Genomic DNA, 72,089 nt, shown 5'->3' with positions numbered 1-72,089 from the left:
GCGACCTAGTCCGCGACTCAACCCAGATTATTAATCGGTAATTCCGTTCCTGTTTTTTATTTCTGCAGCAACTATCTCAACAATAACTGTTTATGAGCCCTAAATATGTCTTAGAATTTTGTTTTTGAATTTAAATGCGAGTGATTCTATTGAAGACAAAAAATAGGGATGATAATCAGTTCATAGAATAATATATCTACTAATTAATGGAACTAATAAATCAATTAATGGATAAATATTTCCCTAGGAGAAACCAAAATTTAGCAGTAATACTAAACTTAAAAAGTGCAGGTAGTTATGTATCTAAAATAAGGAGTTGTAGTGGTACTACAAAAATTTGTGCATATATCCTTGGAAGGAATATATAAATATATATTATATTGAAAGCATTTTTCTGTAGAATCTAGTTGGCAATTATAGTTAACTGATGACTCTTATCCTCGTCGGTACCCTTTCTCTTAGATTTCACTAGCTACTTGACCCCATTTATTTTAAGTAAATTAATTAATTAAAGTATAAATAAATGTATTTATTTGGATCGGCTAAGACAAGACACAACGTGTCTCCAAATGCCGTAGTATTACGATCAGATTCACTGATGATTCAATTTAAATTATTTATAGGCTCAATTACTATATATGTCTAGATAGGGACATTATTTATGTGTATAACGCATAGAAGAAAACCAGAGCAATAGCGTGTTGACTGCAAATGTTTGATGATCCAACCCCAGCTTAATTAATATTAATTATATTAATATATATATATAGCAACCTTCACAATTTGAGATCTTTAAGCACATACATATATATTGCTTATGTGTATATATATATATATGCGTATTCTTAATTATCACAAAGTAATCAACTAGATACTAGTGCTAGCTACTGATGATGATTTCAGAATTGGAGGTCTAAATTAATAATGTTAATCAACTACTACTTTGATCCCTATATCACTGAATCACACTTATTCTGATATATTAATTTATTTTCAGTGTGTCACGCACACACATTATATCTATATATGTATATATATATAGAGAGAGAGAGAGAGCATGAATTTAACTGCATTTATCTATCTATATATGTATGTATATTAAGTATAAGAAAGTATTTGAAGTGGTGGTATATCTATAGTCCACTTCTAAAACCGCGTGACAACTCTCATTATACTTGTTAATTAGAATTGATCCAATCCTACTCAAACCTTACGTAATCCATACTTATGGTGAACACATTTTATTTGGTTTGGTTTCTATTTTATTGTGACCATTTCGTTGAGTTAATTGATCATTATCATTTACATACATTTTGCTAACTACTTTTATGTGCAATGGATCTTATCATTAGAGCACAAAATTATGCTAATGTATCATCTATCTTTAGTATATTATTCATTTAATCTTGTTACATTAAAAGTACGTATCAGCTAGTGCATTGCAACGATCTTGTCAAAATAGATAAACAAGCAACATACTATTCAAGCATACTAGATCAATAGGCTATTTAATTATGCAAGCACCAAACGTCCACAAATAATGTAACATCATAATCGTTGTTTTTATTTTCATTTATATTGTAACTACCAAAGAAACATGCTTATATTTATTGACATCAATGAATTGTATGTAAGTTAATACTAGAGTTAATATATTTATAATGGCTCTAATATAAAGATAGCTAAACAAGTGGACATAAGCTATATTTGGGCTGAACATAATAATTTATGGTGTTATATTTATTTCATATGATTGCTTTAATTAATATTACCTTTTCTTTTAACGCTCTCACAATTCTTTGAGTGGTAGCTAATTTAATTATTTGAATGCATTCACAAGTCTCTTTGAGTGCTCTCACAAAATATGACCCTGATAAAAGAACCTCTACCAACAGAACTTATCTAAAACATCTTTAATGGAGTCCTATAAACATCTTTAGTGATGTATTGTCATTTTTAGCATATTTTGACAAAATGGAACTCCAGGTGTAAATTGTGTGCCAAGTTTAGTATATATGTCAAAAGTTGTATCAAATTTAACACAAAATATATAGCATGGGTCCAATTTGACCACAATAAATACCACATTTTTTATTTATTATTCTGCCATTGATTAATAAAATGTGTGCCAAAACGTTTTCTCTTCACTTTAAACATATGCTCATGCGTAGAGTTCATAAATTTGACATAAAAAATAAATTAAATTAATTTTTTATTTTATAACTTTGTTGGCTTTTTTTAGTTAGTTTTACACTTTGTGCATATATTGGAACACAATTGTAAAAATGGGGTCAAATATATAGCATAAACTTGATTTTTGAGCCAAATTTGACACAAAATTTACACTAACCATTGGAGATGGTGTAAGGAATTTTTTAATTAATTTGAAATAAAAGAAAATTCAGAATTACATAATTATTACAAATAAGAATGAGCAAATTATGCACCCAAATAACAACACAAATAAATATGTAGCTTTACTAGAGAAAAATATATTATATTCACTACTACAAAAATTGGTTTTCCCGACAGTTTTTAACTGTCGCTATTGAGCAACGACGACAGTAGACTAACTGTTGTATTTGCCTATGCCGGCGTAGGGGTAGCTACGCCGACAGTAAATACGTGTCGCCGTTTCTGGCAACGCCGACAGTTAATAGGTGTCGCTGTTGCTGGCAACGCCGACAATTTTTAGGTGTCGCCGTTGCTGGCAACGCCGACAGTTTTTAGGTGTCGTCGTTGCTAACAACGCCGACAGTTATTAAGTGTCGTGATTGGCTCTCTATGGAGTAGTAAAGGAATGCACGTAAAAAATTAAATTAATTTAACATTGGTAACATTAAATTTATATTCGATTAGTTCTAACAATTTCTAATAAAAGAAATAAACTTATAAACTTTTTTATTCAACAGTTTTATAAATTTATTACACCATTAGTCAACAATCAAAAAATAAACCAAATTTACATATTACAAAGAGTCAACAATTTTATAAATTTATTACACCATCAACGGTAAACAAGCAAACATAATCAAAATATATTTCATCAGTTCTACTCGTATTTTCTTTGCGAGTCCACAGATTCTTGCTTGGCGGTATCCAGTGCCTTCAACATGCTAGACTACCTCTCACCCAGTGAACTGCAATCACTCTGTAAGTTTGCTATACGAGCCATATATTCATCAGCTAGCTGCTTCTTTTCATCGATAGATTCCTCATAACGTTTCAGATATTCAGACTTTGACTTATCACTTGCTTCCAGCTGCTTGTTAAGTAACGCCAACTTATCTTTGATTGACCGGCATTTTAACAGAAGTGTATTTTTCTCTAATCCAACTTGGTCAATTAATCTCTTGGTGAGATCAAGTAGTGGTCCTTCCAAACTGGGATTTTCATTGAATTCAAAAGACATCAAAAGGCATGCCCATATACATATTATTCACATCTACAAAAGGAAATGAAAAAGAAAAAGGAGGAAAAATCATTGCAAACCTTTTTTGTAAGAACATAGCTAGCTTCTGCCATTTTCCTGGACCATGACTTGATTTTTCATACTCTGATACAAGACCATCAAGGACCTAGAAAAAAAACCACCACTGAACACATAAGACAAGTTTCCTTTTTAACTTTTTACAAGAATATGAAGGTCAAGTCTACATACATCCATCAATCAAAGAACATTGCAAGACAAAAACAAATCAACAAAGTACTGTAATTTATATGGGAATTGCAAGAAGGACTCTACATGAACTCCAAATGGCAATCATGTTTACTCAAAATCCAAAAACTTCAAATAGAAACCAAAGCATATAAATATAAAAGACCAACTCTACTCACAACTCCAATGGTTTCCATATATAATAGCTAAAGCTCTATTTATTTAAATGTTTATTTTTGGAGCTAAAGCACTATTAGTTCCTCCAATGAGGATATCTGGAAAAGGGGAGCGAGAGGTCAAGATCTCAAAAAGTATGGTTGTTCACACTGCTAATAAAACCAGGGCAATTGTTTGCTAAAAGAAGATATAGAGTGGTTCATATCATTAGACTAGTTTGCAGAACATAGCATGGCTTCCTAAACCTTCAAAATTTTCATGTGTTATTCAATAATTATTGCAAAGAGGAGACTGGGGGAGAAATCTCAATAAATTTATGTGCAAAAATACAGTAAAGTAATTAAATTGATATATTGTTGAAACTACACTAAATAAAGAAGAATAAGAACCACACTTACCGAAAATGCTTACCTTCACAACATTGTCGAACTTAGCATTCGTAGCATTGCAAGTTGTTCTAAGCGTCCTTTCCATGCTTTGTAAAGCATTTGAACATTGCATTGCTGCCTCCATATATTCGTTCTTCTTGTAATCCTGCAAGTTAAGCCAATGAAAATAATAAGCATGGTGGGTGAAAAATGGTCTAACACATGAGTATACATACAGAGACAGCATTTGCCACATAAAAAGGTACATATTCATGGGTGCTACTGTGCTAAAAATAATGCAAGAATTAAATGCACATGATTGCTGGTTGTTGATATCTGTCTACATTTAGTGATTTTTTATGTTCTTAGGCTCTGTATTGCTCACACGTAATTTTAACCATTGAGCTCAAGTATTCATTTGATTATAACCACTAAGTTCAAGTATTAATATAATTTTAGCCACTGATCTCAAGCATACAATTTAAAACCACACTTAAATTGAAAACAAATTAATCTACATGAGATTGAAGTCATTTTCATGAAAACCACACTTTCTCTAAACACAATTTAAAAAGTTACCATAATACCAATTGACGATGACTCATTTTTCTAGTAAAACCACAAATACATCATGAAACTTACTAATTAATTTCTATTCAAACCAACTACAAGAACATTGACAAGAAAGCACAAAATTTTTATAACATCATTTTCGATCTTGTCAATTAAATCTAAATAAGCCTCCTTCAGTTTTGCAATAGTTCAAAAGCCCAAAAATACCCCAAAAATTCACCAGAACAGAAAAAGAAACTAATTAAAAAAAAAAAAAAAAAACACTTACTGTAGTTAGGTTTGGGGATTCCATGACCACGACAAATTAATCGTTCAAATCTAGAATTTAAAATGTTCTCATTTTCACCAAACCAAGTATTTTCAGAACCTAATCTAAGCTCATAGTATGACCTCTATCAACAATCAATTTTTCTTACAGTTATACCCAAAAACTAATGGAGTGCAATGACTCTCTGTGAAAAATCTCTTCGAACATTTGAGGAGCAAGTTCATCCAAACTTTCAATTGAACAAATCAACACTAAGAAACAAAACCCAGCAAGCACGGCACTTACACGGAAAATTGAAAAAAAACACATACATTGAGAGAGAACGAAATAGGGAGAGTAAAAAAATGAATGAGATAGAGAGATTACCTGCTATGTTTAAGCCTGTGAACCCGCCCTACCATGTGCCGTCCATGTAATGCCCCAAATTTCCTAATAAGGTTTAGGACCTTGATTAGGAGGCCGGGAGGGCCATAATTGCTTTATTATGCTATTTAATGATAATATGCGTGTTTAGGTGTATTAAATATGCATGTGAACCCATTTGTGATTAATTGGGTGATTTTCATATTTTGGCCATTTCGGGCATTTTTAGCATATATGTGAAATGGGCGTGGTACTTTGTTATTATCTGGTTAAGCCAGGGTTACCCAGCACAAGACGATCCTAGGAGGTAAGCTAGTGGGAAAGTCACAACGGGATTTAAGCTTGACTTGGAGTAAGTCAAGGGGTATTTAGAGCATTACCGAGTTATTGGGTAATGGGAAGTAACATTTGGTGATAAATTGGGAGTTAGTAAGACCAGGGGGAAATTCTGGAAGTTTTGACTATAATGTCCCCGGGGGTGTTTTCGAGACCCCGAGCATTAGGTTTTATTGGAAGCTACTTAAGCTTGAAGTAACCTTTTGAGGAAATAAAAAGAACGATCTGTACGTTCTCTCTCCCTAAAGTTCCCTTTTCGTTCCCGATCACATTTGCGAAGGTATCTCGAGTTCTAGGACTCGAAATCAAGCGAGGATCGAGGCATAGCAATCCTAAGGAGAATTAGAAGCTTATTATCCGGAGGATTTAGTTGGAAACAACTCAATCGGAGGTAATTCAAGTTTAAGTTTTAAGTTTTTAAAAGTTTTTAAGCTTGAATTGGACTTTGTGAATCGTTGAGTTTTTAGGTTGTTTGAACCTCGGGTTTTGGTGGTTTTGGACCATTGGGGAGTTTGGGAACTTTGATTTAATGACTTGGGAATGTTTAGACATGTTTTTGGGAGGTTTTAAAAGGTTAAAACGAAGGAAAAATGGCTGCCCCGAAGTTGGGCCGCGGCCCTGTTCTTGGGCGCCGCGGCCCTTGCTCGAAGAAGCAGGTGTCAGAATTTGGCCTTGCTGGGCACCGCGGCCCTTGATGGAGGGCGCCACGGCCCTTGCCTCAGAGAACCCTGGGGGCCGCGGCCCAAGGTGCTAGGGCCGCAGCCCTTGCCCTGTTTTCACCCCGTTTGCTCGTTTTGACCCCGGAAACATGGTTTTGGGCCTCGGGATCATTCCTACTACCCAGATTAGTGAGGATTGATGTCTTGGAGGTTAAGTGTTAGTTCAAGGGTTGGTTTTAGAACTTGAACTCATTTGATCACCATTTGTGGTTGTGACTAGGTTTACACTAGAGGCTTGGATCAGGATCGTGCTTGTGGCTCATTTGTTGGTAACCTGTGCTTGGACCAAATGTAAGAAAACTGCACCTCATATGTGACATGCATGGTTATGATTGATGCATGTTGAATGTTTAAATGTAAACATTGACAGCATAACGAATGCTTGGCAATCTTGCCCATTTGCATATGATTATTGTCAAGGCATGCTGGATGATTAAATGTGATGCATGTGATGCACAAGAAACATGTGATTAGGGCATGCCATGAATGATGAATGTGAGATTGGTCAGAGCTTGAGTCTCTGAGTTTGTGCATGATCATAATTATGCTAGCAACTGTTTAGTAAGCGTGCTGAATTCCCTGTCCTTGGATAATTGGCATATGTTACACATTGATAGCATTGCTTACTTGTGCATGGTACTGACTAATTAGTCAGAATTGGCAAAGGTGTTAGTATCAACTGTGAAGCTGTGACTCATTAGTCAGGTTCGGCAGTGGTACTGGGCACTAGTCACGTTGTACTGACTCATTAGTCAGAATGGTCTTAGCGTGTATCACGCAAGCCATCAAAGATGAGGTCTATTTGACTATCAGCATTGAATGACTCAAAGAGCATTAATGCCAGACCGACCCCGAGGGTCGATGAATGAAATAAGCGCTTGGAGGCTAGTGGCTTACTCAGCAGCCACTCTCCCATTTGAATTAGTGACATGCTTGTCAGTCACTCAGTATGGTTTACCAGAACCTGTTGAAGGCTAGAGGCTTACCCAACAGCCACCCTTCCATTTGAATTAGTGACTTGCATGGCAGTCACTCAGTATGGTTTACCAGAACCTATTGAAGGTTAGAGGCTTACCCAACAGCCACCCTTCCATTTGAGTTAGGGACTCGCTTGGCGGTCACTCATTGTGGTTTATCGGAACCTCAAGTGTTGCGACACTCATTTGATGAATATTATAAGCGCTTGAAGGCTAGTGGCTTACCTAGCAGCCACTCTTCCATTTGGTTAGTGACTTGTTTGGCAGTCACTCATCTGATTAGGATTGACTTGATAGTCCTCCAATCAGAAGGCCAGGATTTCTTATCCTGGATACCCCAGCATCTGTTTGAACTCATTTGCATGCTGAATAGAGCTATGATAGCTAGGCATGCCAGATATGATTCGATATCATGATATGAATGTTTATGAGCATATGAGTTTTCTTGCTGGGCTTCGGCTCACGGGTGCTTTGTGGTGCAGGTAAAGGCAAAAGAAAGCTGGGCCATCCTTGAGTTGGAGAGCTTAGGTGATGACGTGTACATATGCAGCTGCTCGACCAACACTTGGGCGAGGTTTGAAAGTGGAACTAGGGCTGAACCCTGTTTTGCCGCTTAGAACGGCCTGTTGTAAACACTTTCTTGTAATAAACTCTGAAATTATATTTTTGGGATCCCAATGTATACAGTAAACGTTCTAGTGAAACGTTTTATCTTAACCAAAGTTTACCCCTAAACCGCTAATCATACTTAGTTACACGTTTATGGCCAAACGACTCGATTAGCGAGTTTAGCACTGTTTGCAATGTGCACTGTAGCAGTCCCTGGAGTTGGGGCGTTACAGTCCAGCCAGCCCCGTCCTTGCGCGGTCGATCCCAACCCCCGAGACCCCCGCGTCGTCGAGCCCAGCCAACCCGAAGAACCCCACTCGCCGTCGAGCCCACCCCCTGAGCCCCCAGCCGCTGCCGAGCCCTTGAACCTCTAGCCGTCGTCAAGCCCAGCCCAAGCGAGAGATGGGAGGACGAAGGAGTGAGAGAGCCGAGCCCCCTGCCCCTGCATCGAGCCCACCACCGTGATCCGACCATCGGCCACCCACCTCGCCTGCGCGCGAAGACCTCCATGCACACCGTCAAAGAGGGATAGAGGAAGGATGGTTTGAGGAAGAAAATTGGGGCTGGCGGCTAGGGCTGGTTGGGTTTGAGGAAAAGAAGAAGAGAGAGTGAGAGTGAGATTGCGGGTAGATAGGGTTTAGTTATTATTATTGTTTGTTAAACAAAATATAGTTATTATTATAAAAATATATAAATATAAAATATAATGATATTAAGAAAAAATAATTATATAAAATATTATTGATATATTATTAGTTTTTATTTTCTAATTATATTTAAAAACTAACAACTTATAATTATTTTTAAAAAATTATTAAAACATTTAACAAATAACTTACTTTCAACTATTGGTCTCGAATTAACTGTCAGCGTTGAGGTCAATAGCGACACATTTTAACTGTCGGCATTGGTCTCGAATTAACTGTCGGCGTTGGGGTCAATAACGACACATTTTAACTGTCGGCATTGGTCTCGAATTAACTGTCGGCGTTGGGGCCAATAGTGACACATTTTAACTGTCGGTATTGGTCTCGAATTAACTGTCGGCGTTGGGGTCAATAGCGACAGTCAAAAGCAACGGTGACAGTTATTAGATGTCGGTGTTGGTCTCTATGCCTACAGTTTTTAACTGTCGGCGTAGAGTCACGCTAAGAAATTACGACAGTCAACAGAATTGACTGTCGTGGTTGGGTGTCGGGAAAGCCCAGTTTTGTAGTAGTGATTAGATGGCACCAATAGAATTAATTTAAAATGTGACTGTTGTACCCCAAAAACACGAGCTCGACTATCTAGCTTGGAGTACAGGTGGCGCGAAAAGAAAAAAAAGAGACAAGACTTCGGAGATGTTTCGTTAACTCCGAACCAAATAGCTCGAGGTTGTGCCACTGAGTCCGGAACAACCCAGGATCTTCCAGACTGTTGGAGAGATGCAAATGACAGAGATCGAGGTGCCCAACGTCTAGATCGTCTGCATCTATCCTGAGCATTATCTAAGTCAATCCATCATGTTCCTCTGTTCCAGTCATATCCAACTTGAGAATGGCATCTGGCTTGAATGGGAGAATCCCTACAGACTCGGATGCCCATCCGCAAAAAATTCATACAATCGTTATATACATTTATTGATTGATGTAAATGGAAATATGTTGCTTAATTAGGATATTTAATGTCCATTAATCTAGGAAGTTACCCAAAATTGTATGTTACCATTTATAGTACGGTTACCCAATATTGTCCACCATAATTCCCTACAAATACAAGGGAAATGGACAGTAAAAGGGACCGACATTCTGTATGCAAAAAATTTGCCAAAATTGTCATAAACAATTTTGTCTAGGGTTCCTAAAGAGATCAATAATAATGACTCGTAGACTATGTGGATTTTAACTACTGAACCACGTAAATTATGGGTATTTTTATATTTCTTCACATCCGGTTTACAATAAGCTTAATCTCTCTATTTTGGATTTCCAAATCCCATGTTGACGAGAAACCATGTCAACAAATTGGTGCTTTCATTGAGAACAGATTAAGCTTGAAATCCTACACGATATTCAACCCAACAATCATCATGGTGGTTACTCGTTCCATGCGCGACAACGAAACGAAGGAGCCTAATGATCAGGGAGGTCACCGTACGACCATCCCCATTGGGAAGGTATGCCCACACAACGCCGCCCTGAAAAACAACACGTGGACCAAGATGATGCCAGAAGTTTGTCCTCACGCCCACTGAACCCTAATCCTGGGTACCTAACTGCCATTGAAATGGAGAATGCTCAGTTGAGGAGCACCTTGCCCAGGCTAACAGGTGAATAGATGGGTCATGGCTCGACTACCTCCTCCTACAACCGATGAGAATGTCAAAAGGAAGAAAATTGGGTCTCACAGATCTCGGTCCCACTGAAATAATCAACCTAATGTAATCCGTCCCGTCAGAACATCAACACCAAGCTCTGTGCCTTCTGAACGGGCTCCTAGAAACAACCCTCTTACTAATAACCACATGTAAGGACAAGTGGCTCACACTCACAGAAATCAGCCTGGCCAGACAAGGAGAGTTAAAACCACATCAAGAAGGGCAGAGATCCCTGTGAATCCACCAGCGCCTCAGTGAGCCACTCAAGTACCACATAATAACTCTGTGTTACCATAAACTCAGAAAATTGGAGTAGAGAATGGACGAGCCAATCTGGACCGTCCAGATAAGACAAAGATTGCTTCTCCAATAAGGCATCCTCCCTTGTCTATTCGTCATCCAACACCACCACGCCCACAGAGGAATTCACCAGGGAACGAGAATGAAAGGAGACATTCAATACCGGTAGAAGACACATATGCCTCGCAATCTCGTGATAATAATCCAGCTCCTTGACCTCAACCATGAGCAGTAACCTTTGTGGATAGTAGTTAATGGATAGAAAGTCATCATTGGGGAAGGACCGGGAATGCTCGTAACACGAATTCCCATAGGCATGGAAGCAATCTGAAAAATCAGTTGAGTTCAGCTCAAAACTTGCGCTCCAATCCACAGTCCGACCTATGTGATCATCTAAACACGCAAAGAGGACAATCAGCTCGCTATGATTATCTGAGCTATACTCAGAACAGAGGAGATCCGTCTATCGTGCATGAAAATTTAAATGTCCCGCCTAACCGAGATCAAGCTTGGAGGGACAATAACCCACCTAACACGCACAATAGGATGGGAGCTGGTAACCAGCTCCCAAATAACCTAGAGACAAAGGATCCAACCCTCAAACGGCTAGCCCTAATGGAGGAGCAAATGAAGAGGCTCCTGTCTGGAAAAAAAATATAGATGATTGTGATTCCAATGAGGAGTTTGAGCCTCTTGCTCCTCATATCGCAGTGGCTCTGTATCATGTTGGCTTCAAGATGCCAACTATGCCTACATATAACGGAACCATTGATCCGTCCAACAACATTGGAACCTTCAACACTCTGATGATGGCCCACAATGTGAACCTCGACCCGCGGTGTGTTCTATTCCCATCTAAGTTGACCGGACCAGCCAAGCTATGGTTCAACAAATATAAGAAACACTCAATCACCTCCTAGAAAAATTTGTCCTCTGAGTTCAATTGACAGTGGAGGGTGACTCACTGGCCAACATTAAGAAACAGCTCAGTGAGTCCCTGAAGGCCAACCTCAATCAATTTAGTAATGTAGCAGCCCGAGCTAAAGACGCTGACGACGGTGCCAAACTCATGGCCATCAGAACCAGAATCACTGTAGGAGGAGATCTATGGAAGGAGATCCAAAGGAAATGAGTGAAAATGTAAATGAATTCTTGGCTCGAGCTCAAGAATGGATAAATCCAGAAGAGACGAAATCTGATGTCGTAGGAACTAGCCAGACCATCATTCAGCTCGCTGGAGTGGTGGCGGATCATGCAGCTACGAATCAGCCCACTACCTAGAATAACCAGGTAGGAGGCAATAAATGAAAAGGAAAGGGTGAGGGCGACCAGAATGGGTCCAAGAAAAATAAGCACAGGAAAAAGTACATTTCTATCTTCACCACGTATACCGACCTAACAGATACACGTGAACATATTTATCTGGCTAATTATGCATGTCTTCCATGGAAGAAGCCCGAGCCCATGAAACATCAAAGGGCAATGAGAAACCTGGCTAAATTCTGCTGATACCACAATGATATCGACCACAACACAGATGATTGCCATCAGTTAAAGGATGAGATCGAGACTCTCATTTGGGCTGGACCGTTAGCCCTGTATGCTCGAAACTGAGTAGCTCCTAACCAATTAGGGGGGCTGAACCCTCAACCAACTCCAAGTAACCAAGTCAATCCAGTGCAAGCTCAACCAGCTCATCGAAGTCAGATCATCCCTCCCCCTGTTGAAGGGAGGGACATAGCCACCATTGTAGGCAGACCTCATCTGGCAGGAAAGAGCAATGGAGCCCAGGAGAGATATATCCAGGAGCAGAAAACACGTGATGGCAACAAGTTAATTTTGCAGCAAATTTTATCCAAACAACATCAGTTGGATAAATAACCAATCATTTTTACGGAAGAAGACACTAGTCATGTCCAAATTCCCTCATAATGATCCACTGGTGATAACTATTCAACTCGCTAACCGAAGGGAGCGTAGAATAATGATTGACAATAGGAGCACCGTGAATGTGCTATTCAGGTCCACTGTTGAAAAGATAGGGCTATCTGTAGTCGATCTTAGGAATAATCGAGCTCGTAGTAACATTGGGCGATTAGGCACGAGCTATGGCCAAGATGCTCAAGTTTGTGGTAATTGATTACCGGCTGCCTACAATGAAATTTTGGGGAGACCTGCGTTGATGGCGTTTGAAGCGATAACTTCAGTTTGTCACTTGGCCATGAAGTTTCCATCGTCTTCGGGAATATGTACGTTGAGGGGAGATCAGCTCGCTGCCAGGGAATGCTAGAGCATTGTCATGAAGGGAAAATCACAACCCGGACAGCACGCCATGGTAATAATCGAAGAGAATGAGGAACCTCAAGCAATGGTAATTGTCAGAGAGGCGGAAGAACCTCGGGAAGTTGGAAATGAGGTCGCCCAACCCAAAGAAATTAATCAAAGATTGGGCGAAGAAAGATCTGAGCTCTATGCTTTAGAGGAGCTACAGGAAATTTTTCTTGGCCTAGAAGTACCTTCGAGGGTAGTAATTGATGGAAAAAATCTCAGAACCGAAAGAAAGAAGGAATTGGTCGAGTTTCTGAGGAAGAACTTTGACATCTTTGCTGGTCACATGAGGATATGGTGGGAATCAGTCCAAGCGTAATGATGCGAATCTGGACAAAAATGTGCCTGCGAAGGTGCAAAAATATAGACTATTGGGAGAAGAGCAAGGAGAAGCTCTAGAGGAAGAGGTAGCTAACATATTGAAATGCGGGTTCATTAGGGAGGCTAAATATTTGACATGGATTGCCAACCTCATTTTGTTCCCAAAGCCAAACGGAAAGTGGAGAACCTACATCCTCCGACCTCAACAAAGCATGTCCTAAAGATTGTTTCCCACTATCGAGAATAGATCAGCTAGTTGTTGCCACAGCCGGCCATGAGCTCATGTCCTTCATGGATGCGTATCTTGGATATAACCAGATTTCGATGAACCCTGTGAACCAAGAGCACACCAGCTTCATGATCGAACATAACGTATATTGCTACAAGGTCATGCCATTCGAGCCAAAGAATGTTGGTGCAACATATCAAAGGCTGGTCAATACCATGGAGGTGTATATCAATGACATGCTTGTCAGGTCAAAGACTGCCAATAACCATATATCCCATCTGGAAGAATGTTTTGACGTGCTGAGAAAGTACGACATGAAGCTGAACCCCCAAATACGTACCTTTGGGGTTTCGTTAGGGAAGTTCTGAGGCTTCATAGTCAACGCAAGGGGGATCGAAGCAAACCCAAAGAAGATCAGGTCTCTTTTTGGAATGCCTTCACCAAGGTCACGAAAAGAAGTACAGAGCCTAACTGGAAAGGTCGCGACCTTAAACCGGTTCGTATCGAAGTCCACGGACAAGTGTCTTCCCTTCTACAACTTTCTTAGGGGAAATAAACGATTTGAGACAGAAGAATGCGAACATGCATTTTAGGATCTAAGGACTCTTCTGGCTGAGCCCCCCGTGTTATCAAAACCAGTCGTTGGGGATTGTTTGTACTTATACCTAGCCGTAACAGAAAACATGGTCAGTGGTTTGTTAGTTCGAGAAGAAAATCGAACACAGAAACCAATGTATTATATGAGTAAGAGGCTTCTGGGAGCTGAATCAAGATGTCCTGTAATTGAAAAACTCGCATTCTGTTTGATTCTGTCCTTGAGAAAGCTCAGGTCGTATTTCCACTCCCACACTGTACACGTCTTAAACGATCAACCTTTAAGACAGGTCTTTCAAAAGCCTTAGACATCAAGATATTTGTTAAAGTGGGTCATCGAACTCAGTCAATTTGAGATACTATATAAACCATGAACAATAATCAAAGGCCAAGCGCTCGCTGACTTCGTGGCTGAAGGTACGAGGTTCCAAGATGAACCAATGAGGGAACCAATACAAAAATTGTGAAATTCTTTGTTGACGGATCATCAAATGAGAACGGATCTGGAGCTAGAATAATCCTAATCTTACCTGAAGGATTAGGATTATTCCAGCTCCATACGACTCTCAAATTCGTTTCGATGCTTTCAACAACGATGCAGAGTACGAGGCATTATTAGCTGGAGTTCGGGTAGCGAAAGAGCTGAAAGCAAGAGAAATTAAATGCTTTAGTGATTCCCAACTTGTGGCTAATCATGTATTAGAGGAATACCAAGCTCAAGGAATCAATATGGCAGCTTATCTAGCTAAAGTTAAAGGTGAATACGAATGAAGATGCTTTAGCCCGACTCGCCACAACCAAAGAAGCGGACACATTATATGTGGTCCTAGTAGAATTCTTGGAAAAATTAAGCATCAATGAAGAGCCAGTAGAGGCCGGAGTGATTTGTGAAGAACTGACCTGGATGACTCGCATAGTTGCCAGAAGATCAAAAGAATGCATGAAAATTGTTGTATCAGGTCCCACAGTACGTTATGGTCGATGGAATTCTCTACAGGCAAGGTCATTATTTTCCCCTCCTAAGGTGTGTTTTGCCCGAGGAAGTGCATGCTATCCTTTGAGAAATCCACGAAGGATTTTGTGGGGATCATGCTGGGGGAAAAACTTGGCTCTAAAGGTACTAAGGCAAGGTTATTTCTGGCCTACACTGAAAAATGACTCAGCCTCATATGTCCTCATGTGTGACAAATGCTGAAGTTTTGCCACCATTGCCCGAGCTACACCCATGGAGCTATTTATGATCTCCTCAACCTGGCCATTCACTATATGGGAGATTGATTTAATCAACTCGTTGTCTACTAGAAAAGGAGGAGTTCGCTACCCAGTTGTCGCAATCCACTATGTTACTATGTGGGTTGAGGCCGAGCCTCTGGCGATTATAACCTCAAAGAGTGTACTAGACTTCATCGTTAAAAACATCATATGTCATTTTGTACTCCCAAAGAAGATTGTGTCTGATAACAAAACTCAATTTCACAACAATCTATTCACAACCTTTTGCGAGAAATATGGCATAGTGAAGAATTTTTCTTCAGTGGCATACCCTCAAGCTAATGGGCAGGTCAAGCTAGTAAACAAAATCGTGGAGATCTTACGGGAAGAAACCTTCAAACTATCTTGGCTAAGTGGAGAGTTGGTTCCACGAACTTGGAACACTCTACATCTCAAGAAGTGTTATCAGTAATCAGACGCCTTTGTTAGATTTAATGTGTTTTGTCCTTTGTAAGACTTATTTATAAAAGTCATTTCATTTTGTTTGAATTTGAATAATAAAGGGTTACTACGTATTTTAAATGTGGTACTAGTTTTTTTCATTTTATTCTTATAATATAGTGTTGACCCTTAAATTGGTCAACGACACGAAGTCAGATAAACAATATATAATGAGATGAAAACAAGAAGAAATTCAAATGGAAAAGTAAACGACACAAACGATTTATAGTGGTTCGGCCCCAATTGAATGGTAATGACCTACGTCCACTTAGTGTTCTTATTGATGTAGAGTCCCAATACTGTGATCAATGAACTAGGGTTCACGAGTTTCACAAGCCTTGGGAGAATTACAACGTCGGTGAATAATCACATTATACATTTCTATCAAGATTCAAAGATCCAAAAGTCCCCTCCCTTGAGCCTTTTGATTCGTATTTATAGGCTCAAGAAGGTTACATGGGCCAATGGGCCTTAATTACCATTAAGACTTGCGTATCTAGGTAATAATAGAAATTACAATCAATGTATAATTACAGAATTGCATAAATAAAGGAAATAAATGAATGTGTGCGACCAGGCTGGTCGCTGGTAAGTATGATTCTTGATAAACCAATAACTTTATGGTCGATGGCCGAGTAGGATACACTCACTAAAAACTGTCATGTGCTTGCCACATGTGAACCCATCCTGCCACGTCATTAGGGGTCGTTTTTGGGTAAACATATAGCATGAGTTAATTGTGTAAAAGGGATCTATAATATTTATAAATTTTGATCGCTTGGGGAGCATATAACCCTCCAATAGTCTTTGAAATATTAAAAAAAAATTAGGTTAAAATTTTTGCAACATAGAATTTGGAAAATTGATTACTCTACAGCTTCTTAAAGATCGAGTTTTCAAAGAAATTTTGAATACGAACTAAGTTAAAAAAAATTCAAAGCATAACAAACAAAATACTAGAACTAAACCAGATCCAAGGCTTGATCCCTAATAGGTATACGCGACTAGGCGATAAAACTCCTGAAAATAACTAGGTCATCGACCAGAAATTAAATGGGCGAGCCATCGGGCAAAAAATCTCGAACTAAAATTACCCCTATAGCTATTTGGATGTATAAGGACTTTGAAGGTTCATAAACATAAATAACTGATAGAAAAGGGGGTGAACAAAAAAGATTAGGTATAACTGGTTTAAACATATATCAAATATGTAAATTATGTTGATGATAAAAATAACCTCGAGGTAAAGCCCAAAGGCAATTTTCTTGGCCTAAAGGCCTAAATACAAAGGGCTCAAAGCGCCCAAATAAAAAAAAAAAATGAAAATAAAAGAGGCCCCCATCATCCATGAGCTCTAGTAACTTGCTCTCAAGATAACACCTTTTCCTCCTCAACTTCTGCTGCAGCTCCTAAAGTCTCCACTGTCTCCGCAGGCTCTTTTGATAATCGGTCTTGGAACTTTGCGAGGTAGCGCCCCCAAAGTTCCACGTCCAAGAACGAGAAATCCCTTCCTATTTGTATGCCCAGCACTAATAGAACATTTCTTCCATAGAGCTCTTCGCTTCGGCAGTGTCCTCCTTGGCCTTGGCTCCAACCTCCGCAAGCTTCTGCTTAAGATCATCAACTTCGAGCTAAAGTTGGTCTCGCCCCTGGATTACCTCTGAGATTTGCGCTTTGGCGATTCGCTGGTTCTTGTGTGAGGTCTTCAAGGCATTGTTGGCCTCATCCATGGTGACTTTTGCCTACCCCAAGGCAGTCCTCGCCTCATCCACCTTAGCTGGGATCTGAGCCATGCAAGACTACAGACAATGATTAAATAGGGGTTAGTTTGTAAAAACATGGAATTGAAGAAAGAGGATAAGGATAAGACTTACAGTGAGAGTCATCCCAAGGCAGGGTCGAGGAGGGTCACCGAGGGTCTCACCTCTATGGCTTTCAGCTCTTTGGCACTGACCATGTTCGCATGCTGCATTAGATGGTTCACGATCTCTTGAAATGCGTAGAGGTTATGGATATTTCCCGACCTTGAGGGGAGAAACTAGGATCATGGTAGTTGGGGCTGCGGCTTGGTCATCCTACGGGATAGAAGCAGAGTCGTGAAGGGTTGGTGGGGGAGCTTCTAGGGTCATGACTATAATGACCTGAGGCTGTTGCTACTTCTGGGCAAAGCTGGCACCATCGTCTTTCGCAAGAGACCCGGTGGTGGCTCCACCTTCGTGAGTGGTTTCTTCAAAATCCTCTGCCTCTTTACATTTGGTCCAATTTTGAAAGCCTCCTTTAGATTCATGTCTTTGTCTGCAAAAAAGAAAGCAGAAGAGTCAAGTTCAAGAAGTGTTAGTCAAGATAATACAAAGTAAAAAGTAACAAAACAAGAACCCTACCCTCAAAACTAGAAGAGGAAACTACTACGATCAGTTCTCGAATATGGATTGGGCTGTATATAACCTCTAACTCTTGAATTATTGAGGGGAGGGGGAGCTTTTAGCAGTACTAATGCATGGGACCTACTAGGTTTGGGCTCATGATCTAGACAAGGCTTGTGCTCGGCCTTCCTAATACTCGAGGTAAATGAACCATGACGCAAGGAATGCCATGACAGGATGTTTGTACCATACTCTTCAAAAATGGTGGACCTAAAATGTAAAGTATTATCTACTACTGCGGTATGTTTGGGATAGGCAAAATCATGGCGTACGAAAGTTGGTTGACGCACTGATGTAATGTCACATTCAAGTTTGGGTCTACAGGATGTCAGATCACAAGCTACCTCAGATTGAATCAGACTAGCCTAAAACTAGCAGCAGCCTGGTTTATTTCTCTATCTTGATTACCTTGGTCGGAGGTGTCGACTGTTGCCCCTGATTCAACGCGACCTTGGCCAGAATTCTTCCCGTCTTAAGTGATCTTTCTTTTAAGCACCAATGGTGCGACCTCCTCTTCTTCCTCGACATCCTCAACGATTGGAGGAAGCTCATAGGGAGGACCTTGAGGCTTGATGGCTAGTGTCTAATCCTTTCTGATCAACTTGCAGGCCACCATGGTGGTGTCATTTACCACTACCCAGAACTCATTCTCCTTAACAGGACAGTTGACCAGAGTTTGCTATAGGCCTCCAAGGGTCTCATACTGCTCCGTTCTCTTGCAAATAGCTTCATAAGATAATAACTTGATCATAATAAATAAAACTTAGAAAAAGCTTAAATAACTCGAGCAGATGAAGAGTTTAAAAGTAGAGATACTTACGAGGTCGGCTAAAGTATCGGCGGGTGCAATTCTTGAACCCGTTTGACATAAAAAAATTAGTCTTTAAAGTCATTCGGATGGCTGGGGATGTCGATGATGCTGGCGGACTTAGGAAACTGGGTGAGGTAGTAGAAACTGTCTCCTCAAGTTTAGTGTCTGGATTGGCATTCTAGCAGAAAAAATACAAAATGTCCTCTAGAGTGGGGACCTCCCACTCGTTCTTGAGGAATAAATACTTCAACCCCGCAAGGAGGTGATACGAATTTAGGGGGAGCTGGAACGAGGCGAGCTCAACGTAGTTCAGGAAGTCTACGAAGTACTGGTCCAGCAAGAGGAAGGCACCTGCCTTCAGGTGCTCATCACTCCAGGCCCCAAAGTCATCCTGAAATAGGGTGCAGCTCCGCTCTCCAGGCAAACAGGGTCGGGCCTGAGTGGAAGAGGGCTTTATACAAAATTTGTTATTTTTAAAAAATTTGTATATAAAATGATATTTTTCAAATTTTTGGGGGTCCTTTGTACATGTAAAAAATGGTATTTTTTTTTTTAAAAATGGGCCTCATTATGTGGGAGCCCTAGGCACAAGCTTCGCCCGCCTGTGCCTAAGGCCGGGCCTGCAACCAAAGGAGGTCGAGCAGAAAATTTGGGACTCATCCTATCCCATGACTCATCATTATCTTGTTGACTTTGTCATGAGTTGTTATTCGAGACACGATCCTCTTGACCTCAAAGAAACTATCAGGTGTTACCTCGACATCCCTCTCCACCACTGAACCAAAGTGGGGAATGGGGTTCTCAAGGGTGACCTGCTTATCTTTGCCTCAAGAAGAGGATATTGTTACAGTCTTTTTCTTTTGAGGGGCCATGATAAAGATTTTACTTCTCCTGATTACAAAATGGCCAATTAGAGGCGACATGGGAATATAACCTAACTTTAATAATAGAAGAAATTGCAACCTAAAATTCTAAGGCTTTATTACTCAACCGAAGGCATTTATGAGTCAAGTGTAGGCTTAATACCCCGACGCGTGGTCCCACGAGCGTCTCTAGTTCACGTGCCCGAAACTCAGGAAGGTGTTGAAATTTCAGGATTCGCGTGTCAGACGCAATTGTTTCGAAAGGCAATTTAATGCAAAAACCGCTCCATTACCATAACCATTATGCTACCCAAAATTGAACCTAAACCCTTGAGTCTTCAAACCCATAAATTCAAACATTCATCCTCTAAACCCATAAAATAACCTATTTTTTGTGCATTAATCGTTCCTAGTGCTACTATTTTTGTCCTAGTAAAAACTGACACTAAACTCGTACAGAACCAAAGGCAAAAGCACTGGAAATTTTAATAAAACTTATTGAAAAATGAGAAAATAAGATTTAAACCAAGGATGAGCATACTTACAGATTGGTTTCTTGATCGACGAGTGGAGGAATTAAAAATTCCTGAAAAATCCAAGGGTGAGAACCTGAGAATTTCTAGGAAGCAAAGGATTTCAAAGAGTTTGAATATTTTGAGAAGAAGATAGACAAAAGGAAAGTTTCGAATGCAAAGGTGGCTATGCAGAGAATCTACTCTTCTATATATACATAAACTTCGGAGACAAATATGAGTGACACGATCAAAGCAAGAAGAGATCCAAGGGTCAGAATTAAATAAGCCAAACAACGGCGAAAAGTTGACAAGACAATTGTCACAGTACTCGAAACTCGAACAGGCACCTATAATAAGCAGACACGTGTCTCGTACTCGAGTGAGTGGGTGGGCACGTTTTCTCATGATAGGAGCCGAAAAGCCCTTGTTGTGTGTGTCAGAAGTGACATCATGCACGAGCAGGAGCTTGGGGGCAACTGTTGCGCCCCCAAAACACGAGCTCAATTATCTATCTCAAGGTACAGCTGGCACGAAATAAATAAAAGAGGCAAGACTTCAGAGATGTTTTGTTAACTCTGGACCAAACAGCTCAAGTTTGTGCTGCTGAGTCTGGAACAGCCCAAGATCTTCCAGACCATTTGCGATGCAAATGACAAAGATCGAGGTACCTAGCGTCTAGACCGCCTGCATCTAGCCCGAGCATTATCTAAGTCAAGCCATCCTGTTCTAGTCATATCCAGTTCGAGAGTGGCATCTAGCTCGGATGGGAGAATCCCTACTGACTCGGATGCCCGACATGGGCAATAAATGCATACAATTGTTATATACATTTATTGATTGATGTAAATGGCAATAGGCTTAATTAGGATATTTAAATATCCATTAATCTGGGAAGTTACCCAAAATTGTACATTACCGTTTATAGTACGGTTACCCAATATTGTCCACCATAATTCCCTATAAATACAAGGGGAATGGATAGTAAAAGAGATCGACATTTTGTATGCAAAAACTCTACCGAAATTTCATAAACAATTTCATCTAGGGTTCCAAAACAGATCAATAATAGTGACTCATAGACTAGGTAGATTTTAATCACTGAACCACGTAAATTGTGGGTGTTTTTATATTTCTTCACATTTGGTTTACAGCAAGCATAATCTCTCTATTTTAGATTTTTAAATCCTTTTTTGACAAAAAAACTACATCAACAACGTCAACAGTGACAAACATGGTTTAAATATAATCATATTATTTATTGGTATCATAAATCATTAACGATTTTTTTATATAAATGGAATAAAAGAAATATTGATTGTGCGATATTGCAATAAAAAAAACCATGTTTTTTTATACATGGTGTTGGTTTGAATTTTACAAGTTGGAACCTCCTTTTAAGGGATATATGTTGGGAAATTTTACACTATATGCATCATAATATAGTTAAATTTTTTAACATGCCATCATAAAAATTCTCCCACTAATGTGCCCCTCCCCTATTTTTGATAAAAATACCCTCATCAGTTAAAAATAGTAAAAATTTAACACTTCAAACATTTCTCTCCCTGTCTCTCTCTCTCATCCATCATTTACAACCATTTTAACAGCAACCTTAATAGCATTGTCGAATATACTGAAATCGGTGAAGAAATTGGACTGCTCAGTTCTGGAAGTTTCATTTCAAGTGAAGAAATTGTCATTCTTGGCATTTTTTAAGAGAAAAAATCATGGGTAAGTATCATTTCATTCTATCTATTTGTGAATATGAAATTCCATAGTTAGATATTAGATTCAAATTGTTCTGGTGTTGAGTGTGGTGCTTTTTCTGCCTTTTTTGATCTGTTCTTCAGATCTGGAAATATGTGGGTGCCATTCCGAAATCGATGGCATTTCGATGGTACATCGATTGCATTTCGATGGTACATCGATTGCATTTCGATGGTACATCGATGGAATGTCGATGCTGGGGCGAACATCTAATTTAGATGTTATTTTCGATATAATATCGATGGCATATCGATGTTGAATCGATGGCATATATGTTGATTTGGTTCAACATCGATATACAATCAAAATGGAATAGCGTACAGATGGCGACCATCAACATCGATGACATTTCGATGGTACATCGATGCCATACATCGAAGGAATTTTGATGTTGGGGCGAACATATAATTTAGATGTTCTTTTAGATATAATATCGATGCTGAATCGATGCCACATATGTTGATTTGGTTCAGCATCAATATGACATCGATTATGCATCGAAATGTCATCGATGTGGCATCGATGTTGAACTGCAATATAGGTTTACATAGGCATCTATTCATCATCGATTACACTTTATTTTTATAATTTTCTTATGCTTTTTTTTTTGTAAATTTGCAGGTTCCAGAGTTAATATAATTGTTTCTTACAACGGTGTTTAGGAACGGAAAAGAGAGAAATAGAATTTCAAAGCTGATTTGAACACTATAATACACGTACCAATTGATGTTGGTTACATAGAATTATTGGAGAAGTTGTATTCAAAGCTGAAAGTGGATAGGTCAGTGTTTGACTTATAGTTGGAAGTGTCATTTACATGCAATGATTTTAGCGTAGATCCCATTGAAATCACGAATGATGAAGGAGTACTTAGTGCTCTTATTCTTGACAATTCAAAGTCCTTAAGACATTGGGTTCCTTTATGCGTTAGTTCGATTGCAAAGAACATTGCTCTTCTTGATCCATCAACAATAAACACACTTACTCACTTGACCTCCGACATAAAGGCCATCGCCAAGCTGCACCTTGGGCTATTGATCATTGCATAAAGAAAAAATATCAGACTGGACATGGCAAACAACATAAGAGAAAACATTAAGAATGATTATGGCATTGAGTTGTCATATGGAAAATCTTGGAGATGTCGAGAGAAGGATCTTTCTTATGTCAGAGGGACACTGAAAGCATCCTACCAGAAGTTACCATCGTACTTGTTCATACTTCAACAAAAAAATCCCAGGACGTTGAAAGATTTTGTCACTGAGGAGGATCGGTTCAAATATTTCTTTTTCTCACTCTGAGTTAGTAGAAGAGGGTTTCATACATGTCGTCATGTGTTATGTGTGGACGACACTTTTTTAAAGACAAAATACGGTGGGCATATGTTATGTGCAGTCGCGCTGGATGCAAATAACCATCTATATCCAGTTGCATTTGGTATTGTGGATAGTGAGAATCATGATTCTTGAAAGTATTTCATGTCAAGGCTAAAGGAAGTGATTGGGGAAGTTGAGGACCTGGCGTTTATATCTAACAGGCATGCAAGTATTACACATGCCTTGGAAACTATTTTCCCCGATGCCTATCACAGTGCTTGCTACCACCACATTAGTATGAATGTGGTTGCTAAATTCAAGACTGATCATTGTCATGTGTTGATGTATAATGCGGCATATGCCTTTAGGAAATCTGAGTTCCACGCTCACTTCAAAAAAATCAAATCAAAAGACCCAGCTATTGCTCAAAACCTAGAAGGCATGGGTTTTGATAAGTGGTCTCGTGCTTACTTTCCTGGAAATAGGTATGTCATTGTGAATTGTATTTTAATTTATGAAATCTTTTAAATGTACATTACTATTAAATGTTAGTTTTCCTGGATACTAGGCATAATATAATGACAAGTAATTACACTGAAAGTTTCAACAATAAGACTTGGGACGCTAGGAGCTTTCTGATAACTACATTCGTCGAATTTATTCGCTTCACACTGTAGTCTTGGTTCTGTGATAGGAGAGAAACTAGCGAGAAGACAACTACAACTCTTGCACTGACCTATGAGAAAGATTTGGTGGATATGGCTGAGAAAGCTCGATTCTTGATCCCTTATGCAATAGGGAGGCGTGAGTTCCATATGTTAGATGGTGAGCTTAATGGTGAAGTCGACCTCCTAAATAAGACATGCACATGTGGCGTGTTTCAGCTTATTGGTATCCCATGTGTTCATGCACTATCTGGATCCCTTAAGCGAGGGGTGAACTTTTATTCTCTGTGTTCAAATTACTATAAAATTGAGACATGAAGGTCCTCTTACACAAAATCTACACATCCTACTGGTAACGAGGAAGAGTGGATTGTTCCACATGGCATTATGACAATAAAAGTGAGAACGCCTGAGCAAAAAAATCTGGTTGGTCGTCCAAAGAAGAAACAAGGCGGGCCTAAGAAGAAATGCCATCCTTCCAATGGAGAAAAAGTGATTGTAGAATGCAAGTGCAGCATATGCGGAGGTCTAGGCCGTAATAGGGCAACTTGTAAAGTTCGTGTTTGAAATTTATGGCATCGATGTGAAACTTTTTATTTGGTACTAATGGTCTTTGTTAATCTTTTTATTCGTGTATTAATGAACTTTGTTAATCTTTTTATTTATGTATTAATGGATTTTATTAATCGAAATGACATTGTTTATATACAAAACTAAGGAGAAATCAAAATAAATGTTCTAACATATAGAAAAAGTCAAGGGTACACATTTTCGTAAAAAATGTCGAGGCATAATTTATCCTTGAAGTACTGAATGTGGTCCTCGATGGCATATGATAAGGGAATGTCTCCAAGAATAAACTCTAAGTGCTTGATGGCAAATACGCCGCAATCTCTGCTGAAACCAAGAAATCACATTTGTGAGTGTATTGAAAATTAAAGGAGAACAGTGTTATGAAAAACTGAAGTTAGTACATCTAAATACCTGGTTCTAGATTGTGGGACAATATCAGTGGACATGCACCTCCACTCAAAGTTTGGAGCGGTGATCTTCGGTCTAGCTATTTTCAACTTGGGGTGTCCTTTAAACCTCGTATGCCCAATATTGCAAGGCTGGTGGATACCCCCTACAAGTGTACTTTGCCTCCACCTGAACACCCTTAGAAGACTCCACCTCAGTGGCCTTGTTCGCCTTCTTACTAGGTATTGTAGCACCAATCGCTTTCATATCTCTACTGAATTGTTTCACAGTTGTATCGAATGAAAGGGATCCCCATGGATACTTCTCAAAATAATCTAAATCCTCGACCATCGACAATGAATCTCGCCAAATAGCATTTTCGTTCTCAGCGACCAATAGTATCCCCTCCACAAAGTAAACCAAACCGAGCTTGTACAAATTATCAGGTACATCGCACATACTAAAAGCTCATTCCAACATATTAAACCTAATGTCTTTCTCAGGTTCCACACTGAAATATGTATCAACTAGGCGGGAGGATGTAAGGTTGGTGGATAGGAGCAGCTCAGCCCAGTCATAATGGCAAACTCATGCACCCCAAACTTACATAAGTTTGGGCCCATCAAGAAGTGCACCTCATTGCCATGCGTAGACTTCACCTTCCACTACTACAAAAAAGACTTTTTAGGACTAGCATTGCGAGTACTAAAAAAGTTTTTAGAACTCGCTAAAATCTCTCGTTGAGAGTCCTAAAATATCGGGTTGAGTGCCTTTAAGTAAGTTTTTAGGACTCGCTTTGCATGCCCTTAAAAGTAATTTTTTTTTTTAAAAAAATGCAGCTGCAATTTTCATTTTGATTTTAAAAAAATATATATCCCTTTGAGAGTCCAAAATATATTATATATGTTAGATTTCTAAAATTTTTAAAAGAAAATACAACAAAATAATTTTTTATTAATTACTCAAAAATATAATTTCAATATTTAGTCTACTCGGCTTACAAAATCATATTACATGATAGTTTATACTACATTCAAATTCTATCATCACCAAATATTAAACAAGAAATGTATACAAAGTTAGTGAAATATATTTTTAATTCTAAAAACTTCAACTACCAATGTTGTCTAGTATTGCGCCAAAGAAATGCATCTCAATATAGACCTACACATTATAAAAAAGTTCTTTAATTATTAGGTTCATCAAACTTTTCAAAAGTTTGCTTAGAAACAATCAATCCACTGCAAGTTGATAATTAATATTAGAATATTGTATATATAAAAAAATATACCTTTAGAAAATAAACACGTCCAAAAGATCAAGGGAAAATTTGGGATAAGAAATATGTTTCAAGAGAGCTAGCCACGCTTGTATTTGTTTACAAATTTCAACATTTTTTAATGATTAAATTTTAATCCTCATGCAACTAGATATCAATCTGCATAATGTCTAGATTTAGTATTGGAGTTTGGAGAGATATTTAGTTACTCACACATACTAATTAACCTATAGACAATCCACATGCTATGAAGAAATAATTTCAAACCAGCATTTAAATCCCAAAGAACTTTGAGTGTCACATCTCTAGAAAAAAATACTGCAATTTCATAAAAACTAGTGTTGAAAGTCCTTACCAAAGACAAATTCTAGATTTTGCCGCACTAAGCTATTTTCTATATCAAGCGACAAAACAAGACAGATTTCAGAGAAAGAATCCTAAACAAAAGCGGGGAGACGATTATACTAAACATTTATAGGAGAATAAATATTATTATACAAGAGATAATCTATAGAAATGCAATACACATTTACCAAGCTACATAGCAAAGCAAACATACATGTGCATTTGAAAATTGTCATCTTTCTCCAGATGGATATTGCTTTTCTTACTCCGAAACCAAATGTTCCATTCTGTCAACTACCTAGCTCCAAAACTTGTTCTCAGTGTTACATAAAGACACTGCTATATATTATATTACATTCAAAAGCAAACATGTCAACATCTATAGAAAATCAGACAGAATATCCCCTAATTTACTAGCCTAGTCATCTGTCACATTCAACACCAACATGTCAAACAAATCAAACAGCACACAGGTTTTCATCCATATATCACCGCAGCACACAAAATTCCCATAACCTACTTCACTAAGACATGCAAGTTCTCAATCTTCTGTTATCACCACAACACACAGAATTCTCGAAACCTACTTCACCACGGATGAATATCTAAGATATTCAAACTCCACTAAAGTAATGCAATTATCATTCAAAATTGTAAAATATTGAAAATTAAAAAAAAAATCAAATACAACGTACCTCTTGCAATTAGCTACCAATCCAATGCTTTAAGACCAATCAAAATACTAACCTAAACATTATTATCAACATTATAAAGAATAAAAAAGTTAGATGTATGTTCCATATCATGTTATTACCCCAAGTCATGTTATTTAAAATTCTATAATCAACTTAATTATTAATTAGATGGTCAAATGTTAAGATTATAGGAAAAAACAAAGGAAAAAATGTGATATATTACCAAGGAAGACCACTATTCATGCAAAGACACCATATTACCAAGTTTAGAATTGAAAGAGAACTTGTCATATATAAAAACACATTACTTGATCTATTTAGAAATTTTAGTTACTTCTTCATATAGTCATGAAGATTAACAATAACTAGTTCTACAACTATTTGGTACAAACCATGAGAAAAAATAATGCATGCCATACGAAAAACTAATTCCTACACATCTCTACCATTCCATAATCCAATATCATAGTATAGTTTAATGTGGTGCATTTTGTAATGAGACTGAATTACCATTAGCGTATATCCCATCCTATGATAATTTTTATAGGCTATTTAGGTTTTTTACCCCCCGAACTATTACATATGCATTATCGTGCCCCCTGAATTTTTCAGGCCGTTAAAAAATCCCCCCGATCTATTCACAATCATGTAAATTAGGAATTCCGTCCAATTCCGTTCATTTTTTGTAACGGGAGGATGATGTGGCCTTTTTTTACATATTTGGGATGACACGTGGGACTTATAACCCGCTGACATGGAAATTTAATTTTAACCCAAATGTATTATGAAAATAGAAAAGAAAGTAAATAATAAGAGAATGATTTTCAACCAGGGGTCGGGTCAATTGGGATTTTAGGGATTACTTTCAGATTTGAACCATTAAATTAGGGAGGTGATATTGGTGATTTCCTCCTGAGTTTGCTACAAGCCAAACGAGCTAAACGTCGAGCTAAACGCTTGAGTTCCGCCTGAGTTTGCTACAACCACGCCTGACTAATCATGTGGTGGAGAAACATGGGGAGGAATCGTAAATCTTTAGCAAAGAGGAAAGGACACCCAAAACCCCATGAAAGTGTGAATGAGGTTCCATTTTATGGTAAGGTTTTTTTTCTTCTTGTTTCTGTGGGTTCTTGGTTTGTGTTTGAATGCTTTATGGTGGGTGGGCATTTTAACTTTTGAATTAACTGGTGGGTATAGGTATTTCGAAATATAAATGCTACAGATTGTAATTTATACACACACAAGTATTTTTTTGGTCATTTTGGTGTTGGTAGGTCTGACTACAATGTGTTAATTAGTCATTTTGTGGTCAGTGTGCACATGGAAACATAGTTAAAGTTTTTAAGACTTTTATTTGGTCTTTGTGGGGTCTGTGGCATCTGTTATGTATTGGTTTGTGTATGTTGTGTTTTACTTTGACTAGATTCCATTCAATAAATTAATGGATCCTAAATTTGTGTGTGTGTGTTGGGACCACCCATTGTTTTGGCTTTGAATAAGTAATATATGCTATTTTTTTTTCTTTTTTTTGCAGAACCAACATCTAGTATCTTCACTCTGAAAGTGCATCATAAGGGACAATTAAAAATGATAGGTAACAGTCCTAGTTACTTTGGTGGGGTTGTTACCAATGTTCATTATCAAGATGTGGATAATATGAGCATATTTGAATTGCATGGAATAGCAAATGACTTGGGGTACTGGGATCCTTCTTCTATTAGTTATTATTTTAAGTGGGCAGATTGTGTGACTTTGCAATGTGTAACCAATGGCAATACTTTGCTTGAGAAAGTAGGGGCATCTGTGAGGAATAATCGAGTCCTTGATTGTTTTTTCTGTGAACATGTCTTCAATGAAAGTCAAGCTTCAAGTGTAGTTGGGCCGAACCAAGTAGGTGGGGTGAGTTTAAATACTAATAAATCTGGGCCTGCTTTGGGTAGTGAAGATCAAGTATTTGGGCCTGCTATATGTGAGGAAAATGTCATAGAAACTGAGGTTACAAGGGCTAGTTTGGATGGTTCTACTGTGGTTCATGAAACAAGTGAGGGAGGTGGGTTGAGTTTAAATACTGATGAATCTGGGCCTGCTTTGGGTAGTGGAGATCAAGTATTTGGGCCTGCTATATGTGAGGAAAATGTCATAGAAACTGAGGTTACAAGGGCTGTTTTGGATGGTTCTACTGTGGTTCATGAAACAAGTGAGGGAGGGGTTGGTTTAGTTCATGAAAATTCTGAGGGAGGGGCTGGTTTGGATCATGGAACAAGTGAGGGAGGGGCTGTTTTTGTTGATGGAACAAGTGAGGCAGGGGCTGGTTTGGATCATGGAACAAGTGAGGGAGGGGCTGGTTTTGTTGATGGAGCAAGTGAGGCAGGGGCTGGTTTGGATCATGGAACAAGTGAGGCAGGGGTTGATACTAGTGAAGATAGTGGTGATGATGAGGATGAATGTGAGGCAGACCTGGAATATGAACAAGAGGTTGACGGAGTGGAAGTAAATGATATTGCTGAGAAACATTTGATTAGGAAAGGTAAAAGGCCTATAGAGATTGATGTAGGTAATGAGACTTTTCAAGAAGATTCTGACATTGAATATGGTGCACATGATAGCTCCACAGATGATGAGGACACTACTGAAACTGTTGGTGAGGACAGTGAGCCACACAAACCAAACAAGAGGTCCAAAAAAGTCAAGATGCCTGAGTTGCCTGAGTTTAACACTACAATTGACATGGCCAAACCCAAATTCAAGTTAGGATTATCCTTTCCATCTGGTGCAGTGTTTAAGAAAGCAGTAAGGGAGTATTCAATACAAAACAGGAAGGATATATTCTTTAAGAAGAATTACCCGCACAGGGTTAGAGCACAATGTAAGGGTGTAAACTGTCCTTGGGTATGTTTTGCTTCAAAAATTGATGACACTCCTACCTTTGTCATCAAAACATTGAATGATGAACACAGGTGTTCTAGGACAAATACTAACCAATTCGCAACTTCCAAATGGTTGAGTGAGAAGTATTTAGAGGAGTTCAAGATCAATGAGAAGTTGGGTGTTTCCTCTTTCATGCACAAAGTTAACAAAGACCATGTGCTAGACATAACAAGGGACAAGGCATACAGAGCTCGACTTTTAGCAACAAAATCCATTGAAGGAAGCTATGAAGAGCAGTATGATGCTCTTTGGGACTATGCCGAGGAGATTAAAAACACCAATAGGGGTTCGACTGTGGAATTTTTTACTGAACTAGGTGAGAATGGAAAACCAAGGTTCAAGAGGATGTATTTATGCTTTGCTGGGTTGAGGGAAGGTTTCAATGGAGGATGCAGACCAGTGATTGGTTTAGATGGAGCTCATATTAAAGGGGTTCATCCTGGGCAACTTTTGACAGCAATTGGAATAGATGGAAACAACCAGATGTATCCTATTGCCATTGCCGTTGTTGAAATAGAGAATAAGGATTCATGGAGTTGGTTTCTCAATCTACTTAGAGTTGACTTGATAATTGAGAACTCTAATCACTGGGCCTTCATAATAGACAAGCAAAAAGACTTGGAGCAAGCTTTGAAAGGAATGTGGGATGAAGGGATACCTGAGGCCGAGCATCGACGTTGTGCTCAACACTTGGAGAAGAACTTCATTAAGGTGTTCAGGGATAAAATCCTTAAAGACTTATTATGGAAGGCTGCTAGAGAAGTGACTGTTAGAAGGTTTGAAGTTGTGATGAATGAGATTAGAATGGTCAATGAAGCAGCTTATGAGTGGTTGATGGTTGCAGGACCAAAACACTCGGCTAGGTCACACTTTAGGACTAATCCTAAGTGTGACATTTTATTGAATAACATGTGAGAGGGTTTCAATGGGACACCGACAATATTGGCAGCAAGAGATAGACCCATTTTGTCTATGCTAGAGCGTATCCAGATGTATTTGATGCAAAGGATCAGCAAAAATAAACATTCAGTTGTCAGATGGGAGTCCAACATTGCTCCAAAAATTGCCACAATTCTTGAGAATAACAAGGTTGAGGCTTCATCCCACATACCCACAAAGTCTTCAGATGACATTTACCAGGTCCATAACATGTATGGGGGAATGTACTCAATTGATTTGAAAGAATGGGTATGTTCGTGGAGAAGATGGGAATGGACCGGCATTCCTTGTAGTCATGCGGTGGCTGCGATTTGGAAAAGAAGGCAAGATCCAGATCTCTATGTCAGCAAATGGTATACCAAAGAGTACGACATGAAGGCTTACTCAGTGCAGATTTATCCAATTAGGAATCAAGATGAGTGGCCTATAAGTGGAAAGCTTGGAATGGTTGGCCCAATTAACAAAAAACAGCCTGGTAGGCCAAAGAAGAGCAGGACTTTGCAACTTGATGAAGTAGCTACCAGAAAGAAGTTGAAAAGAAGATACATTAGCATTAGATGTTCTGGTTGTGGTGCAAAGGGACAAAACTTCAGAACATGTTCAAGAAACAACAAAAAATCGGTATGTAGACATTGCCATTTTAATTTTGATGTTGGGTATGTTTTGCTATTTTTAATGGTTAATAACTTGGTTGAATATGCTTCCCTAGGCAAACAAAGCTCCTCCACAAGATCCTTCTACTGATGGGAGGAATAGTGATCCTTTACCTCATGGTTCTGTGAGCTCTTCTTCACAACAGGATGTTTCAGAAGTCACGAATCCACCACAGGTATTCCAATCTAAAATCAATGTTGTTATATTTTGTTGGTCTGTGCTACTGAAATAAAGACCCATATTGCTATATTTTATTCAGTTTACTACTGAAATAAAGTGGGGCAGGTGGTTATAAGGCTGGATAGTTAGTGTTGTTCATATATTCTGCTTAAACCTATGGATAATTATGTTGTTTAAACCACTGCAGTAGAAAAGGCCAAGGTATAAGGAACTGGCATAAAGAAGGAGTACCAGACTTGCAGGAGGAGGAGCCTAAACATGACAGAAGACCATTTTTTTGGACATGGGAAGCTTGGACTCATTTTGGATGTGGTTGTATAGCAAATGACATTTTGATAAGTCAGACAAGGAATATCATTTTGATATGTCAATGTACTGTATAGCATCTCAACATAATCAAATGTAATTTTTGTCAGTTATTTTGATACATTTGCAGCAAGAACAATTTCCTTTTTATTTATCTACACTCAGATTGTAAGCATGATAAGTATTCAATGAAAATATTAGATCTGAGATAGCTTTATTGTGTTGAATTCTTCTTATGTTACTCCAGATATATTGTAAAAACTATATAATTCGGAAACAAATTGTCAAAGTTAAAAATAGACTCAAACAGACTTTGGACACTCAGAAATTTGTGTCTGAGAAATACCAGATTAAACAAGGTTATTTGCTGTTATGTCCAATACAGAATGCAGTTACTTGGCATCATCTGGTGTGGGACAAATTGAATATACCAAGGCATAGATTTCTGGTTTGGCTAATCATGGTGGGGCGATTACCTGTTAGAGAGAGGCTTCAGAGCTTTCACATCTGTCAAGAGACAGATTGTGCTGTTTATGGATCTGGTTTAGAAAATATTCAGCATCTGTTCTTTGAATGCTTGTATAGAAGCAGAGTTTTACAAGAAGTTAAGACATGGTTACAGTGGAAGACACCAACTATCTCGATTCATGGCTTACTGAGTAATATAAGACACAGCAAGCATAGCAGACTTAAAAAGGGAGTTTTTACTGTCACATTGGCTGCTTTATGCTATTAACTTTGGCTCAATAAAAATGAGGTTTTGTGGCAATTTAAATGTAAACAAACAGGTTCAATTGTACAGACTATAAAGAATGTGGTCAAATATAGGTTTACTGGAATTAGGTACAGGGAATTAGCACTTAGAGATAAGTCTTGGATTGATCATTTGTAATTAGAACAGTAAAGAATTCAGGCCTTTTATGGTGCTGTAGGTTGTAAATTTGTTGGTTTAATATACTATTCTCTGATTTACCAAAAAAAAAAACTATATAATTCAAATTCCATTTTTCATTAAACAACACATCACAGTTTAATTCATTAATTCTATATGACCAATACATCTTGATTCAACAGGGTTCAACAAGATTCAACAAGATGTTCCATTTGTTTTACTTTACAATAAAACAATAAGAAATAAACAACTATTGCTTACTTAATAAACAACTATTGATTCAGTAAGTCTAAAAGTTACATTAGATTTTTCAACAATGACTGCTTAATACTCCCAATTAAGAAATAAACAACATAACTAAGATATACAAAACACACAAAAATATTACAACACAAAAACAAACACCAGATTTCAAATCTCTTAACATCTTCAATATTGAACCAAGTTCTTCTTCTCTTTTTTCAGCCATAATCTGTAGTTGCTTAACATTATCTTCCATCTCCTCTAACATTTTCAAAAACCCTCCTATTTCCTCCTTAAACCTTTCACCATGTACAGGGAATGATGGAGGGTCCACCCATCTGATAAATCCACACCCATCAACCTCATTCCTCTGAAATAAAAACAAAAATCAGAACCAATAATCCAAATCAAAGGAAACCAATAAATTTACAAACCTTGTATCTTGGGCAGCCCTAGAACCTTAGAACCTTCTAGTAGAATTGTTCAATGTCCAAGTAGCGCGTAGTACACACTGAAACCCACAATCACAATTGGATTTACTCCATTCTTCTTCAAACCTTCGACCACCATCCATGGAGGAATAGACAGCAATAATTTATCTTCAAAGTCGGCAGAAAGGGGGAAAATTGAAACTAGGGTTCTAAGTTTGTTGTAAAAAATTCGGTTTATAACAAATTATTCTTATTTATTTTTGTTATTTTCTCTATAATATCCAACTCACACTTTAGAGTCCCATGTGTCATCCCAAATATGTAAAAAAAAGGCCACATCATCCTCTCGTTACAAAAAATGAATTGAATTGGACGGAAGTCCTAATTTACATGACTGTGAATAGATCGGGGGAATTTTTAACAGCCTGAAAAATTCGGGGGGCATGATAATGCATATGTAATAGTTCGGGGGGTAAAAACCTAAATAGCCATTTTTATAAGATAAACATAAGCAAATATTGCAGCTTTTATATGTAGAAAAGTTAAAACATAAAAATAACAATGAAGCTATACTATTTTAATTGACACACCACAAAATTGAGCTCTACAACTAGTGCTAATGGTACTACTGCAAACCTCAAATAATATTGCAAGCTCAAGATTTCAAAGCGTTGGCACCGCAAATCTATTATTAGTACAGAAGATATACATTAAGTTCAGCAGAACAAATATTTCAACAGAACAAATATTTCAACAGAAGTCATAATCACGAGGCTCAAACATAATAAAACTAAGCAATCTAGTAATCTACAAGTACGCAAGATTAAAATAAGAGAAAAATATCTTGAAAATTAATGTTACATTTTCTTTCAAGTCACCAAAGTTGTTTATTTTATTTACTAACTCGACGTTAGGAATAAAACCTCTCAAACCTTGCAAAGTAAGATTTAAGATTGGTACCAATTGGCTAAAAAACAAAACAAATGAAATAAAATTCACAACTTTATTTAGAGGACATATTTCTCAATTATTTGGAGCCCATTCACATATGTTTTATCCTCTCTTCATCAAGAATCAGAATTTGACAGCGTAAAATTTATCAATGGCCAAATATGTATGTCATTTTTACACCTCACATTAACCCAATTCAGCTTGAACAAACAATAATGTAGAAGAAAACTACAAGGCTACACTAACAGTATCATTGAAACATATTTGGAAACATATGGTGTGCAACGTCAATATTCTCAGAGAAATAAAAAACTATACTTGAACAAAATAAGAATCAAACCAAAAATAATGTTTAATAAATAGTGTGGTACTGAACAAGACTCAAAACAGAGAAATAAAAAACAATAATTCATGGAAAATGAGATATGATAGATTTAGAAATCCATATGATTAAAAATTAGTATATGATTAAAGTGGAAGCCGTATTATTGTATAAAAAAATTTATAAAAATGAAAGGAATGAAAAAATAACGTAAAAATGAAAAATTTATGTTAGGTAATTTCTCATATTTATTTTTGGTGTGGTTTGGTTGTGGTCAAAGACACAATCCCATGGTTTATTGGCTTGGCATACTAACCAAAACATCTGGAGATGGGGTCAAAATCACATTTGAGGAGAAGAAAATGAGTAAATGAGTGGCAAACGAACATGGCTAGGCTACCCCACTCATAGAGTCATATATAGGCCTTTTCTCACTGCCTTGTTAATCTTATCCATTAAAGGGCAATTTACAAAAGGAACTTTTTCAATCCTAAACGACGATTAATAAACTAAATAATACATGTCTCTTTTATTTTTTTTAGTAGTATTATAAGTCCTATAATCCACTACAACCCATCAACATACACACAAGTGATGTCCTATAATCCACTAGATACACTAATTGAAACATCACTAACAAAATCCAGCAAAGAGTATAAATTATAATTTACCTCCAACTTCAAAGTTTGGCGCATAATCTTTAAAAACCTCCACTTCAACGTCTGTCTATTGTCAAGATCTACACAAAGAGAATAAGCTCAATCAAAGTTGAATAAATCCAATATGTCAAACCCTATATTCAATCACAGCAACCAAAAATAATATATCAATAAAATTAGAAATTCAGGAATACTTAAAACATATAAAAATATATACATTACACTAAAATATAAAAGAAAAGAAAATAAATTACAAGAAATTTAGTATTATAATTTGGAAGAAAGAAGAACTAGGCGTGTGGAGCAAATGGTGCAATAAAATTTAGTTCTAAGTTTGTGGTGAATTGGAATACAAAAACCAACAAATGGGTATCTAAAATTCATTCTAGGATAGGTCCTCCACAATAAGGACAGGGTACTCTACTACTACTACATATAGAAAACAAGTTGGAGCTCCTTTTATACTACTACACATAGAAAACAAGTTGGAGTTTTCACATTATTACAGTTTGGCAAATCAGTTGGAAATTCATTGCAAAAGAATATATATATATGTGTGTATCGTTTATTTAATATTCTTTTACCAAAATTTGTCATTGGAAATTTACACGAAATTTGCAAGACGGAAAGGCAGAAAAAAAGGCTTACTGATATTGTCGTCGAGCTCCTCGAGCTTGCGCTGTCGAGACGAAGAGGACTAAGAGACGAGCGTAGACCTGGAGGCCGTCGAGCTCCATGAGCTTGCGCCGCCGAGAGGAAGAGGAGTAAGAGATGAAAGGCTCCGACGAAATGAGAGTGAGAAGAGAGGAGGTGGAGACACGGAGGTGAAGAGAGGCGACTGTAGTCTCTAGACACGGAGGTGGAGAACTCTCCAAGATGAATAACGTTAAGGGTTAGGGAAGGGTAATTTAGACCGTATAATTGCATAAATAAAATTATAACAATGAAAGGAAATAAAAAATGACGTAAAAATGAAAAAAAAATAGTAACAAACAGTATATTGGGTCATTTTCCTTTATTAAATTGCAACATAATTTTTTGTTATTAAAAAATTTAGAATGAATATTACTATTTGTATATTTTTTAATTAATTTATATTTTATTTTATAATTTTGAACTAATTTAAAATATAGTATAAATTATATTTTATTTTTATTTATATTTTATATTTTTAGGACTCGCAAAGCAAGTTCTTAAAGAGTATTAAGGACTCCCAAAGCAAGTCATTAAAATTATTAAGTAAAACACTCATTTTTTAGCCCAGATTTTTTTAGGATTCACATATTTTTTTAGAACATTCATTGCGAGTCCTAAATTGTGTTTTTTCAGGACTCTCAATGAGTGTCCTTAAAACTCCATAAATATTTTTAAGGACTTGCATTTATGTGCGTGTCCTAAAAAAGTGTCCCGTAAAGGGTATTTTGTAGTAGTGTTCTGCAAAAGCAGTGTGTGCACCAATGCTACAGAGAACGAAAAGGCAGGGGCTGTGAAGAATGGTCCAAAAACATACTCATTCACCCTCCCCAACAATCCATGCTCCTTAAACCTTTTCTTCAATTTCGTTAACCTCCCAGAACCCCTATTGGTCATACGACCGACATAATGATCCTTTATAGGGATCTCAAGCAGTGGGATACGTTTGGGTGGCATCTGCAAAATATCCACACAAAAAAGAGAGAATTAGTTGAATTTACAAAAAAATACTCAGTCTGTTGTTGTCATCGAAATGACATCTAATTACCATCGATTTTCCATTGAAACAAAAAGCAAAAATCAATATATACAAGCATGCATCGAAACAACATCGAAATACTATCGATATACCATCGAAACTGATTTTACAAATAAACAAACAAACTATCGATGTGCCATTCAAAAAGATTCGAAGTACATCTAACAAATAACAACTGACTAAGCCACCCTTGAATCAACATCGAAATACTTTCGATATACCATCGAAACTGATTTTACAAATAAACAAACAAACTATCGATGTGCCATCGAAATGGCATCGAAATACATTTAACAAATAACAACTAACTAAGCCAACATCGTTTCAGCATCGAAATTGCATCGATTATATAAAAAATAAAATCAACAAACAATGTATCGATATTCCATTGAAATAGCATCGATTATGCATCAAATATCTTTCAAGTAGATAACATATAAAAGTCATCGACATTGCATCGAATTAACATCGATGCATCACCATCAAAATAAAGTGCTCGAACAACCATCGAAATGGCATCGAAATAGCATCGACATAGCATCGAAATTAATAGATTTATCAAAATATAACTAAAACCAAGAAAGCATCGAAATACCATCAAACTATAATCAAAATTGCATCGAAGTCAGCATCGACATATCATCAAAATTTCATCGATTTTATATAAAAAAAAACTGAAAACCATGCAAGCATCAAAATGGCATCGATATATCATCGATTTCGCATCGATTGACTACTGCCCTCATGTAATGGTCCATGGAAATACTATTGATGGAGCATCGATTGCGCATTGATGAACAACAATTCAATTATTTAAAAATATACACATGCACTAAATGTCATCGAATTACCATCGATTAAGTATCGAAATGGCATCGATGTGGAATCGAATGAACATCGACCCTCAAATTTTTTGCTGAACTTAAACACAATCTTCTAAAATGATGCACATAGAATCAAACCCATTTAAATCTACATTTTTGCAAAATAAAGATTAAAACTCATTTCATCGATTTTATACATTAGGATTCAATTTTTTATAAAAAAAACCATAAAAACCGACTTACCGTTGCTAGCGATAGAGAAGAAGGTGGCAACGGTGGCTGTGACGAGAGAGAGAGCTTCGCCTGAGAGAGATAGTGAGAATGTGAGGGGTCTGAGAGGTTGAGAGAAAATTCTACTGAGAGAGAAATGAGAGAGTTCGACTGGGATGAGACTGTTTAATGCTAGAGGTGTTTTTGTCCAAAAAATTATAAATAACATATGTTTTGGAGAGTAAATTATGTTGGCATTTTAAAAAAATTAAGTATGTAAAATTTTCTATATATGTTTCCTTTTATAAGGGTTTTCAGGGTATCACTACAACAAAATAGAGGTTTTATGACTTTAATTGGGAGACATTGGAAGTCTACAATGTCTCCCACTTAGTGAGACGTTGTTGCTAGGGTCATTGTAGGTATATATCCCACGTCTCCCATTGGGAGACGTGCCTCACTTCCCACGTCTCCCACTGGGAGAGGTGGAAAGTCAAACGTTGACTTTCCACCTCTCCCATTGGGAGACGTGGGAAGTCTCCCACCTCTCCCAATGGGAGACATTGAAAGTCTCCCACATTTAAAAAAAATAAATTAAATAAATTTATAATTAATATTATTTTAATTTGATTTAATAATTAATTAAATTGAAATAATATTAATTTAAATTGAAATAATATTAATTTAAATTGAAATTATTTTAATTTAAATTGAAATTATTTTAATCTAAATTGAAATTAATTTAATAATTAATTAAATTGTGTTATACCCAAAAATTGGAGAATGCATCCTAGGAGGCTAAGGAGAATGCATCTAGGAGAGTGCCTCCTAGGAGAGCTAAGGGGAGTGGTCCTAGGAGACTCCAAGGAGGATGTGGTCCTAGGAGACCCCAAGGAGGGTGTGGTCCTAGGAGACCCCAAGGGTGTGTAGGAGGCAAGCCTCCCAAGGTTTTCTAAGTGTTGGCTCGAACGTGTCCAAGGTAAATAGCTAAGGAGGAGGAGTCTCATGCAAGAGAATGGAGACTTAGACTTTCATAAGGAAAGTCTATACAATGTTCGATCGGACATGTTTGGGAGATGCTAAAGAAGGTTGCCTCAATGTTGTCCAAGGTGAGGTTGCCTCAATGTTGTCCAAGGTGAGGTTCCCTCAATATTGTCCAAGGTGAGGTTCCCTCAATGTTGTTCAAGGTGAGGTGCCAAGGAGGTTGCCTCGGACCACCTTAGTCCGAGGAGAAGCCAAGGAGATTGGTTCAAGGAGGAACATGGCATGCTAGAGGAGAGTGCATGTTAGAGGAGAGAAGTGCATCTCCTACCACCATGCACGTTCAACCTACCACCATGCACGTTCAACCAGCCCTTGCATGGGTAGCGAGTAGGAGGTGGACCAACTAGCTAGAGGAGACTAAGTCAGATACAACTTCAACAACATGCGCGGGAATCTCTCATTCTTCCCACAAATGGGGAGTTTGTTACATTTTGAATGTTGAATGTTTATTTGTAATATAAATATAATAAATATAGTAAAATATCCCTATTATAAGGGGATATCAGTTGAGGATCCCATCTCTATAAATAGAGAGCTTATGAGATGAGAGAGGGCCCCTTCTGCTTATTCTTTCTAGAGAGATAAAATTGGGTCTGTCTATTCTAGAGAGAGAAAGTGCTGAAATTAGAGAGAATTCTTGTATTTTCACAATTTATACTGAAGAAACTCAGTTGGCATAGTCCATCTGATCTTGAGTATAGATTTATAAATCACAACTCTAAGTGGATTAGGCTATTACCGACAATCGGGGCTGAACCACTATAAAAATTCTATGTTATTTACTTTTCTTGTTTATACCGTCTGTTGTCGTTTACATTCTCTTGAAGGTTCGTCGTATTTGACGTTCTCACGTCGTTGGCTAAAAACGCAGTCAACAAATTGAAATAATATTAATTTAAATTGAAATTATTTTAATCTAAATTTAAATTAATTAAATTGAAATAATATTAATTTAAATTGAAATAAAAAAATATATTTGTTAGATATATACAAGAAATACAATATTTGTTAGAAATATTCAAAATGAACAAATATTGCATTGTGTATGAAGAAAGAGTTAAAAAATTAAAAAAAAACCTATCAACGAGGTCGGTAACTTTGGATTATCGGCAACATATATGTCGCCCATTCTTGTCGCAACTCATCAATTTGTGCCTCTGTATATGATGTGCTTGTTAGCTGCAAGAAATATAAAGTAAAATATATTAATTAATTATTTGATTACATTTATAGTTTCAAAAATAATTTGTAAATTTTAATTAATAATACCGTTCTCAAGTAATGCCTGGGACTTGCATGTTCAATCAAGTAATGCCCGTTCTCAACTAATCGTTTATTATCCTAAATAATATCGGGCACCATTTCCCCTATAATAGTGACCTAACCATCTGCATGTGAATAACAAAACAAACAATTCAAACAACATACAATAAGTTTCTTCCTTATAGAATGCCTATATAAAATTAATTGTTTATTATCCTAGATAAAATCGGGCAGCATTTCCCCTATAATAGTGACCTAACCATCTACATGTGAATAGCAAAACAAACAATTCAAACAACATACAATAAGTTTCTTCCTTATAGCTCCGCAGCACACAGTCAAATTTCTCAGAACCTACTTCACTAATACACACAAGTTCTCAACCTTCCGTTATCACCGCAGCACACAATTTTAATCTCAGAACCTACTTCACTATGGATGAATATTTAAGATATTCAAACTCTTCTAACATTTGTTTAATAATATTAAAAGTAGAAGTAAGAGAATATATATTTACCTCTTGCAATTAATAATTCAAAAGCTAGCAAAATTACTTCAAGTAGTAATCGAATTCGCTATTAAATTCACAAACCAATATAAATAAATTAATAAATAATAAATAAAATATCACTAAATATCTAGCAATATATAACTTATTATTATAATTTTAGAAACTTAATTACCTCAAATGTGTGATTGATAGATATAGAAGTTTTGATGCAAAGTACTCTCTAAAATCTCACCACCAAAATCACAACCTACGAAATTAAATTAATTAATATGTTAAACATTACTAAACAAATATCACTAAATTCCTAATAAGTAATTGATTGGTAAACAAATAAAAAAAAACTCCAATGAGCCACTAATTATAACCTAAACAAAAAATCAATAAAAAATTTCATAACCTAAAATCTCAATAATCAACAAAAACATAAATTTTTGCATATATTTATATTTTTTAAATTATTTAATAAATTTATTTTAACATAATAACTATATATATAACAAAATAGTTAGAATTTAAAAAAAAAAAAGTTTAAATATACATACAAAAATATATCTAACGAAATAAATAATGATAAAAATTAAAAAAAATCATGAACATATATATTATAATGAAATATATACAATGTGATAGGTTAAATTAAAAAAAAACTATGAAATCTTAAATCTATAAAAAAACCTCCATGGAAAAACAAATAAATCTAACAATGTATAGAAAAAAATGCATAAAAATGTAAAATTAATACAAAATCATGTATATTACTCATCCTAATGCTAAACCTATGATTTTTTATCAAAATAATTAACTAAAATTCATAAAAATTAAAAAAAACTAACCTTGAAAACCCTAAAATCGCAACCCCTTTCGTGCTCTCTGTTTGGTGTGCTCTCTCTGTTTGGTGTTATGAGGAAGAAGAAGACCCAAAATTCATTAAATGGCCAGGGGGACATCCAACGTCTCCCACTGGGAGACATTGAATGTATAGAGGGGTACATCCAACGTCTCCCATTGGGAGACGTGCCACGTGTCCCACGTCTCCCAGTGGGAGACGTTGGATGTACCCCTCTATACATTCAATGTCTCCCAGTGGGAGACGTGCCACGTGTCCCACGTCTCCCAGTGGGAGACATTAGATGTCCCCCTGGCCACTTCTCAACCTATTTCCAACGTCTTCCACCATTTTTAATGTCTTCCAATTGTAGTCATTAATAAAAACTTTCAATGTCTTACACCATTAGACATTTAAAACCCCTGATAAGTTTTAATGTCTTACACCAATGGTGTAAGACATTGTAGGGAGTCATTGTATGTCAAATTTGTTGTAGTGTATGTAATATTACAATAATTTTTTTACTTTTTAAAATAATAAAAAAATAAAAAAGATAACCCTTGATTTGACTGACACTACGATCCTATAGATCTGAGGTCTGCATAAGTGGTAGTGGTCGGGACAAGTTTCTATCACTGTTCTAAAAAGTAGTGTCGTGGTGGTAGTGATTGTGCAATCTGCACAATGTCAATGTGATATGAGATAATAGCCAGATGTCCTATTGTGATTCTGATGGAGAGCACTTTTGTTCTCGTTGATGTGAGTGCCTTCTCACTGGGAGAAGCAGTTGCCTTCTCACGGGCCCCTTGAGGGCGATTCGAGGACGAGGTTGCTGAGGGATGAGGATGCCATCTCTCTGGTTTCTCCTTGCTCGTGAGCTAGTTTAAAAGACAAGCTATTATGAGTGTTCGCTCGATGTTTATACTCGCAGGTGTCCATATGATAAGTGGCCTCCATAAATTTATTCCTAACATGTATAAATAACAAAATTTAAAGTGCTATTTCTTTTTCCTTTCTAAACGATGATATGTAGTTTCTACTCTCACGTAATTATACCAAGAGAAATTGGTACACCAATGACCAGTGGTCAAAATTCACATATATGTAGATGTTTAGAGAGAGATATGTTGTTTTGATCAGTTAATGCACAACTTAATGTCCATTTTGTAATTGGATATAGCATGAAAGTTTATATATATATATAGAGAGAGAGAGGTAGATTATTAGGTAGGGGCATTATTTTTGTCCCTATGGTAGGAAAAAATTTATTTTTGGAATTATAATTAAATTTTTTTTATATGATGGTGCACATTGTAGTTCTAGCTAGTATCTTACCAATTTTCAAGAAATTTCGAATAATTTATTATGCTGAAAACATAGTTCAAAATAGTCAGTTGCACGCGTATAAGAAAAGCGCATGAGCAACTGATTATTTGAACTCTGTTTTCGACACCCTAAATTATTCAAAAATTTTAGAAAATAACAAAAATATTTGTTATAACTACAATATAAATCGTCATTTAAAAATACTTTAGTTATAATTTTTCCACATGCTGAAAACAAATTTTCTCTTATAGGACAAAAGTGATGTTTCTACTTAAGAATTTACCTATATTTATATTGATGATGCTACGTTCTTTATGTCAAAAACTAAAAAAAAAAATTGCAAGAAAATCACAAGAATTAACAAAAGTTGAATCAAGAAATTATTTATTGGGATTCCCACATAGGGCACCAATTGTTGATGTTGGGAAATTGTTCAAAAGAGAAATTTCTATGATTGAATAGGTTGAATTTATAGAAATTTCCTATATAATCTGCCAGACTCTAGCCAGTTGATCAGATAATCGTCTTGAATGGCCAATCGATGAATCACGTGCAAGAGAAGATGATGCCACAAGAAAACTCTTAATTTGGGCAGCGTATTCGTAAAGTGTAAAAAAATCATTCTTCAAATGATAACTAAACATCTATTTATAAAGAAGAGTTGGTTTTTGATGGCGGGAAAGGTCTTACTCTGATTGGTCCATCTCATCAAAATGGCTAACCTATCTTCCACACCCACAGAGAGAGAGGGAAGTTGGGAAGGATTCCTATGCTAAATTTCAGAAGTAGTGTTGGGTCTTCTAGCTTAGCTAATTATTTTGAAGGTATATATAACATAGAAGAGTTTTCTTTGATGAAGAAACATATTTTATATTAAAATTAGACCACTGTAATACATATACGCTCATATATCTCTATGAAATCTTATCTTTTGAATCTTGATTATCACAATTGATAAGTTGGGGGATTATATTCCCATATCCAACATAAAATCAAATTGCATGTCGGAAGAAGCCAGATTTAGTGATGAACTACTTAAATACATGGTTTCCTGTTAATATTCCGTATCCAATCTTTGATTATGTGTATGCACGATTTGACAACCAACAATAATCTCAGATCACTTTAAGAATATCATTAAGTAGCTTTAAAAAATACATTTCAGGACTAATGAATATAGGTACGAAATTTTGTACATGTATATGAAAATAGATTCTTGTACTGAAACAGAGAATACAATACAAGGTGGAGTTAATAATAAACTACCAAAAGCTCTTGTTCCTCAAAAAATAGGATTAATGACTCATTCTTTAAACCTCTGCATTTGATCAGGATAGCGATGAAGATGACAAAAACAGACGACGATTTGTTTAGTACTTCGGATAAAAGGAGTGATTGAAATGGGAATACCATCTTGTGTTCATGTCAAAGCTGGTGCTTGTCCCTTCAAATAGTCTAAGTAAATTTTGTATTAAGAGCAACTTATAAGGGAATTAGCAGCTAAACTATTGTCTTGAAGCGGCGAGCCTCAAATGATCAAGTCCGATGCCCATGCCCATGTCCATTCCATTGTATGCTAGGGGAGCATACATCCATAGATCATCAGAGCTCAAGAGCTACAAAATTCAGAACAACAAACACACAGTTAGCACTGAAAAATCTAAGAACAGAGAGTAGTAGTATTAAATCTAAGTAAGCACTGAAAAATGTAATATAAGAACGTGTAGTAGTGTAAGTAAGTTATCTTATTGTAGTTGTTGAGATAATTACCTTGATTTGAAGCTGCAAGAACTTCACATACTGGACAGCTTCTTCAAGCATAGTGCTAATGTCAACCTGAAATGTAAAGGAGCCAATTAATCTTAACAAACTTGAATAGGTATGAAATTTTGGAGAAAATATTCAACTCATTCATATTTTCTGGTTAATCATATTGTGTCTTATACATACCTTTGTTCCATTGGGGACAAGGTTTTGTAGTACTTTTAGCCTCTCGTTTATTTTCTCTCTTCTCTTCTGCAAGAGAAAAGTCAAAAATTGCTTAAGAAACAAAGCAAAACAAGTACCAAAAACAGATCATTGGACAAAAATCTAACTTAAACTTTAGTCAATGTGCTTGAAAGATCTGTAAAGGACTTAATTACCCTGGCATAGACGCTTTGAGGATCGGTTGCAGACCCTCTTGAAGCTCTTGCTTTCCCACTAAGGTTCAAAGCTGTAGGTTCTTTTGGACTCAAGCTTAAAGCTCTTTCTCCTAGCTCTTCATCAAGAGAATCATTTGAGTGTTGTTCCTCTGAGAGGGAGCTGTTCGAATGTCCTTTATCAGTGCCTGCATTATTGCCATCTTCTTCATTGTCACTCATCAGAGCAAGTTGTTTTTTACTCTTCCTGGACCTCACATTCCTCTTGCTCTTTGGCTCCTAGAATATAATACAAGTAGAGGAGCAATTAGGAAACATTCCAATCCATCTCTAGTTACAATTCAAGAATTATTTAGGTACTTACTTGTTCAGCTGGACTGCTAGACCTTTTCTTAGAATTTCCAGATATAATTCCACTTGCCATGGTTGATTCTGGTACTGTCATTTGATCACATTCCCATTTGTGTGGGGAAAAATGATCAGCAGCTGATGTTAGCTGGTTTCCACCAGATTCTTCCCCATTAATGGTGCCATTGCTCATTTCCTGGTTCTGCCATTCTTGGCTGTGATCAGCATCAACAAGAAAAAAGTTTTCGTTTTGGCATTCTTCGCTAAATTCCACAGAGATATTGCTTGTCAGCCAAGTAACTGGATGAGAATAAGGACTACTACTAATCATCCCTTGTGGAAAACTGCCGGTGTAAGAATTGTCAATTTCTGAAACACTTGAACAATGTGAATAAGAAGTGCCAGGCCAAATGGTAAACGGGATCTGATCATCTAAGCTTGAGGTTCCAATTGTCAGGTGATCATCATTTGTTACCCCACAGCCAGCCAGAAAATGGTGATCAGAAGCCATAAAATGATGCTCATTGCGATCAGTTTCCTCTGAGCAGTAAATCCCACTGAAGGAGCTCCATTCTCCAGCTGAAATAGCACCCAACATAGGCTCCATTTCTTGAAATTGCTTAATTAGCTATCAAGGAAAAGAAGAAAAAGAAAAGAAAAGAGGGCAATTGTATTTAGTATGGGAGGGATGTATTTGATTGATGCTTAGGAACAAATGACAGCAGAGTGGTATTTATAGATTAGCTATTACATAATGAATAAACATGTCATTCATTGACTTAATCACAAAATAGAATTTCCACATAATTCATTAATGCCAATCATTAGTACATATATAAATAAAAAGAAGTCTCATTCTGTGGAGGCAAAAGAGTACAACTAAGAGAGAGAGAGACACCGAGCAAAAAAATAGATTAATAAAATAAGATAGCTTTTCATTCCTTGGGGGGGTGATGATGCAATCTACAACGGAGTAACTGTGTAATTGAGAATTTATTTGTTCAGTTATTTCATATTTGTTATTAATGTATATAATTATTTTTGGCAAAGACAACTGTACAGTAGTAAGCTATACTTTTAAGTACCAAAAGGACTATTATAGGATTTCAAAAATGTACTGCAATAGACTAAATATGTTAGAGATAATATGATAATTAAATAATGAAAATTATTTGTTTTAACAGTTTGTTTTGTTAACTTTATCAAAATATTATAAATATTTAATTGAATATACTTTTAAAACTAACTAAAAATTGATATTTATTAATTATATTAATATAAATTAAAATATTATAAAATTTCATTATTATAATAATATTTAATATACGACTACCTATATAATAATTACCCTAATATATATTCAAATTCAAATATTATAAAATATCATTATCATTATAATATATAATACAAGACTAGATATTTAATAATTATATCGATATAAATTTAAATGTTATAAAATATTATTATGATAATATTATATAATTCTAATTTTTTACTAAATATATTAATATGAATTCAAATATTATAAAAATAATATTTTAATACAAGACTAGATATTTAATACTTATATTAATATAAACTTAAATATTATAAAATATAATAATAATAATATATAATACATAATCTTAATTTTTATTCAAAAAAATTATCATTTATGTTTACAAATGTTATCATATTATATATATTTAAAAAAAATTATGAACAATGTTTTGGTTTAATATGTTTAAGTTATTCTTTTATATATAATATTGTTTATTTATTTTAACTTTATATGACAATGATACAAATTTAATAAAAAAAATAATAAATAAATTCTATAAATAAAACTAAGCAAACGTGTATTTCACGTTACTTGTATCTAGTATTTATATAAATGAGAGCATCAAAGAAATAATATGTGTTAACGCCGTTTTTCACCAACTTAAATTATAAGAACATTAAACAATAATTTAAGAAATAAGGAAAAAATAATAGAATTTTTACGTGGTTCAGCAATTAAAATCTGTCTAGTCCACGAGTAAATATTATTGATTCGTGATACTCTCTCAAAGCTTTATCAAAGCAATTCAACAGAGTATTCTCAGTACAATTTTGTGCCTATCTACAAATGAAATTCCCTAGGCTATTTATAGACTTGGTTGACAGAATATCTTCACCTTATTTCGGGAAGTTACAATTAGAATTTGAAATAAATACAAATACATTAATTACATAATATTTGATGATAATTGGGATTTAATATCATATAACAACAAATTCCTAAGGAATAGGGATTTCCTAACAGTTGTCGTGTGCAAAACGCGTTGCTGGTCTCGAAAGCAAGGTTAATGTGCCTTTCGAGATCAACCAACACTTCAAGCTTGTTATTCTAGTCAGACTCCTCCTTAGCCAGTGTTTTCATTTTGCTCAATCTTCAGAGACCAACGTCTTCGAGCTTCCAACTAAGGCTCAAATAACACACATATGTATCGGAGAAGATTCGTTCTTTCGAGCTTGAGAATTAAGCTCGAGCCTTCTGAACTTGTGCTCAATCGCCAACAAAAACAAGTCAAGAATCATGCACATTTATACAAGTGTCCAGCCACTGCTTGTCATTTTCAAGCTTTCGCTTTACAATCATATATTTCGAGGCTTATTTATGATGATGTCGAAATTTGGGTGTAACATTTTGCCCCCTCAAAAGTGTTGGTTCGAATCCTATGAGAAGGAAACTCTTGAACTCCACTTTTCAAAAAACGTGCCACCTACCACACTCAAGTGTGGACACGTGTCACTTGGGGATTGCACACTAGGAGTACTAAAGTACTCCCTTTTTCTGCACACGTTCTTTCATATGACTCCTTTTTGCCGCTAATGTTAAAATTAAACCCCACCCGTCAGATCATTTTCCAACTCAAACCAAGGGCCTAGATCCTTTCGACCTTTGACATCCCCACTTGGGTGTATATATACCCTCTTCATCTTCATCATTCTCATTTTTACTCTTTAGAAAGCAAAAACCAGAGAGAGAAAAGAAAAAACCAAGGTTTTCTTTGCATGTTCTCTAAGCCCAAAAGACAGAGTACCCTTTCCTCCTTTAGTTTTGTGAAATCATTTCTGCAGTTGTTCCTTCAATCAACAATCGCTCCATATCCACAATCCAATTTGTGTAAGTTCTCTGATCTTCCTCTGGCATACATATATTTTTTTAATGTATTTCTTCTATTTGTGAGAATAGTTCTCTGGTTTCTACTAGATTTTTAAGGCTTTCCTTTGTGTTAAGAATTTTTCTGATGTTAATAGCTTTGGCATGCTTAGAATTACAATTTAGGCTAAAAAAATTCTGGTAGGCATGTGCAAAAATGGTGTTTTTCTGGTAATGGGGTTTTATGGTCATAGGTTTCGTGTAGCTTAAGAAATAGGGTTTTGGTTTAGGGTTTAAATGCACAAATCTTGAAAACTTTGCCTTTTCAGGTAATTACCAACTTTTTCCCTGGAAATCCAGTATTCTTTTAAATTGGTAATAACCGCCCCACTCTCGAGTGGATACACTCTCAATGCCCGAACTTTACAACAGTTCGGGATAGACATCTGAGTCAATCTTCGGTCTCGATTGAGGCAATCTCGTTATCTTGAGTTATCAAAATTTTAATCCCTTCTTTTTATTTTCTATATGATGGGTCCTCACCTTTTTCTTCCTTGTTAGATGTTGCAGTACTCTGAGAATCAGTGGGGGCCCAAGTTCGCTATCCCTTACCACCCATCAACTCCCAGTCCTGAATCGCTTTTCAGTCGAAACCAACGATTAATCTGCGAGCACAAAGAGCGATGTGAACAAGAAGATATACGAGACCACTTTTGATGTCAGATTGACGAGGTCGAAGAGAGAAAAAGGAAGAGACTCCGAGTGGCAGCTCATCTTGACCCAGACCCCGAGATCAGGCCTATCCCACTAGACCTCAAACTCAAGGTTACCGTAGCCTTTTTACTAGTTGAGCTCGTATTTAGCTTAATGGAGGGTCCCAACCAACCACCTAAAGCTCCCAAACCCCTTTCCATCCTGGTCTCGAAGAGTTCTTTCTTCGAGGTCGAACATTACCAAAGTTCTATAACCTCGACTCGACAAATTTTTGAGCTCGTCTCTAGCCATGGATTGAAGCTTTCTCGAAATTTGATCTGTTGGCCCGCCAGCTCCAATGAGAGGAGTTGTTCTGCGCCTGGGGAAGACAACCTAGATAGAAAAGTTAACCTCCCAGAATGGAGCTGCGAGCACTTACGAGCTGGGGCCTTGCTGCCTCTAAGGGATTACTTCTTGAGCTTTCTCGACTACATCAGAATCTCTCCATTCCAACTTCAGACGAACTCGTATAGGGTTATGCCTACGCTGAAGTCGTTATACACGGAGATGAAGTGGGAGGAGCCTACAGCGCATGAGATCCTATATCTCTTCTGCCTAAAAAGCAACCCTTCCCGAGCTCATGGCAGTGATGGGTTCTACTATCTCTCCAGTTACCCAAAAGAGAAGCGCCTGCTCGAGGACAGTCCAAATCTTCCTCCGAACTTCAAGACCGCCTTCTTCTGGACAAACGGTCTCGCTCCCTCTTGATTCTACTCCTTTCGGAGAATTTGTAAGTCCTTCATATTACTTGGCTAAATTTTCTTTTACTTTGTGAACCATGTTGACTTACTTAAATCTTTTATATAGCCACCTACCATCACCCTCAACCTACAGATGCCATGAGGGAGCGTAGGGAAACCATCCTCAGGATTCCCTATGGTCGACGATCCCTCCCATAACTTCTTCACGAGGACAAGCTTCGCCTGTGCAACCTTCTAGAAGAAGGTGAGACCACCGACGACTTCAACAACCGCAAGTATGCGAGATGGGAGAATGTACTCGTGCCCACCTTAAGCTCCCTATGAGAGACAAACATGCAGGTCAAAGCTCTGGGGCCCACCGACCTCGCCCCTTTGAACCTTCAAGCTCGGGAAATGAGGCACAGGATGAGGCCTCAGCGAGCTCACCTGGAGGTAAAGTCGTGATCGATTCATCCATGTGGTATCCTTCATTACTTAAGCATGAGCCTGACGTAATGATCCTCTTCGAGGACCCCAAGGATAATTTTCTAGCATGGTCGAGGATAAACCTTAGGGTTCGTAGGTTTGATAGCTGGCTAGGTAAGTACCAAACCATGTATAGCCTAAACGAGGTTTGGGATGGGGTAGCAGTGTAATACGGCACAAACGATTATAGGGATCTCTCGAGGATGTCCCCCACTTTTAGGGTGGGGACTCCAATAGCCTCATCGGAAGACAGGGGAATTTCCTGGTCCCCAAGTTTGAGCTCTATTGAGTCTTCTTGTTAGGTTCCTGTCAATCATTTTTACTTATAAATATATGTATGACTTTTTTCTTTCTCGGCTTGACCAATATACCTCGTATTCTTCAGGTGACATGGAGTAAGATCTGGACAACCTCTTGGGACAGCCCTCCAAGCCCTGTGGAACCAAGCGAGGTCACGTAACCTCAAAGAAAAGGGTCGCCTTGAAGTCGGCCAAGATCGCTGAGGATTCCTCTCCTTCAAAGCCCGCCTCTTCCGAGCCCAAAGCCCAAGCTCCAGAACCTAAAGTAGTGGTATTGGCCATTTCCCTCACGACCTCATCAGTTGCCACCACCGAACTCCCGGAGGTTATACCACCTCCTCAACCTACTAGGGACAAGGGCAAACAAATCGTACCTCATTCAGCTCCAAACCTATGGGCGCCCCGACACTAGTTCGAAAGTTCATGGAATCATCCCACATGCGGGTGTACCCCTGGAGAACATGGCGGGGTCCCTGGGAGACGACCTATGCTCAGACCTACTGTCCCGAACAGGCCAGTCCTATAGTAACCTTGACGCCAATGTGTGGCAGTTTTTGAGGGAAGAAAATCCCACACGCCTCACTGACCAAACAATGGAGCTCGGGGTTTCAGTAAGTCTGTTTCTCGTGACTTTCACTTTCTTGGTTTCTTGTTTATTTTCTAAACATTGGAAAACCCCTCTGTTTCAGGCCCTTCTTGGTGTCCTTCATCAGAGCTCTATATTCTCCTCAAAGATGGTGGCGGCTGAAACCCTGGTTTATGAAACAAACCAGGCTCACATCCAAGCTGATGATAATCTGAAGGAGGCCAAAGGGGTCTAAGTCAGAGCTGAGGAAGCCCAAACCAAGGTTGAGGATGCCCTCAAACTTCTCCAAGCCAAACTTGACTCCTCCGAGGCTACTGTCAATAACTTGAAGGCGGAACTCAACACCAAAACAATGAATTTCGACACTGCCCGGGCCGATATCGATCACCTGAAGGCGGAGACAAACGTTGCCAAGGCCAAGGCCAAACGCCTGAGGGAAGAGAAGGATTTTGCCTTCAGAATTCTTGAAGACGAGAAGAAGTGCCTCACTGAGGAGTTCAAGACCAAGAAAGACTGGGCTACAGACCGAGCTATGTACATGATATGGTCTCTGAACCCCGACATTGACACTTCATTCCTCTAGGACAAAGAAGAGGCAAGTGGAAGGCTCAGTTGGCTGAGGAGGAGGTCACAGCCACCACCCAAGATGGAGGGAATGGGGATGAGAAAGGCGAGGAGGCCGAGTCTGGTTCGGGCAATCAACAGTGAACTGCTTTAAACAGGGATACGTCCCTTAGAATTTTTTTTTGTAATTATATTGGGAAATGACAATTTACAACTCGATTCCGAGCTATTTTAATTATCTTATGAATTTATATTTAAACATTAGTTTTTATGCTTTCAACTTTTCTCATATTGACTATCTTTAATATTTTTTCCTCGATATCATGATCATATTTCTAGGTAGAAATATTTCAAGCATGTTATGTTTTAAGGACCTAATTTTATACTTGTTTATTCATACACATTTACATTGGGTTTAAATTCGAATTTCAATATATTCATGCATAATTTATTCGAAATGCCCATGTTAGAGTTCATTATCATTAAGGTCAAACCTTACTTTTACCATGTATTTTAAAAAAAAAATACTTAAATGGTATGTAACCCTTGTTAGTCTAGTCATGTTTTTTTTATCCAATTACTTTTCCTCATCCTCGAGTCTGGTCTCGAGGTTGCGAGGTCAAAACTTGTTTGCAAAAATTTCCAGCCCTAGTTTCGACTTATAGTTTATAGTTGGTTTATCTAGAATTCCAACTTTTGACTGTCGATTAGGTTTCGCTAGTTTGTTCCAGACTTGTTTAGTTTGCATGTTTGGTTAATGATCCATACACTTATTTTTTTCCTTCTAAGTTGGGTTAATAATCCAAACATGTTTATTAGAGTTACTTTTTATTTATGTTATATTTTTTCGAGCCTATAGCATGATTGTATACCACTTATGCCCCTTAATATCGTATGATTGCGATCTTAGGTTATTGAATTTCGAGGGTTTGTAAAAAAGTATAAAAATAAAAATACAACATTTGAATGAAATTCAGTACTTTATTGATAAAAAGAAAAAAATCAAATACACACTTGGTTAAAACGAATAAACATCATTCCTACATTACTGATAATAAGGTCGTAGATGTTCACCATTCCAAGCTCGTGGAATTAGTCCCCCATTAAGCCTCGCCAGCTTATAGACTCCAGGTCGAATAATGGTCTCGATCTGATAGGGTCCCTCCCAATTAGGCCCAAGCACCCCACAGATGGGTCTCGTGTGGCAAAAAACATGCACCTTAACACCAAGTCTCCCAATCCAAATTTCCTATCTCGGACCTTCTTGTTAAAATATTTCATAGCCCTCTGTTGGTATGCAACATTTTTCAACTGGGCTTCATCCCGTCTTTCTTCGATGAGATCCAAACTTTCTTCAAGATAGGATTGGTTCGAGGTTTGGTCATATGCGTCACACCTAATGGTTGGGATTTTGACCTCGATGGGCAACATAGCCTCGCACCCATAAGCCATGGAGAAAGGGGTATGCCCCATCGAGGTTCTTGCTATTGTTCTATATGCTCACAGGACTTGAGGCAGCTCCTCTGGCCATCTTCCCTTTGCTTATTCTAGCCTTTTCTTCATAGAACTTTTCAAAGTTTTGTTAACTTGCTTCAACCTGGCTATTTTCTTGGGGATGGGCCATAGAGGAGAAACTTTTTATTATCCCATTCTTTTCGCAAAAATATGTAAACAAATCACTGTCGAACTGGGTCCCCTTATCCAATATAATCTTCTTGGGCATCCTATATCTACAGATGATGTTTTAACCACAAAATCTAGGACTTTTCTTCGAGGTGATGGTTGCTAAGGGTTCGACTTCGATCCATTTTGTGAAATAATCGAAAGCGACTATAACATATCTTACTCCGCCTTTTCCAGTTGGAAAGGAGCCTATGAGGATGATTCCTCATACCGTGAATGGCCATAGGAAGCTCATCATGGCCAGCTCGGTCGGTGGAGCTCATAGCATCGAAGCAAACCGTTGACATTTATCACAACGTCTGACATACTTGAATGAGTCTACCTTGACTGTCGGCCAGAAGTATCCTTGCCTAATCACCTTTTTTGACAAGCTATGCCCCCGGTGTGATATTCACAAAATCCTTCATGGATTTCTTCCAAAATATTCTTTGCCTCAGGGGGAGTTACACACCTAAGTAATGGCATAGAGTATCCCCTTATGTACAATTTTCCTTCCAAAATGGTATATCTTGGTATTTGGTACATAAGCTTTCTAGCCTTGTTCTGGTTTGTTGGGATACTTCCGGTTTCGAGGTAGTCAACTATCGGGGTCATCCAAGTGGGTTGCAAGTCAATCATGTTTACATCCTCTTCCTCAGGCTCAGCTATGCTCAGGGTAGATAAGAATTCTATTGGGACCATGTTGAGTGTGTTAGCTTCGTTAGTCATGGCAAGCCTGGCCAATGCACCTGCATTTGAATTTTGTTCTCGGGGAACTTGTTCTATAGTGTAGATCTCAAACCCCCCCAAATGTTGCTTTAACTTTCTCCAGGTAAGCCGCCATTTTTATGCCACGAGCCTGATATTCATCCAGGACATGGTTAACAACTAATTGTGAGTCGCTTATAGCAATGAATGGATTTTGCTTTGAGCTCAGTGGCTATCTGAAGACCTACTAGCAACGCCTCGTATTCAGCCTCGTTGTTTGATGCCTCAAAACCAAATCTTAGCATCGAGTGGAAGTAATTTCCCGTTGGGGTGATTAGAATGATCCATGCTCCAGATCCATTTTCATTGGAGGACCCATCGATGTAAAGTTTCCACAGCTCGCGGCCTGGGGTTACGACTTCCTCGTTGGAGATCCCTGTGCATTCAACAATGAAATTTTCCAAAGCCTGTCATTCGGTGGTTGTTCTAGGATGATAAGTAATCTCCAACTATACGAGCTCGACGACCCATTTCAACAATCTCCCAGATGCTTCAAGCTTGGATAATACTTGCCTCAGCTGCTGATCAGTTAACACATGAATAAGATGTGCTTGGAAATAGGGTCGAAGTTTTCGAGATCTGTGCATTAGGCTCAAAGCCAGTTTCTCCATAAATGGGTATCTCGATTCTACCCCAGTAACCTTTTTCTAACGTAGTATACAAGCTTTTGTATCTTCTTATCCTACCGTACAAGTACTGCACTAATGGCATGCTCGGTTGTGGCGAGGTACAGGTATAAAATTTCCCCTGCAATCGGTTTAGACAAGATAAGTGGCTCGATGAGGTGTTTCTTAAGATTCTAAAACGCGAGTTCACACTCGTCCGACCATTCAAAATTCTTGCTCCCTCTTAAAAGATTAAAGAATGGGAGACATCGGTATGTGGATTTTAAGATAAACCTACTTAAGTTCGCCATTCATCCAGTTAAGCTCTTAACATCTTTATTTTTGAGGTGAAGGCATATCAATTAAAGCTTTGATCTTGTCGAGATTAGCCTCTATACCCCGAACATTCACTATGAATCCAAGAAATTTACCCGAGGATACTCCGAATGAGCATTTTTGTGGGTTGAGTTTCATATTGTATTTTCGGAGTACAGTAAAACACTAAGCGAGATTATCTACATGGTTATTGTTAGTTTGGACTTAACTAACATATCTTCCACATAAAATTCCATGTTATTCCCTATCTTCTCAGTGAACATCCTATTTACTAATCGTTGGTATGTGGATCCAACATTTTTGAGCCCGAAAGGCATTACGTTGTAGCAGTTCAAGCCCTTGTCGGTCATGAAGCTCGTATGTTCTTGGTCGGGCGCATGCATGGCTATCTGGTTATATCCAGAATAAGCATCCATGAATGACATGATGTCGTGGCCTGCAGTGGCGTCTACGACCTGGTTGATTCAAGGCAAGGGAAAAAATCCTTGGGGCATGCCTTTTCGAGGTCTGGATAGTCGATACAAGTTCACCATTTGCCGTTGGGCTTTGGGACCAGCACAGGGTTGGATATCCAATCGGGATAAAAAGCATCTCGGATAGACCGATTTGCTTTTAACCTTTCGACCTCATCTTTTAGGGCTTTCTTTCTATCATCATCCAGGAGCCTCCTTTTTTGTTGCTTTGGGGGGGGAAGCTCTTATCTATGTTGAGTGCATGGCTTACAACACTCGGACTAATCCTTACCATATCCGAGCGCGACCATGCAAACACATCCTGGTTTTCTTTCAAAAAGAAAGTTAATTGTTATTTTGTATTTTTGGAAAGATTTTTTCCTATTTTTACCACCCTCGTGGTATCTTTCTCATTGAGCTTTACTTCTTCAAGATCCTCCAATGGTTTGAGATCAGCCCTTTCTTCAACCCTAGGGTCGATCTCTTCTTCTAACTCGAAGATGGATCTGTCCATTTCCCGAATAACTACAAGTTTATGTGCACTTGTTTGGATTTTTCGTCTCATGGAAATGCTATAGCATTCCTGTGCGGTAAGCTGGTCTCCCTTCACTGTCCCGATGCCACTTGATGTTGGGAACTTGATGGCGAAATGCCTTACAGACGACACTGCCCCAGCCCAATCAGGGTCAGTCTCTTGAGCAGTACTTTGTAGGCCGACAAGGTGTCCACCACCACGAACTCCATCATCTTGGTTACCGAGACTGGATAGTCTCCCAAGGTTACAGGGAGCTCAATGGATCCTATACAAGCAATCCTTTCCCCTGAAAATCCATACAACGTTGTTGCACAGGCTTTCAAATCTCGAAGCGTGAGTCCCATATTTTCTAGACTGGCCTTATAAAGGATATTAATAGAGCTCCTGTTATCTATCAAGACTCTGCGCACCCTTTTGTTCACGAGCTAAAGTGTAATGACCAGGGGATCGTTATGGGGAAAATGGGCATGTGAGGCATCCTCTTCTATAAAAGTAATGGGCTGAGATTAAACCATGTGTTGCTTTGGAGCTCATGGTTCAGGTTCGTAGGGAGAACCGTCTCTAGTCTTGAACTCGTTTAAATATCTCTTGTGGGTATTTCTGCCCGATCTGGCAAGGTGCGGTCCCTCGAAGATGGTTACCACATTCTCTCCATCTATTGGGGGAGGTCGATCATCCTCCCTTGCTCGGGAATTGTTATTCTGCTGGGCAGGTTGCGCATATGCTGCCCTCTTTCCAGTCGATGCTTGATTATTATTTCGGTTTATTATATATTGTTCGAAATATCCTCTCGATATCAAGCCTTCAATCTCCTCTTTCAGTTGTCGGCACTCATCAGTGGTGTGTCTGACGTCCCTGTGGAATCTGCAGTACTTGTTGGAGTCTCTCTTTGCCTTCTGATTTCGCATTGGGTCTGGTCGTCTAAACGGGACATGATTATCATTTGCGAGGAAGATATTTTCCTGAGTCTCATTGAGCTCGGTGTAAACCGTAAAAATGGAGAAATATTTGTCTATCTTCTTCTTTTTTCCCCCGTCTGCCTTAGAGTTATTCCTTTCATTTTTCTTCCTTTTAGAAGGGTTATCTCCTGAGGGTTGTGACGTCGATGGGGTAGCCGAGGTTGAGGCCGAGTTAACATTCATCATTGCAGTTATGGGCTGAGGGGTCAGTTTTAATGCTGACCTCGCCTCCTCTACATTGACAAATATATGGGCCCTTTTATTGAGCTCGGTTATTATCCTTATCGGTTTTCTTTGCATATCATCCCAAAGGGGACTCCCTGGTAATATACCAGCTGATACATCCATAAGGTGACCACTGTCGTCAACGTTGCAGGCTCATGCCACCTCTGTGTTAAACCTCGCGATGTAACTTTTCAAGGATTCTCCCAGTTGCTATCTGACATTGGTTAAGGTCGAGGCTTCAGGCCTGACGCCTACCATGGCCTTAAACTATTTTTTGAATTCCTTTGCTAACTGATCCCAAGACGAGATCAAATGTCTTCTGAATTTTTTGAACCAGTTTTTTGCTACCCCTATCAAAGTGGTTGGAAATAACATACACTTGAGCTCGTAACCAACATTGTTGGCTCGCATGGTGGTATTGAATGTGCTCAAGTGGCTATATGGGTATGAGTTCCCATCAAAGGGAGCTACGTGGGGTATCTTGAACCCATGAGGGAATGGCGTATTAGAAATATGTGGAGCGAAAGGCTCGAGCTCCTCATCGGAGTCATCAGCCTTGTCCATGTTCCTTTCATCCTAGAGGAGCATGAACGCTCTTTCAAGCTAGTTAATTCTCTCTTGGACCAAGTCCACTGGAGGCTGAGCTTGTTCTTGGGGGAGCTGGTTATAGTTTATAAAAACTCCAACTCCCTGTCCTGTCATAGGGTTATACTGATTCCCATATGCCGGCTGTACAGGTTCCTTTTGACTGTTCAAATGATCACGTAAATCGGGGTTTGCAGGATTGGCCTGCCGCTGGTTCTGGTTCAGATGATCTAGAAGATTGGGATTATTGCCCTAATTTCCAATATTCCTGGGTTTGGTATCATATATGTTTATAGACCTGGAGAGGTCTAAGCTCCCACTCATAAAACTAATGTTTCTTTCTGGTTGATGGGCTCACTGGTTACGAGGTGGATCTTCCACCAACCTTTTTGCTCCAGTTTCTTGTGATCTTAACATGTGCCTTCCCGCTAGTTGGGCAGCCCTATTTCCTTGAGTCACCTCTCTCTCACCCCCATGTCTAGGTTGGGTTCGACAGTTCCTGTCTTGGCTGCCACTACGTGATGGCCTTTGAGATGCAGGCTCCCCTGTCTGGTTCCTATGAGGAGCTGGCTGGGGTGCCTCTCGGAGTGGTGAGGGATGTCTTATAGGAGAAGGTGGATGCCTTATAGGCGATGGTGGTTGCCTCCCACTGTTGGGTATGGAAGGCCCAAAATTGGTCCAGAGAGGATTCGAGTTGTTCCTAACAGATCCAAGGTTAGAGCTTCGAGTTGCTGGGGGAGCTTGGTTTTTTCCTATTCCTGCAGTTACCTCCATAGTTGGGTTGCCGGAAGTATGGGTTTGAGTATTACTTCTAGGGAATTCATCGCTAATGTTTGCCCTGTGCCTTGGTTGAGCCTGCTGAGTCTCTTGTCCGGCCCTCCTGGCGTTACGCAAGCTCCACCAATACCTATACCCACCTGTTGACGCGGTTCTTCGCCAACAGGTAATTAAGAGAAGAGGAGAGAGGGATTAGTGCTGAATATAGAACCGTCGCAGATACAGAATCTTAGAGCATGAACTAGGCGACTCAAGACACGTTTTTAAGTGGTTCGAAGGTTAAAATCCCTCTATCAACTCCCAGGTTCTCCATATTTATAGGAGAATGCACCTGGAAGTTGGTAAGGAGGTCATCCCGTGACCTTATTACATGTCATATCAACTCTGTGACATTCATGATTAATTCCTAAACCTGACACATAAGTATGGTCAAATCGATAGGTAAGGAGATAATGGGCCGCACGGCCCAACCCAGCCGTGGATATCTGAACACGCACGTTCCTGCTGCGTGTCCGAGAAGTCAGGGAGATATCGGACACGTGATGTCAGATATATACACGTTTATCTTGCGTGTGTTGACTTTACAGAAGGTCAGAGCTCCATACACAGCTCGTTCCACGAGCTGCTCCCTTGACCCGACCTTCGGCCTTCGGATTCCTTCACCCAGTCCTGGGCAACCTTGGCGAGTCCTCAGGGATTGCTCGAGCTAATAAGGTACGACCTCGAAACGGGAGCTCCGGTCTTGGGGATGTTAATGTGCTAATCGTGATTAGTCCGTAGCTCGGCCTGCTAATCAGCCCGTGGGAAACCAGGGCGTACACCACCAATACCTATACCCACCTATAGAGTACAAAAAAGTACCACTGACGATTACTTTCTAGGTTTATGGATTCAGTCAGCTAAACTCCATCAAACTCCTTAATAAATATCAACAAACAAGATCTTCGTTATCAATCGCCTAGTTGAACAAGATTGGCAGCGTATTCCATGCCTGACTCGGCGATTTTGCTGAAATATTTGGGGGATAAGGAGAAACGGAGAGGTGGGCAACCATAATTTTCTTTTTTCGTGGCTGTGCTCCCGCGGGGATGTCCTCTGGGCCTTCGGGGTGGTGCCTGGACCTCAGCAGCCTATCTGGCCAATTCTTCATTGCGCCTTATGGCCTCTGCCAATTGTTGACGCAGTTGGCGATTCTCTAATTCAATAATGGGGACATACCTCTCAGGATTATAGTAGAGGTCCTTGTCAGGCCTGAGAGCAGGCAGTCCCTGGGAGTCGGAGGATGCACTCCCCTCTTATGGGTCGTGGTCTGTCATTGGTTGTTTCCCAGGTCTCCGTGGGTAATCTTTAGTGTGAGGAGTTTGCTCCTCCGGGATTTGGGGCAATGGCCGCCCACTAGCACCTAGGTTGTTCGCAACGGCCATTGGTAATTCAGAAGGTTTGTGACTAAATAATCTAAAGACTTGCTTAATGCTCTCAATGAAAGCACCAAACTATTGACATGGTTTTTCGTCAACTTAAATCAGAAGAGCACTAAACAATGATTTAAGAAATAAGGAAAGAACAATAGGATTTTTACGTGGTTCAGCAGTTAAAATCTGCATAGTCCATGAGTCAATATTATTGATTCATAATACTCTTTCAAAGCTTTATCAAAGCAATTCAACATAGTATTCTCAGTACAGTTTTGTGCATGTCTACAAATGAAATTCCCTAGGCTATTTATAGACTTGGTTGATAGAATATCTTCCCCTTATTTCAGGAAGTTACAATTCAAATTTGAAATAAATAAAAATTCATTAATTACATAATATCCCATGATAATTGAGATTTAATATCAGATAACAACAAATCCCTAATGATTATGGATTTCCTAACAGTTGTCGTGTGCAAACGCGTTGTTGGCTCGAACGCAAGGTTAACGCGCCTTTCGAGATCGACCAACACTTCAAGCTCGTCATTCTAGTCAACCTCCTCCTTAGTCAGTGTTTTCATCGAGCTCAATCTTCAGAGACCAACGTCTTCAAGCTTGCAACTAAGGCTTGAATAACACCCATGTGTATCTTAGAAGATTCGGTCTTTCGAGCTTGATGCTTAAGCTCGAGCCTTCTGAACTTACACTCAATCGCCAACAAGTGTCTAGCCACTGCTTGTCATTTTCGAGCTTACGCTTTACGAGCCTATATTTCGGGGCTCATTTATGATGATTTCAAAATTTGGGTGTAATAATGTGAGACTCTAAAATTGCTCAAGAACACTATTTCTATTTTCTAAAATTTTCACATTTTTTTATTTATCTTTTTCAAATTTATGATTATTAGTTCATAATTAAAAAAGAAAAAACTAAATATCTAAATATCTATAAATCCAACCAGTTAATTCAACTTTCTTTCACATTTTTTTAACTCTTCTTTTTTCAAATTTATGATTATTAGTTACTAATTAAAAAAAATCAAAATATCTAAATTATCTAAATATCTATAAATCTAACAGTTAACCGAGATTTTCGGTAACTATATTAATAAATATTATTTAAGGATAATTATAATGAAAGCTGAAGATTAACACGGGGTTTTTACGTGGTTGGGGCGTTAACTAGCCTTAGTCCACGAGTCAATGGTATTAGAGCTTGAAAAGCCTTTTACAATAGAGTTTCTCTCTGTATTTTGACAGGGTTACTGTATCTTAGTTGAAGATCCATCCTTTTTACAGTGTTCTGTAGCTTATATTTATAGGCTTATGGGAACACTGGGTCTGGGCCGGGTACGACCCGGGCCCGTCGGAGATATGGATATTCTTGGCCTTTCGGGTGGAAGCCCAATACAAAAGATACAAAATACATGAATTTTAGACCGGCTAAGGCCCAATAAGTTGACTTAAGAGCTATATCTCGCCCGAAAAAATGGTGCTTTTGGTCTGGCCACTTTGAGTTACGAGGCAGATTCAGGAGACAAAACCAGTCAGAGTACTTGACAGCGCAGACCTGAAACAACGGCGTGCAATCCCGAGGTGGCCTTTTCTGCAGGTGAAAAGTGGGGACAACGCCCACGCGGAGTGGGGCGGTTTCAGCGTCCTGGACGCTTGACCCCTCCACCCGGGGATGAGGTGATTCGGGTCCGTTTACCTTTGTCCCTCTCCATTTACCCCGGGCCCAGATCGCGCTAGGGTCCGGGACCAGAACGCGTAGGGCGTGGGGGATCCAAATGATTTGTACATCACCCGGACGACCGTCCCGGAGGACGGAACCCGGAGGGACATGCCGGACCCCTCAACGGGCCTAGACATGCACCCCTGGTCCATACCCTTCTCAAACATTTCCGCACCGAGAGGCCTTGGGCCGGGCCCGTATGCCTACATGGCCCCTGACAGTGGGCCTGGAAGAAGTCCTCAAGGTCCATGCAGGAAATGGGGATAACATTTACCCCCCAAGCCTTCGCCTAGGTCTGCCAGGAGGAGGGTTGCATCGTTCCCAGGGCGCTCGCATGATCGCCTCCCCAGTTCCTGCCTGGGATCGCAGGTCCGTGATAGCGGGCCGTGGTACTGGCCGTATGTTTGGCCCACATCGTTTACCAATGTCCGGGGACGTTCACCTTTGTCCCACTCTGTGGCAAGGATACACACGTCACCAGGCGATTGCTGCACAGGCCTTGAAAGGTCGCCTAGCCTACCCAAGGTTCGCTAGGCCTAGGCTAGTGTGTCAGCGCACTTCACGAAGCGTCCCATCCGCACGGGGGTCCATCATTAATGTCCCTGGGACGAGGTGGACCGTAGGATGAGGCGACCTTTGGCATCCACCCCTCCTAGGCCGTTAGATCTGAGATGGCGTGGATCCACCCTGAAAGGACTCATAAATGTCCCTGCGCGACCCCTGACCGTCCGATGAAGAGACACCTGTCCGTTGGATCGGGGGCTAGGACTTGGGGCCATTATAAATACCCTACGAAAACCAAATTTGGCACTTTTACACCTTCGAACTAGTTTAAGAACCGATAAGCATTACTCGAGCCTTGCATGTCCGACATTGCCGACGGCATATATCACCATCTGTTGACTCTGCGCCGCCGCCTGTTCCCCAGAACCCCAACTTCTGCACTTTTACCTGAAGACGCATCTCGTGTCTGTCCTGTCGACGAATTGCTACACCGGCTACGCCACTTCAAGAACGAGGTTCTGCCATCCTTACAGTCGGACAATCATCATTGTCTACGGCCGACAACTCACAGTAAGTCCTCCTGATTCTCTTGACAACTTTATGAACTTATGATGTTCTTTTAATGCGTGCGTTTAGGCTTTATGTTTAGGAGTTGTTTGGAAGACCGCCTGGTTCGGGTTGCTCTTTATCCAGATGCTTCCCGGATAGAGGGTGGGTCTTAGTAGTCTCCTTCTCTCCCGATCAGGGTCCCGGGGCTCTTCGGAGTCCTGGACTTGATCCGACGGGGCTCCAAGCAGTCCTTAGGAGACCCCCCGTACCTTGACCGACTTTCTTGGGTTTAAGTACTGACTGCTTGGCTTTCTTTCTTTGTTCCCAGATCGTCAGCTATGGCAACAGGCGTTACGCTCCATTCTGAAGAAGAGGTCAATAGGGCCTCTGTCGTCGTTCCTAGATCCCAGACGCCTAAGGGCAACAGGTGGGAAATGGACGTGACGCCCAACTTGTTCTGGAATTACCGGATGATGCTGCTCCTGGAGTAGGGTCTGGGCATCGAATCAACTCCTGGACTCCTTCACAACCGCCTGGCCAGGATCGAGGAGCGGGCGCATACGTCCGTGGAGCCACGCTCTCGCTTCACGACTATTTCGTGCGGTTCTTGACGTACGTGGGAATCGCACCGTTCTAGCTCCTGCCTCAAGCGTACTGGCTACTCGCTGGATGGCGGGTGTTTTGCATCGCGAAGGAGATCGCGGAGCCCACCCCTGTGGAGGTCCTGTACTTCTACATGCTGGAGCCACAGGTTAATGTCAAGGACAAGACCTTGGACGGATTCTATAGACTGAAGCCGCGGAGTAGCTATCCCGCTCCTACCAGCTCCTGGAGGCATCCCCCGGACGTCAGGCATTACTGGTTCCTGACGTCTGGGTTCCTCGTGGACAAGAACCCCGCATTGCTGCTGGACTTCCAGCGAGTGGGTAAGTATTTTCCTGGTCCTCACTTTTATTCCTTATCCTTTTTTGTCGTCCTTTATCATATCTTCCGGGTGGCAGGGCCTTTCGCTCAAACTCCCCTTACCGAGTTCATTCTGGAAAGGAGGAGGTTTTATTCCGAGTTGAGCGCGGAGGATCTGGACGTGGGGGGCTACGTCACAAACGACAATCTCTGACTGGTTGGGATGCTCGCGGCCTATCCTGAACCTTCGGGGCATCCTCTGCGAGAAGAACGCCGTCGTCCGGGAGCAGATGGCCCTGGACCACATTACCAGTGTGGTAAGAGCGGCACGAGCCGACGCGGCCCAGCGCAAGAAGGACCAGGCCCCGGCAGAAGCGGCCACCTCAGAGGAGCTGGAGGAGCTCTTCGAAGATGCCCTACCAAACGTCGGGACTCCCGGGGCTAGCGTATCGAGGCGAGGTAACTCCCCTTTAATCTTAACTTATGCTCCCCGAGTTGGGGACTTAGCTAGGGATAGGCTAGTACCCCCGGGCCCCGCGTTTGGGGCCAACGAGGAGATGAGACCTTCAATTCCCGTCCCCGTAGGCTCGGAGGTGCTCATGTTCTTATCCGGGTTCCTCCAGTACGGGGGCTTCCTGAACCCGGACGACATAGGGGATCGGGTCCATTCATTTGCTTTAGAGGAATTGAGTCGCGCCCGGGGCCTAGATGAGGGTTCGTCTCGGGTCATTTCTAAGTTTGATTTGCGTGTTTTCATCTGTTTGGTTTATCGTCCTAACTCCTTTTTCTGTACTTTTGCAGGGGACTCCGATATGTCAACCCCTGCCAGCGAAATGAGGCAGCTAATCAAGGACAGGGCGGCGAAGAAGGCGGCCAGGAAGAACAGCGAGGTGACGGGCCCGGAGCCCAACCTTACCAAGGAACTGTCCGGGATGGAGCTCCGTCCCGGTGAAGGAGTTCTGGCCGCGGTTCCCCTCCAGGCCGTGGAGCCTGAAGCAATCTCCGCCTCCGCCCAGCCCCCGGTGATTGACTTGGAGGTGGGCGCGGCTGTCAGCCGGAGCTCGGGGAAGAGGGGCCAGGATGATGGCACCATAGAGGGCAACACTGGGAAGAGGCCCCGGACGAGGCTAGCTGGCTTGGCTGAAGAGTCACATGGTGAGAGTCGGCTGGCCACGAAGGAAATCCCTGCACTGCCCGTTCTCCCCCTACGCCCGACTTTTCTCGAGGAGGGGGAGTCAGCCCTGCGGGATGAGCAGTCCCGGCTGGTCAACCGGACCTGGGAAAATGGCTGGTGCTGGAGGGATGAAACTTACAAGGCCCTGACGATCCGTCGTCAAGTTGAATTCGCAGGGCTTCCTGCAGAGTTCAGAGCTCCTCAACCGATCGTGGATCGGCCAGACGCCGAAGCGGGCTTCCGCCCTAAACTCGGCCAGGACACGGCCCCTCTGGCGGTTGACCTACTAGACCAGGTTGGGAGCACCATGTCCAACCTCCAGCTCAAGACGTATGCCACGATAGCCAACCCGGACGTACTGTTCATCTCCCAGGCTCTCCGCCACCAGGCCACCGCGGTAACTTTCACTTCTCTTACATTCCTTCCCTTAATTTTCTTTGAGGGTTTTATTTTCTAACTTTTCTTTGCTCCAGGTTGACCTGTTATCCCAAAGGAGTGCCGATCTGGTGGCTGAGCTGGCCATAAAGATGGAGACGGCCGTGAACCATAGAGAGGCCGCCAAGGAGGTTCTTGGCCGGGAGGTGGCCCGTGTCAAGGCAGAGGTGGCCCGCACAAAGACAGAGAGCGATGAGCTTGACCGCGCCAAGGCTGGGTTGGAGGAGGAGTTGTCCCGGAAAGCGAAGGAGGACGATGAACGGGTGATGCTTTTGGAGACGGCCGCAGCTCAGTCCGTCTTGGACAAGGAGGAGATCCAGTCCCTGAAGGCCCGTGTCTGCGAACTGGGCGATTCTCTGCTTCAGGAGAAGGTGGCGCACGAAACAACTCATCGCGAAAAGGAGGAGGCCGAGGGCCTGCTGGATGTCACCTTTGACGAGGCCATCTACATGGCCTGGTGCAAGGACAAGAGTATGAATCTCCTTGTCTTCCCTGATCCGGAGTCAAAGCGGGCCGAGTTCGAGGCCAAGGAGAGGGAGGATGCGGACCTCCGAGCGGATGAGCTGTAGGCCCGAACCTCTGCCTTGTAATTTTATTAGTGTTTTTGGCTTGTAATTAAACTTAGAACACTGCTACCTTCATTGGTTTTTATGTAGGCTTCCTTTCGTTGTTCCAAGTAGAAATTTCACTCTGTTGCCGCGATTAATTGATTGTGAGGGTTCAGTTCCGGTTCCAACGGCCTGGACTGGACCCAACGACTTAACCCTCCAAGTTTTTAATCCTGGCACCAAGTCCGGGGCCCTCGGGCTTGGTTTAACTTGGAACTTTTGTTCTCCTTTTACTAGTTTTAGGCCATGGCTTTGCCCTGGGGTAGACCGGTTGCTTCTATCTCCCAGACCTCAATAGTCCGAACTGGACGAGCCTTGGGCTCAGTCCTTTTTATTTTATCTCCCCGGACCTCGTTCGTCCGGGGTGGGATCAGCCTCCAGCTCGGTCCTCTTTATCTTATACCCCCGGACATCGTCCGTCCGGGGTGGACCGGCCTTGGGCTCGGTCCTTCGTTTTATATCCCCAGACATCGTTCGTCCGGGGTAGGACCGGCCTCCGGCTCGGTCCTCTTTATTTTACGCTCCCGGACATCGTTCATCAGAGGTGGGACCGGCCTCCGGCTCGGTCCTCTTTTATTCCCCCAGATGTCGTTCGTCCAAGGTGGGACCGGCCTTGGGCTCGGTCCTCTTTTATACCCTCGGACGTCATTCATCCGGGGTGGGACCGGCCTTGGGCTCGCTCCTCTTTTATACCCCCGGATGTCGTTCGTCCGAGGTGGGACCGGCCTTGGGCTCGGTCCTCTTTTATACCCTCGGATGTCGTTCGTCCGGGGTGGGACCGGCCTTGGGCTCGGTCCTCTTTTATACCCTCGGACGTCGTTCGTCCAGGGTGGGACCGGCCTTGGCCTCGGTCCTCTTTGTTTTATACCCCCGAACATCGTTCGTCTGGGGCGGGATTGGCCTCCGGCTCGGTCCTCCTTTATACCCCCGGACGTCATTCGCCCGGGGTGGGACCGACCTTGGGCTCGGTCCTCTTTTATACCCCCAGACGTCGTTCGTCCGAGGTGGGACCGGCCTTGGGCTCGGTCCTCTTTGTTTTATACCCCCGGACGTCATTCGTCCGGGGCGGGACCGGCCTCCGGCTCGGTCCTCCTTTATACCCCTGGACGTCGTTCATCCGGGGCGGGATCAGCCTCGGGCTCGGTCCTCTTTTATACCCCCGGACGTCGTTCTTCCGGGGTGGGACCGGCCTTGGGCTCGGTCCTCTTTTATACCCCCGGACGTCGTTCGTCTGGGGTGGGACCGGCCTCTGGCTCGGTCTTCTTTGTTTTATACCCCCGGACGTCGTTCGTCCGGGGCGGGACCGGCCTCCGGCTCGGTCCTCCTTTATACCCCCGAACGTCGTTCGTCCGTGGTGGGACCGGCCTTGGGCTCAGTCCTCTTTTATACCCCCGGACGTCGTTCGTCCGGGGTGGGACCGGCCTTTGGCTCGGTCCTCTTTATTTTACACCCTCGGACATCGTTCGTCCGGGGTGGGACCGGCCTCTGGCTCGGTCCTCTTTATTTTACACCCTTGGACATCGTTCGTCCGGGGTGGGACCGGGGTGTTTGGGTTGCCCGGACCTTGGTGGTCCGAGCCGGGACTAGCCTAAGGTTGCGCCCCACCAGGTGTTTGCTTACACCCGGGATACCCCCTGCAAGAGAGCGGAGACGGGTCTGGGGTCACTTGAGAAAGATTAGCATGGTTTCACAATATTTCTTTATGACATTTTGCACACGTCATTTCCATTGTTTGAAAAAGGTTTCCCTGAGGCGTACATTGTTTACAACGAAAATATTAAATTGGGAAAGGCTCCCTGACTACTGATAGTATTTACGGAGATGCTCCGCATTCCAGGCTCGCGGGACTTCCGAGCCATCGAGCCGCTTTAAGCGGTACGTTCCGGGGCACACCTCGTGTTGGATCTCATATGACCCCTCCCAATTTGGGCCCACAACCCCCACTCCCGGATCTTGAGTAGCAGGGAAAACTCTTCGCAAGACCAGGTTGCTGGTTACAAACTTACGGCTCTTGACTTTGGAGTTGAAGTGTCGCGCGATCTTGCCTTGGTACATCATCAATTGCACCTGCGACTCTTCTCGGATCTCTTTGATGAGATCTAGTGATTCTTGGAGTAGGGTGTGGTTCTGGGTGGGATCGTACGTGTCACGTCGGTGGGACGGGACGGTCGTTTCGATTGGGATGACGACTTCGCATCCATAGACCATAGAGTAGGGGGTGTGTCTGGTTGATGTCCGCTCGGTCGTCCGGTAGGCCCATAGTACGCGGGGGAGTTCCTCAGGCCATTTGCTCTTACAGGCCTGGAGCTTTTTCTTCAGTGTCCCCTTTAGGATTTTTTTCACGGGTTCTGCCTGCCCGTTTTCCTGGGGTCTGGCCACCGTGGAGAAGCTCTTCACTATACCGTGTCTTTCGCAAAAATCCGTGAAGTGGGCACTGTCGAACTGCTTTCCGTTGTCGGACACGATTTTGTAGGGGAGGCCATACCGACACACTATGTTATTGATGACGAAATCTAAGGCCTTTTTGGAAGTGATGGTGTTCATGGGCTCCGCCTCAACCCACTTCGTGTAATAGTCCACAGCCACGATGGCATACTTTACCCTTCCTTTCCTGGTCGGGAGGGATCCGACGAGATCGATCCCCCACACTGTAAAGGGCCAGGGGCTATTCATCAAGGTTATCTTTGTCGGGGGGGCCCGTGGGACCTTCGCGTACCTCTGGCACTGTTCACACTTGCGGACGTATTCAATACAGTCTTTCTTCATGGTTGCCCAGAAGTACCCTTGGCGCAGGATCTTTTTGGACAGGCTGAGCCCGGCAGTGTGATCTCGGCAGAAACCTTCATGCACTTCATGCATGATGGCGCTCAGCTCAGTCCCAGACACACACCTGAGGTAAGGCATGGATAAGCCCCGGCGATAGAGTTTTTCGTCCATCATGACGTACCGGTGAACCTGGTACAAGAGTTTCCTGCCTACGGCCCGGTCGTTTGGAACTTCCCCGGTAGACAGGTAGTGGATGAGCGGTCCCATCCAGGAAAGGGAGTGGTCGACGGTGTGGACGGCGGGGGCCCTGATGCTCGGGATGGGGAGATGGTTGACGGGGACCAGTCCGGCCAGCTCGGCCTCTGCGTCGGTGGCCAGCTTTGCTAGTGTGTCCGCGAAAACATTCTGCTCCCCGGGGATCTGGCGGATGGAATGTGCTGCGAATGCCTGTAGCATTTCCCTTGTTTGAGTCACGTAGGCCGCCATTCTCTTGCCTTTAGTTTGATATTCTCCCGAGATTTGTCTGACAACTAGCTGGGTATCGCTGTAAATTTCTAGGTTCGCTGCCCCTGCCTCCCGGGCCAAGCGCAGGCCGGCTAGGACAGCTACATGCTCCGCTTCCTTGTTCGATGCTTTGAACTGGAAACGGAGGGAATTTTGTAACTGGTGCCCCTGCGGTGACACCAAGATGATCACGGCCCCGGCCCCATTCTCGTTCGAGGCTCCGTCCACGAAGACTTTCCACACGGGCGCCGCGGGGGCTTCGGGAATATTGTTTTCCGGAGGCGTGCCAGAACATTCAACGATGAAATCGGCCAGGGCCTGTCCCTTGATGGACACCCTGGGGACGTAGGATATATCGAACTGGCTCAGCTCCATGGCCCATTTCAGGAGTCTTCCTGATGACTCGGGCTTCTGTAACACCTGCCGCAGGGGATGGTTGGTTAGGACCTTTATGGCGTGGGCCTAAAAGTAAGGTCGAAGCTTTCGGGATGCCATCAGCAGGCAGAAAATCAGCTTTTTAATCAATGGGTACCGGGACTCAGCGTCCAGCAATTGCTTGCTTACATAGTATACCGGGAGCTATGTCTTTTCTTCCTCTCGCACCAACGCGGCGCTGATCGCGTGCTCGGTCACGGCCAAGTATAGATATAGGGGCTCCCCCTCTACCGATTTCGCCAGGATTAGGGCTTTGGCCAAGTGTTCTTTCAGCTTTCAAAAGGCCTTTTCGCATTCGGGTGACCACTCGAAACGCTGGCTTCCCCGAAGGACGTTGAAGAACGGAACGCACTTGTCCGTGGCTTTAGAAACGAAACGGCTCAAAGCGGCTACTCGCCCCGTCAGACTTTGCACGTCCTTGTGCTTCCGGGGAGAGGCCATGTCGATCAGTGGCTTGATCTTATCTGGATTGGCTTCTATTCCCTGAAAACTCACTATGAAGCCCAGGAACTTCCTGGAGGCCACGCCGAAAGTGCACTTTTAGGGATTCAGCTTCATCCCATACTTCCGGATGACTGCGAAAGCCTCCGCCAGGTCGTCCAAATGGTTCCGGAATGTCTTGAACTTGACCAGCATATCATTGATGTATACCTCCATGTTTCGCCCTAACTGGGCCCGAAACATCCGATTGACAAGCCTTTGGTAAGTCGCTCCGGCATTCTTCAGTCTGAAAGGCATGACTATGTAGCAATAGATTCCCTTGTCGGTCTGGAAACTGATGTGCTCCTGATCCTCCACGTGCATAGAGATCTGATTGTAGCCGGAGTAAGCGTCCATGAAGCTCAAGATCTCGTATCCAGACGTAGCATCCACCATTTGGTCGATCCGGGGGAGCGGGAAACAGTCCTTCGGACAGGCTTTGTTGAGGTCCGTGAAGTCAATGCACGTTCTCCAGGTCCCGTTCAGTTTTGGCACCAAGATGGGATTGGCCAGCCATACGGGGTACACAGCCTCACGTATGAAGTTGATGGAAGACAGCTTCTCAACCTCCAGTTTAAGGGCCTCAGCCCTCTCTGTCCCCAAAGGCCTGCGTTTCTGGCAGACCGGGGTCGCATTTGGGTCAATACTTAACGCGTGGAAAATGATATTGCGGTCGATCCCGGTCATGTCGAAGTGGGACCAGACCAAAATGTCCTGGTTTCCCTTGACTTGGGCAATGATGGCGGCCCGGACATCTCCCGGAAGGCTTTTTCGGACTTGGATGATCCGGGTCGGATCGGTTTCGCTGATGCACACCTCTTCTATCTCATTCATTGGTTCCAGGACGCGGTCGTCCCCTATCTGCGGGTCCAGGTCGTCCTCTTCCCGGACCGCCCTCTTAGCAGGCGGGAGGGGAACTGGTTCGA

General features: G+C 40.4%; 3 protein-coding genes and 2 long non-coding RNA genes across 7 annotated transcripts; all 5 read right to left on the bottom strand.

Moving 5' to 3' along the window:
* Window positions 1-2,946: 2,946 nt before the first annotated feature.
* Window positions 2,947-5,455, bottom strand: LOC133795970 (uncharacterized). Of its 2 annotated transcripts, none has more exons than XR_009875401.1 (4): window positions 5,411-5,455; window positions 4,234-4,369; window positions 3,493-3,578; window positions 2,947-3,383 (listed from the first exon to the last, which is right to left on the bottom strand). XR_009875401.1 is itself a non-coding variant. In XM_062233455.1 (4 exons), the coding sequence occupies exons 2-4, from the start codon at window positions 4,346-4,348 to the stop codon at window positions 3,122-3,124; spliced, it is 450 nt and encodes a 149-aa protein (XP_062089439.1). In that variant the 5' UTR covers window positions 4,349-4,369; window positions 5,411-5,455; the 3' UTR covers window positions 2,947-3,121. The 2 variants fall into 2 exon arrangements, 1 of the variants encoding a protein (XP_062089439.1); XM_062233455.1 differs by having other exon boundaries at window positions 4,247-4,369.
* Window positions 5,456-26,763: 21,308 nt separating this feature from the next.
* Window positions 26,764-27,736, bottom strand: LOC133814496 (uncharacterized). Its single transcript, XR_009884791.1, has 2 exons — window positions 27,532-27,736; window positions 26,764-27,134 (listed from the first exon to the last, which is right to left on the bottom strand). It is a non-coding gene; the product is annotated as an uncharacterized LOC133814496 (long non-coding RNA).
* Window positions 27,737-33,710: 5,974 nt separating this feature from the next.
* On the bottom strand, window positions 33,711-34,247 carry LOC133818308 (uncharacterized). The gene is made up of 4 exons (XM_062251096.1): window positions 34,182-34,247; window positions 34,108-34,125; window positions 33,819-34,043; window positions 33,711-33,719 (listed from the first exon to the last, which is right to left on the bottom strand). Exons 1-4 carry the CDS (start codon window positions 34,245-34,247, stop codon window positions 33,711-33,713), a joined length of 318 nt encoding a protein of 105 aa, XP_062107080.1.
* A 6,499-nt stretch (window positions 34,248-40,746) lies between these two features.
* On the bottom strand, window positions 40,747-42,945 carry LOC133814491 (uncharacterized). 2 transcript variants are annotated; one of them, XR_009884790.1, is made up of 4 exons: window positions 42,454-42,945; window positions 41,793-41,867; window positions 41,116-41,372; window positions 40,747-41,025 (listed from the first exon to the last, which is right to left on the bottom strand). It is a non-coding gene; the product is annotated as an uncharacterized LOC133814491 (long non-coding RNA). The 2 variants fall into 2 exon arrangements; XR_009884789.1 differs by having other exon boundaries at window positions 41,116-41,867.
* Window positions 42,946-45,212: 2,267 nt separating this feature from the next.
* LOC133818301 (transcription factor RSL2-like) lies at window positions 45,213-46,868 on the bottom strand. Its single transcript, XM_062251085.1, has 5 exons — window positions 46,278-46,868; window positions 45,917-46,192; window positions 45,723-45,788; window positions 45,543-45,608; window positions 45,213-45,388 (listed from the first exon to the last, which is right to left on the bottom strand). Exons 1-5 carry the CDS (start codon window positions 46,866-46,868, stop codon window positions 45,278-45,280), a joined length of 1,110 nt encoding a protein of 369 aa, XP_062107069.1. The 3' UTR covers window positions 45,213-45,277.
* Between the last annotated feature and the right edge of the window lie 25,221 nt (window positions 46,869-72,089).

Source organism: Humulus lupulus, chromosome 1 (genome assembly GCF_963169125.1).
Source record: "Humulus lupulus chromosome 1, drHumLupu1.1, whole genome shotgun sequence".
NCBI lineage: Eukaryota > Viridiplantae > Streptophyta > Magnoliopsida > Rosales > Cannabaceae > Humulus > Humulus lupulus.
This window is presented reverse-complemented; position numbering and strand designations above follow the sequence as displayed.

Bases quoted from the DNA above. Each gene is read 5' to 3' on its own strand.
- LOC133795970 (XM_062233455.1), bottom strand. From the start codon at position 4,348: ATGGAGGCAGCAATGCAATGTTCAAATGCTTTACAAAGCATGGAAAGG. The intron at 3,579-4,246 runs GTAAGCATTTTC...TTTTTTTTCTAG, and splicing joins AGTTCGACAATGTTGTGAAG to GTCCTTGATGGTCTTGTATC. The intron at 3,384-3,492 runs GTTTGCAATGAT...TGAAAATCCCAG, and splicing joins GCTATGTTCTTACAAAAAAG to TTTGGAAGGACCACTACTTG.
- LOC133818308 (XM_062251096.1), bottom strand. From the start codon at position 34,247: ATGGATGGTGGTCGAAGGTTTGAAGAAGAATGGAGTAAATCCAATTGT.
- LOC133818301 (XM_062251085.1), bottom strand. From the start codon at position 46,868: ATGGAGCCTATGTTGGGTGCTATTTCAGCTGGAGAATGGAGCTCCTTC. The intron at 45,789-45,916 runs GTAATTAAGTCC...TTTCTCTTGCAG, and splicing joins CTCAAAGCGTCTATGCCAGG to AAGAGAAGAGAGAAAATAAA. The intron at 45,609-45,722 runs GTATGTATAAGA...TTTACATTTCAG, and splicing joins TTGTCCCCAATGGAACAAAG to GTTGACATTAGCACTATGCT.